The sequence below is a fragment of the Entelurus aequoreus genome, linkage group LG06 (genome assembly GCF_033978785.1).
Source record: "Entelurus aequoreus isolate RoL-2023_Sb linkage group LG06, RoL_Eaeq_v1.1, whole genome shotgun sequence".
Taxonomy (NCBI): domain Eukaryota; kingdom Metazoa; phylum Chordata; class Actinopteri; order Syngnathiformes; family Syngnathidae; genus Entelurus; species Entelurus aequoreus.
The window spans coordinates 67779271-67851359 of NC_084736.1; the positions used below are offsets into that span (position 1 = coordinate 67779271).

General features: G+C 40.3%; 2 protein-coding genes and 1 non-coding gene across 3 annotated transcripts in view; 2 read left to right on the forward strand and 1 right to left on the reverse strand.

Moving 5' to 3' along the window:
- The window catches only part of sart3 (spliceosome associated factor 3, U4/U6 recycling protein), a 45071-nt gene extending 25747 nt beyond the window's left edge, over positions 1–19324 (forward strand). The window contains exons 8-19 of the mRNA XM_062051296.1: positions 1208–1346; positions 1417–1524; positions 1617–1694; positions 1778–1836; positions 3485–3594; positions 3679–3791; positions 3853–3929; positions 4000–4159; positions 11128–11576; positions 11638–11790; positions 13283–13467; positions 18399–19324. Coding sequence (XP_061907280.1) covers positions 1208–1346; positions 1417–1524; positions 1617–1694; positions 1778–1836; positions 3485–3594; positions 3679–3791; positions 3853–3929; positions 4000–4159; positions 11128–11576; positions 11638–11790; positions 13283–13467; positions 18399–18564 — 1797 coding nt within the window. The 3' untranslated portion in view covers positions 18565–19324. The remainder of the gene's footprint in view (positions 1–1207; positions 1347–1416; positions 1525–1616; positions 1695–1777; positions 1837–3484; positions 3595–3678; positions 3792–3852; positions 3930–3999; positions 4160–11127; positions 11577–11637; positions 11791–13282; positions 13468–18398) is intronic.
- Positions 19325–20906: 1582 nt separating this feature from the next.
- Positions 20907–29392, reverse strand: ficd (FIC domain protein adenylyltransferase). The gene is made up of 2 exons (XM_062051298.1): positions 28843–29392; positions 20907–22148 (listed from the first exon to the last, which is right to left on the reverse strand). The coding sequence occupies exons 1-2, from the start codon at positions 29111–29113 to the stop codon at positions 21070–21072; spliced, it is 1350 nt and encodes a 449-aa protein (XP_061907282.1). The 5' UTR covers positions 29114–29392; the 3' UTR covers positions 20907–21069.
- A 495-nt stretch (positions 29393–29887) lies between these two features.
- trnat-ugu (transfer RNA threonine (anticodon UGU)) lies at positions 29888–29960 on the forward strand. Its single transcript has one exon. It is a non-coding gene; the product is annotated as a tRNA-Thr (tRNA).
- Positions 29961–72089: the final 42129 nt, after the last annotated feature.

Here is a 72089-nt window from a genome sequence, read left to right on the forward strand (position 1 = left end):
ACAGCATACGTATTGTGCTGGGAGTGAGTGATAAAGGAGATCCAATCAGATGCTTTAAAAAATATATGTATGTATGTATATATATATATATATATATATATATATATATATATATATATATATATATAACAACTTACACATACTAATGTATGTACAGCTGGGGGCTCGGGACAGACTTCACCTTTAAAGCTAACAGCAGGAGAGAGTCATCACATCTCCACAACTGTAAGTTGGCCAAAGCTAATACTAGCATAATACTTTAATTATTGGTACTCTATGAGCAACAGCTCTGCTTTGCTAAGTTTACACACCTTTACTGTGCTAATCAAGTGATTAGAAATGACACGTTTTACAAATCATAGTTGTTGCTCTGACAAAATATTGACATTACAGTTAGAGAAGGATTTAGGTGACAACAGTGAATCACATGGTGCAAAGAACAGCAAACAATGCCAATTAACTCTTTTCTATGTTTACACTGGACACCAACTATGATTTTTTCGGTCAACTTCTTTTGTTTTTACTTTATCGAACTGCAAATGCAATTGACACATTGGGTCACATTTGATTATACTGGTGTCTGATAGAGATCACATTTTACTTGTAAACTAAACAGTCTGCTGGAAAATTCAGATTTCGAAAAAAATCCGATTTTGTTCACTTTGGCCTGCGGTGTAAACGTAATCTATAAGACTCTACAGCAAACCAAGAGAACACGATAACCTGTTACTAATGTCAAATTGGCCAACTTTATTCAATTGCTAGAAACACTTATAGAAAGCTGACTGTTCCAAAGCAAATGAAAATGCTAAAATCTGATACACAAACTTTATGAAGCTGAAATAGCAAAAAAACAAAAAAATGTCTGAAAGATATTCATTGACATGTGGAGCAAAAAATTAATGACTGCATCATTCTTAAACATAAACTCATTATACGTTGGTGTTAAACAAATACTTTGCAGGTAGCCTAAATAAAGGTACTTTCAACGAAATTTTGAAAATGTCTTCTCTTTTATACTTAATATTTTAATCAACTGCCTATACTGTAATTTTAGCTGACGAAAATGTTGTGAAATTTAGTCGACAAAAACAAAATCAATTTAGATAACTAAAATTAGACTAAAAGTATTTTTTTTTGTTAAAAGACTATGATTAAAACTACTGTTAAAGGTTAACACTTATTATTTTTTCTTTGGCTTCTCCAGGACCGTCAACTGAAAATCAAAGACTTAGTTCTGCCTGCTCATGATCGTGCTGTCAGAAACTGCCCATGGACTATGAGTCTGTGGAAGAGCTACCTGCAAGCTGTAGAAAGGCACGGGGGAAGCCATCAAACTGTCTCAGGTAAACTTTGTGACCAATTGCAGCACTTTTAACATGTCAGTGAAGTTACTGAATGATACCCCGTTTCCAGATGTGTTTGAAAAGGCGCTGAATGCGGGCTTCATTCAAGCTACGGATTATGTGGAGATCTGGCAGGCTTACCTCGACTACCTGAGGAGACGTGTGGATTTCAGCCAAGGTGAGAGCAGCATCAGATGAAGCCATCATTTGTCTTTGTGTTTGGAAAGCGTTTAATTCAGCCATTGTTCCTCCGCTGACGGCTTCTCACAGAGTCGAGTAAAGAGTTGGAGGAGCTACGAGGAGCGTTTACTCGCTGTCTGGACTACATGAAACAAGACGTCGAACAAAGTAGGGGGATTCTCATTCACAATGTTCCGTTGGTTTCATTACAACTCAATTCCAGTCTGATTCATTGTGTCATGACACTGCAGGATTTGGTGAAAGTGGAGACCCTTCCTGTAACATTATGCAGATTTGGGCAAGGATAGAGGTACTATGACACTTACTTTGAAAAGAAGAACCCCTTAAAATTATGCTTTTTCTGTTTGAAGTGTTTGACAAATAAGACCACTGTGTGTTAGTCTGGATTAGGGCTGCACGATTATTTTTACCAGTATTAAAACCATGTTGTGCTAGGTGAAACATAGTGTTTCCCAAGGGTGGGCAGTTGTTAGTGTAATGGGGTTCTGGAGGTGGGAGGGGCATGTAAATGTGACATGAGCATGTAATTTTTTATGAAATAGTCTTAATAAAAGGGCTAAAAGAAAAGTTATTCATAATTTATAATTGTGTTTTTGCCCATAATTAGTGTTAGAATTTCAGCTTTTTTTCATTACATGATGTCTTAAGCTCTATTTATCCATTTTTGACTTTTTTACGGGCCGTTAAACAGCAACGTTCGGCAGGTGACCCGCGCGTCGTCATTTAGACACCTCAGCTTCACCTACCGTAATTTCCGGACTATAAGCCGCACCTGACTATAAGCCGCACCAGCTAAATTTAGGGGAAAATACAGATTGCTCCATATATAAGCCGCACCCGACTATAAGCCGCAGGGTTTTGATGTGTAATTAGCGTAGTATATAGGGGTTCCTGCTACCACGGAGGGGATTGTCGGGACAGAGATGACTGTTTGGGAACGCAAAGCGTCCCATTTATTAACAATAAATCTTTCAATCATTCAATCAAACTTTCACATCTTTGACATGGCGAACAGCATTCGTGCAGAGTACAAATAATACAACGGTGCAAAGTAATACAAAGTGCTCGCCTGTACGTTATCAAAATAACCAGCCTACCGGTATATGAAAAGTCAGTCTTTAATCATTGTGTCATCGTCTTCCTCCTGCGTACTAAAACCACCGAAATCCTCTTCGTCGGTATCGGAGAACAACAGGCCGTAAATAAGCCGCACCCTTGTATAAGCCGCAGGGACCAGAACGAGGGGAAAAAGTAGCGGCTTATAGTCCGGAAATTACGGTAATCATTATTTGTAGTGTGAAACATGTATAAAAAAATGACAAAATACAAAAATATAGCATATTTAGTGTAACAATAGTATTTGTCATTTTATGTGCAATTACATTTCTGCTTTCCCTGATTCATACACATAAGCAGATGCTGGGGGTGCATGAATTCTAATGGGGAGCACGTCTCGCCAGAAAAGTGTCCCCAGGGTCTATTCTGAACGATGGCTAGCTGTTAGTCATGCTAGTGCGACTTCAAGGAGAGAAGCAGAGCAGTGTGTTGTGCAGGCGTCCAGGCCTGTCACCACCTAATAACAGCAGTTCGACCTTTTACGCACGCCGCGTTAGACTCCACGGAAGTGAATCGAGGCGACTCACTGCAGCAGCCTGTGAAAGGTTTGATAATGCCGGCTGGTGAGGTGGTTGGCGTGGTCATGGGGCTCTGTGCGCATACATAATAGCTTCTGGCAGGGCTTCAAGACGTGCCGCTGTTACTTTTCTGTTGCGCGACTAAAAGTGCTTGATTTGATATGCAGTGGAACCTGCTTTTTAAGTGTTAATATCACAGACAATCTCCCTCATTTAATTGTGGCAGTTGTGATCGTGGTTTGAATTTGATTAATTGTGCAGCCCTAGTCTGGATCAGGATTAAAGTCGTCGTTGTCCTCCCAGGCCCTGCATTGTAAGAACATCCAAAAAGCCAGAGAACTGTGGGACAGCATCATGACAAAAGGGAATGCCAAATTTGCCAACATGTGGCTGGAGTATTATAACCTGGAAAGGTCTGTCAGGCATTAAAACTGATTAACTAAACCTCACTTCTTGCTTGCTATGATTGCATCATCCTTTTATTGCTTTCTCTGCAGAGCTTATGGAGATTCTGCCCATTGTCGAAAAGCTCTTCACAGAGCGGTCCAATGTAGCTCAGACTACCCAGAACATGTGTGTGAAGTCCTGCTCACTTTTGAGAGAGTAGAAGGTGAGCTCCCCCACGTGTGTTAACAAGTAAGCACATCTTCACGACTTGTCTGATTACTCAGGTTCTTTGGTTGACTGGGATGTTGCAGTTCAGAAAACCGAGACTCGGCTGAACAGGCTTAATGAGCAACGGGCGAAGGTTTGATGCAAATTATATAAATAGTCTTGTTGCTGCCTTATATCATGACCATCCTCGGGCTGTCTGTTAGGTGGCAGAAAAAGAAGCCATCCATGCTCAACAGGAGGAAGGACGATCTGAGCAGAGGCGGAAGGCCAAGACGGACAAGAAGACTCTGAAGAAAATTCAGAAAGGAGGTCGATTTGGGGAGAAGAGGAAAGCAGATCAGGATGACTGGAATGACCACACAGGTGATTCATATGAGCGTAGTTATCAGGCTTGTGCAAACTTCCAAATTTGGAATTTCAATTGAATTAATTTGAAGAATTTGAATTCAATTGGTTTCACCCCACAGGTTATTGAATTGAAATTACAGAAAGTGGAATTAAATTCATTATAGCCAAATAACAGGAATCATTTGTCATGTTGAATAAAGGTTTTGGCTTAAATACTAACAAATACTATACCAACACTCAAATTTAACACACATGACCTCAATTTTAAATAGTTAAAGTAAAGCATTCTAAGAAATACATAATTTTTTCATTATCTGGAACTAATAATAATGCATCAAATAAATGATCTGTTTAGAAACAATGTTTTTATTTTTCATTTTCCATGAAAAACATTTGCTGTAATTAAAATATAAAGTGTATATGAGGTTTCTACTAATACTATTTCTATAAAATATGTAAAACAGTCACGTATGAAATATTCAATTTAAAGGCCTACTGAAAAGAGATTTTGTTATTTAAACGGGGATAGCAGATCCATTCTATGTGTCATACTTGATCATTTCGCGATATTGCCATATTTTTGTTGAAAGGATTTAGTAGGGAACATCGACGATAAAGTTTGCAACTTTTGGTCGCTGATAAAAAAAAGCCTTGCCTGTACCAGGAGGAAGCGTGACGTCACAGGTTGAAGAGCTCCTCACATCTGCACATTGTTTTCAATCATGGACGCCAGCAGCGTGAGCGATTCGGACCGAGAAAGCGACGATTACCCCATTAATTTGAGCGAGGATGAAAGATTCGTGGATGGTGAAAGTGAAGGATTAGAGGGCAGTGGAAGCGATTCAGATAGGGAAGATGCTGTGAGAGGCGGGTGGGACCTGATATTCAGCTGGGAATGACTAAAACAGTAAATAAACACAAGACATATATATACTCTATTAGCCACAACACAACCAGGCTTATATTTAATATGCCACAAATTAATCGCGCATAACAAACACCTCCCCCCTCCCGTCCATATAACCCGCCAATACAACTCAAAACACCCGCACAACACACTCAATCCCACAGCCCAAAGTACCGTTCACTTCCGCAAAGTTCATACAGCATCATATATTTCCCCAAAGTTACGTACGTGACATGCACATAGCGGCACGCACGGACGGGCAAGCGATCAAATGTTTAGAAGAAAGCTGCGTACTCACGGTAGCGCGTCTGCTATCCAACTCAAAGTCCTCATGGTTGTGTTGCTGTAGCCAGCCGCTAATACACCGACCCCACCTACAACTTTCTTCTTTGCTGTCTTCATTGTCCTTTAAACAAATTGCAAAAGATTCACCAACACAGATGTCCAGAATACTGTGGAATTTTGCGATGAAAACAGAGCTGTTTGTATTGGGACACAATGGTGTCCCAATACTTCCGCTCAATCCGTGACTTCACGCGCAAACGTCATCATACCGAGACGTTTTCAGCCGGATATTTCTCGGGAAATTTAAAATTGCACTTTATAAGTTAACCCGGCCGTATTGGCATGTGTTGCAATGTTAAGATTTCATCATTGATATATAAACTATCAGACTGCGTGGTCGGTAGTAGTGGGTTTCAGTAGGCCTTTAAGGATTCATGGCTTTATTACCATATTAGCAAACATGAGATGGAAATTTAGTACCCAAATTTAGCCCAATGAGTACCACAGGAATGATAGCACAGATAGGTTATTAATAGCATAGGCTAATAGGAATATATTAATAGGAATATATTACCAATAGAATAGGATAAACAGAAAAATTGAATAAGTTGTGATCCTGTAATGCAAATAAAATGTAAAACAATAACAGCAAACCACATTAAAAGCCCAGTACAGCACCGTTGATACATGTGTGAATACCTTTGTTACACATGACATCACGCCCGGTTGCAGACTCATCACGTCCGGTTGCAAACAAACACAGGTTCAAGGAAACAACTTAGAGCAGACTCTGCCAAAACCCCTATAAGTTATGTTGCAATTTTCAACACCAACAAAGCAAGTAAGCTTGGTTAAAAATGCAGGACATAAAGTAAAGCTCCACTCTTCCAAAATGTGCTAGTGTAATGCTAATTTACATTGGATTTGCCATAGACAGGCTACTATTAGCAGTACCGATTTTACATGGCGATTGCAACACCTCCAAATTTGGTAATGAAAACTACAACTAAGATGAATTTTACAAAAAAATACCTGATGTATAATAAGTACAATACTTGAATTATACACAGTTTGTAGGGCGCAACATAACACATTCAACTTCATGGAAAGAGCTACTTCCTCGTTAGACAACATACTATAGATAGCCTATACAGTACTGCCAACTAATGTCTTGGAAGTGCAACTGCATTACAAATGAGACTCAAATCTGATCAGAAAACAATATGTAACAACTACACAGTACAGTTATCATAATCAGCTCATTTTTAAATGTTACATTAAAAAATAAAATTGTATAATCATATAATTAACATTTATTAACACAAAAATACAGAAAATTGGTACCGTTGAGTATCTGAAATACATACAAATTATATATTTTTCAATTCTACTTCCTGTTTGCAATTTCAACTTCAAAGTTCATTTTAATTTAGGAGACATTCTCAATTAAATTTGCAATTTTGCAAAAGCCTGCTCAATATATTTACCGTAAGAGTAGATATAAAAATTAACACAATCTCTGATGATATGATATGTAATAGACAATTTGACATCTTTTTTCCCTCCAAAACATTGTGACCCGTTACTGTTTAATTAAACAAAAAACTAATATGTTAAGCGATCAAATGTAAGTAATAATGTATTCATAAGTTAGCCTAAAACTAATACTTTATTGAAGTTGTGCTTTGATGATGGCATTAAAGGAGAACTTATTTTGGAATTTTGTCTATCGTTCAAAATCATTATAAAAGACATGACAACGGATGTTATTTTTTTTTGCATTCCTAATATTAAATAAATGTGATCAAAAGTTTGCTTACAATGGAGCCTATGGTAGCCGCGCAATTCCGCCAACAAAGCCCTTAAAAAACATCCAAACACCTCCATTGAGGTTTTATATACAGGATGTAAGTATATATGTAACGTAGTAATCGGCACATTTATAATATCATTTAATATTTACGTATTTTAATTATTTTAAGCATAAGCGGCGCATTCATTTAAAAAACGCATCACAACATTTGCTTTTTTTTCTTCATCACTGATTGTTACTCACTGCAGACTTCATGAGAGCCAATGAATATACTGTAATAAAACATCACTTACTGTACAAGGTCTGCTGTCATTAGGATGCTGACTGCTGGGATGTTCATATATTTCCATTTAGGTGACTCATAATGACTCATAATCCTCACAAAGAAAAGGGGTTGGGGGACTAAGCGTCTTTTCGTGTCGTCCTCGCCAGTTTCGGGTCCTAAATGGCTGTTAAAATGTCCCAACTTGTCGGATTATATCCTTAGCCATCGACTTTTCAGGTGAGAGGCGTGATATATGATCTACAATATACTTACAGGAAGTGAGGAAGCAGCTGACCACTCGATGATGTAAACCGGCACACAAGCTTGTGATCATGTCGCTGCTATAAATTGTTCGCTTGCGTTAGCACTTATAATAACAATATCACTAATACTTGGTTAATATTTAAGTCACAAAATGTAAATGAAGTATTGTTAGCGCTTTTTGAATGGTTATTTATTCAATTTTATGGGCGAAATAGTGCAGCTCCCATTGGCTCCGCTGTAAGCAGACTTTTATTTTGGTTTATTAGATATTTAGAATGCATTTTTTAAAAATCCATCCGTCATGTCTTTCATAATGATTGTGAACTTTAGGCAAAATTCCAAAAAAACTGCACTTCCCCTTTAAGTCTTTTTGGATGTAAGTTTATAGACATGACATCACTCTTCTTTGCAAATCTGCCAGATTTGGAGAGCATCTTTTGTGTACAGTCTCTTCAGATTACTACAGTCATCCCTCGTTTATTGTGATACATTTCCGCAAAGTATGATGATTATTAATAAATCAAATATTTTCATGGAGAATACTTTTTTTTGTAAATGAACTTCTAAACATGTTTTTTTTTTTAACATAATCCTCTAAATATGAAATAACACCCAGATAGTCACCTTAATACTCGTTTACACAATATAGTAGCTTTGAGTGTGTTCTACTGTAGATTACAGTACTCATCTGTATCCTGGAGGATCGTCCAAGCATCATTTGTTGTCCTGGGCCACTACAAAATGACCACGGCATTAAAATAATGTCACATCCTGGGTAATTCTTCTTAGTTACAACTGAGCTTCAATGTGTGAAATCACAGGAATGAGGATTTCTGCAAAAAGTTAACCAACTTGACAGTTGCAGCTATGATCATTAGCTTTATTGTTACTTGTTAGCATTGCGTGTCCTATGTTCTCATGGCTCACGCCAAAGCTAAGTTATTGATGTCGAAGATGAACTGATCAAAAGAGTTTGTCTCCACTTTACCAGGACAGCTGCTGGTAGCCTAACGTGCCGCGCCGAATGTCCGATGCTACGTCCCACTGTTGTCTTTTGACATCACTCGCGTCCAGTGATGGGCAAGCTACTTGGAAAATGTAGTAAGCTAAGCTACAAGTTACTCTCGATTAACTAGCTAAGCTACAGGGGAAGCTATCCCCGGGGACGTGTAGCAAGCTACACTACAAGCTAAATAGCAAAAGTAGCTTGCTACACCAAAGCTAAATTTAACAGCATTTATATCTATGGGCTCACATGTATAATATCAATGTTGATATAACCGAGTGTGTACAAATCCATTACTATTAACTATCTGTCATTTAGCTGGGGACACCCTACAACTGCTTCTAAGGGTCCCGCACCCCATTGTATGTATTTATTTAGTTTGTCTTTTCTTTGGCCCACCCCTATATTGTTACTTATTTTCTCTTCCAACAGTAAAAAAATTCTGCATTTATCTATATCTTTACAAAGAAAAAACGATTGTGTGTTGTTTGGGAACATTCGATAATGGTTATGTGCAGTAAAACTTTTCATGAACTCAACTCCCTAAATTTGTCTTCCACGTCTTCGATGAAGAGAGCAGTTATGATTTTGGTTTATAGAGTAAACAACTAAAAACTAAGTCTGTGGCCGTTGTTTTCTCTAAACGCATACATTTGTCTAAATATGGCCAAGGACACACATTATTGTGGGTTTCGTGGACATCGTTTTCATCACTAAAGGGAAATCTAATCTGCGGGATAGAATCCCTCTGCAATTTTCAAGTATGTTCCTTTTTATTTGGGTTGTCATCTTGAAGCGTCCCTCTGTCTCCGACTCCCTCGTCGTCAAGTAACATAAGTACGAGTCTGTTATGATTTTCCTTACTGGTTTGACCCAACTTATCTTGCCTCTGGTTGGCCAGTCCCTAAAGGTTCGCCCTAACCTCAGCCAATTGTGACTCATTATACAAACACCAACCAATCATCATGGACTTTTTCCGTATGTAGGATGCTCTAATTCTTCCAGGTCCTTGTATTTTCTCCATATTTTTGGAGGCCTGGATTTGCAGTTCATTTTCTCTCTTAATAGCTTGTAGCTCTGATGTAAGCTACCTAGTTACATGGGTCTAAAAGTAGCTAAGCTACAGAAAAAGCTACTCGTTAAAAAAGTAGCTAAGCTACTGCCAAGCTACTGGAAAATGTAGTTAAGCTACGTACATGTAGCTTGTTACTGTCCATCACTGCTCGTGTCAAAGTCTTACCAATGTGGAGATGTGTTATCGATGAGGCAGGAGTTCAAGATTAAGTCCATTAAATTTGTTCTGCCAAAAGTTTGTCAACTTGAGCTTGTCGCTGTAAAGATTAGCCATTTATTGTTGTTGTTCACCCTTAACCGAGAAACAAAAGTCTTGCTTGGTGAATATCTTCATCGATCACCACAACATAATATTAATAAAAAATAAGACAAATACTGCACTGTAATACAAATAATACATAAATAATACTTGACTTAACAATTAATTTAGGTCAAAAACATGTAGACTACACTTTAAAATAAAGCTGAAAAAAGTATGCAATTTTGTGAAGCTGTGATATTTGAAGCACATCAAGGAATGTATGTGTCAAGGCGATTGCTAAAAGACTGCAAGGGAAACTCAGCTTTCCCTAAAATGTGGAGAAAAAAAGTGGTGAAATTCTAACTTGTGTTCACATTTCATTCCCTAAATATGCGCTAGAATGCGTTCAACTTTTGTTTATAATCAATTACTTTCGCGACTGCTGACAACTTTCTTCTCATTCATTGTGCACTAAACCGTTCTAATGTTGAGCGTCCATTGACTCAAATGGGGGAGCATGGAGTAGGTTGTTCCACTGCAGCCAAAGTAGACCGTCATTGGATGAATGCTTGGCTCTGTCTCGCCCATCGGACACTCTGTGTAGAAAGGGGGTTTGGTTTGGATGCCGGGCTTTTGCATGATGATTGGATTATCTGTCTCAGGCTGAATTTAATCCCTTTTTGATTGACAGGAAAATGAGCAAATCGGCGCTCTTGAAATATAAACCACGGCTAGAGTATTTTTCAAGTTTCATTCTGTTGTACTAAGTTGATATGGAGAATTTTACAGTCCTCAAAGTGACGTTTTCTTTGCAAAATCTATCATATTTATATATTTTAATAAAGACTGCACTTGTGTCTGGAGAGTAGCTGATAATGAGTTTCCCCTACTTGAAAGATTAGCAGCTGCCACTGCGAGGGTCAACCGACATATACTGTTAAATTTTCCAGAGTTAGTCAGCATCATGAAGTGCTAAATTACGCAAAAAAATTCCAAAAATGCCATTGGCCAATAATTTAAGCGGGTGATGTGTTTTTACTGTATAATGATGTTGCTTTTTTATATTAGAAAAGCTGTTAATTCAAGTTGCCTATTGTAATGTGAAGACATCCATTGTGTCATTGACAGAACACGCTCCGAAGCGACACAGAGGAAAAGGTGAGCAAAGCACAGAAGAGTACATGGAGACGGATGTTGGACACTTTGGGAAGAAGGCTCCTCCTGGCTATAAAGGTTCTGCACCTGCAAACAACAAATCCCAGCAGGCCAGTGCACGGAATCAAAGCAATGACAAGACTGAGCTTCGGAACGATAGCAACAGCGTGTTCGTTAGCAACATGACATACACGCTGGAAGAGCCTGATGCCAAACTTCGTACTCTCTTTGAGACCTGTGGACCAGTTAAACAGATTCGCCTTGTCTCCAGCAACAAAGGGATCTTCAAGGGCTACGGTTATGTGCAGTTTGAAAGTGCTGTGTCTGTTCCTGAAGCCCTCAAACTGGACAGAAGCGAGGTGGAGGGCAGGCCTATGTTTGTGTCTCCGTGTGTGGACAAGACCAAGAACCCAGACTTTAAGGTAAGTAGTAATGAATTATTTAATGGTGTGACTTCTCTTAGCTAACTTAAGCTCTCTGTAGGTGTTCAAGTACAACACGTCTATCGAGAAACACAAAATCTTCATCTCTGGGCTGCCATTTTCCTTCACCAAGGAGCAACTCGAAGAATTATGCAAGCAACACGGCACCATTAAAGAAGTTCGTTTGGTCACATATCGCTCAGGAAAGCCCAAGGTGGGACTTGAAGTGCAAGGTGGTGATTAGGAATGTGCCGATCGGTCGTCTACCGATCAGTATCTGCTGATTTTTGTGAAAATGTACGTGATCGCCATTGTCTAATAATGCCTTTTAATGCTGATCACAAACACCGATCCCCTTTGGCTAATATTGTATTCACTTTTAGTCCTCTGGCTGACAACGTAGCAACTAATTACAGGTAAAACTCAAAACATTAGAATATTGTGCAACTGTGTGTTGACTCCAGCAATTACATTTACAAGATTAAACTAATATATGACATAGGCGCATACCATGCAATTCAAGATATTTCAAGCCTTCTTTTGATATAATTTGGATGATTATGGCTAACAGCTTATGAAAACCTCAAATTTAAAACCTCAGATAATTTGTCATGGTCATCAAAATTCTAACAAATAAAAGCTTGACACAGCTCACGTTGCATGTAATTAGTTTATCTCGCATATTAGTTTCACATTTGAAGTTGAATTGCTAACATGAATGAAGTACTGCACAATATTAAAATCATTTTTAATTCACCTGTATGTATCCAGGGTGAGATAGGCTCCAGCGCCCCCCGCCCCCGAAAGGGACAAGCGGTAGAAAATGGATGGATGGATGGATGGTATCTCCATACAGTATAGAGCCGCTCCCTTAAGCTAATAATAAGCACTTCCGGCAAATAAACTGCATTTCTTAGTATCTTAATTAGTATCTCAATCTTTAACCTTAATCATTATCAACTTCAAGTATTATTATCACTGTTTTACACAGAAAGCAAGCCAGGAGCAGGCTAGCGACTAAGCTAGCCTAAAACAACAGAAGAAACAAGTGCTCAGTATTGTTTAGGAAGTGTAGATGGAACCACATTATAGCAGAAAGAAAGTAGATATTAACAGGAAGTGTAGCAAGTAGATAATAAGAGTCAAGAAAGGATAATATACCAATATATGTTGATGTGTCAGCATTGTCACGGTCAGTACACGACACGTAACAGGAGGGCGGTTCAATGCATACATTGGTTGTGTCGATAACAAGGGTAATATCAGTAAATAATGAAAACTAGAGTGATTAGGTCTATTTTTGTTTTCTCAAAATAATTGTTTAAATTTTTTTCTTGATGTTTACAAATTAAGATAATTCCCTGGACCCAGGAGGACTTTGAGGGCAAACATGATTTCAATGAGTTTTTGATTTTATTTAGTTATTGTGTACAGTTGACCTTGATTTGCGCAAACAATTTTAGGTAATAAAAGAGAAGAGGGAATTTGTCTAAATATTGTGCTTATATTGTTGAACTGTCAACAGCACTCACCATAAATACACAGAAACAGTTACAGTTAATACATGTGATTGGTATTGGAATCAGCTGACCTCAATCATGGATGATTATCGTAATCGGCAGCATAAAACTGATCGAAAAATCCCTTGTAGTGATGTATGGATAATGAGATGGATTAACCTTCTCTCTCACTCCGTGCTTCTGCAGGGTTTGGCATATGCCGAGTTTGCTGATGAACAGCAGGCTACTCAGGCAGTCGTAAAGATGGATGGCATTGAAGTTGAAGGTAACACAATCTCAGTTGCTATTAGCAACCCTCCTCGCAGAAACACCAACAAACCTGGTCCCAGTCAGCCCGCAGCTAACCTGATGCCTCGCCAGGTCCAAGGAGGGTAAGTTCGCTGATTTAGAATTTGCGACTTCCTTTATTTTGTGAGCGTTCCCTACAAACTACAGATTAAACCTTTTGTTTTCTTTTGTGCTGCTCCTAAACTCTGTTTATCTAAATGCCATTTATGTCACTTAGGGTTGTGCGATATAGGCGACATACATTATAAATTGTGTATGCATAAATATGTATGTGTCTACATATATATGTAAATATATTTGTTAGATCAGGAAAAACACAGGCTATTTCATCCCTACATCCCTATAAGCCTGTTTCGTAGGTTTCCCTGCTCTTCAGGGGAATTGTGTGTATATATATATATATATATATATATATATATATATATATATATATATATATATATATATATATATATATATATATATATATATATATATATATACATATATATATATATGTATATATATATATATATATATATATATATATATGTATATATATATACTGTATATATATATATATATATAAGGGTGATGGGTCAAATGCAGAGAATAATTTCGCCACACCTAGTGTGCGTGTGACAATCATTGGCACTTTAACTTAATTTATATATATATATATATATATATATATATATATATATATATATATATATATATATATATATATATATATATATATATATATATATATGTATGTATATATATATATATATATATATATATATATATATATATATATATATATATATATATATATATATATATATATATACAGTCAAGAAAATAAGTATTTGAACACCCTACTATTTTGCAAGTTGTCCCACTTAGAAATCATGAAGGGGTCTGAAATGTTCACGGTACGTGCATGTCCACTGTATGAGAGATAACCTAAAAGAAAAATCCAGAAATCACAATCTATGATTTTTTAACAATTTATTCGTGTGATACAGCTAAAAATAAGTATTTGAACACCTGTCTATCAGCTAGAATTCTGACCCTCAAAGACCTGTTAGTCCGCCTTTAAAAGTCCTCCTCCACTCCACTGTATTATCCTGAATCAGATGCACTTGTGTGAGGTCGTTAGCTGCATAAAGACACTTGTCCAGCCCATACAATCAGTAAGACCCAAACATTCAGCATGGCTAAGAGCAAAGAGCTGTCCAAAGACACCAGAGACAAAATGGTACAACTCCACAAGGATGGAAAGGGCTACGGAGAAATTGCCAAGCAGCTTGGTGAAAAAAGGTCCACTGTTGGAGCAATCATTAGAAAATGGAAGAAGCTAAACATGATGGTCAATCTCAATGGGAGTGGAGCCCCATGCAAGATATCACCTGGTGGGGTCTCAATGATGCTAAAAAAGGTGAGGAATCAGCCCAGAACTACACGGCAGGACTTGGTCAATCACCTGAAAAGAGCTGGGACCACTGTTTCCATGGTCACTGTTGGTAATACACTAAGACGTCATGGTTTGAAATCATGCATGGCACGGAAGGTTCCTCTGCTTCAACCAGCACATGTTAAGGCCCGTCTTAAGTTTGCCAATGACCATTTGGATGATCCTGAGGAGTCATGGGAGAAAGTTTTGTGGACAGATGAGACCAAAATGTACCTTTTTGGTCATAATTCCACAATGCGTGTTTGGAGGAAGAAGAATGATGCGTACCATCCCAAGAACACCATTCCTACTGTGAAGCATGGGGGTGGTAGCATCATGCTTTGGGGGTGATTTTCTGCTCATGGGACAGGACGACTGTACTGTATTAAGGAGAGGATGACTGCAGCCATGTATTGTGACATTTTGGCCAAAAACATCCTTCCCTCAGTCAGATCATTGAAGACGAGTCGTGGCTGGATCTTCCAACATGACAATGACCCAAAGCACACAGCCAGGAAAACCAAGAAGTGGCTTCGTAAGAACCATATCAAGGTTCTGGAGTGGCCTAACCAGTCTCCAGACCTAAATCCAATTGAAAATCTTTGGAGGGAGCTGAAAGTCTGTTACTCAGCGACAGCCTAGAAACCTGACTGATCTAGGGAAGATCTGTGTGGAGGAGTGGGCCAAAATCCCTCCTGCAGTCTGTGCAAACCATGTAAAGAACTACAGGAAACGTTTGACCTCTGTAATTGCAAACAAAGGCTACTCTACCAAATATTAATGTTGGTGTTCAAATATTTATTTTCAGCTGTATCACACAAATAAATTGTTAAAAAATCATAGATTGTTATTTCTGGATTTTTCTTTTTAGTTTATCTCTCATACAGTGGACATGCACCTACCATGAACATTTCAGACCCCTCCATGATTTCTAAGTGGGAGAACTTGCAAAATAGCAGGGTGTTCAAATACTTATTTTCTTGACTGTATATATATATATACATATTTAAATATACATATTTAAATATACATATATGTATGTGTATACAGTATATGCGGTCCTCTCCAAGGTTTCTCATAGTCATTCACCGACGTCCCACTGGGGTGAGTTTTTCCTTGCCCGTACGTGGGCTCTACCGAGGATGTCGTTGTGGCTTGTACAGCCCTTTGAGACACTTGTGATTTAGGGCTATATAAATAAACATTGATTGATTGATTGATATGTAAATATATATATATACATATATATATATATGTTTATATATGTAAATTAGGGCTGTGAATCTTTGGGTGTCCCACGATTCGATTCAATATCGATTCTTGGGGTCACGATTCGATTCAAAGTCTATTTTTTTTTTCAATTCAACACGATTCTCGATTCAAAAACGATTTTTTCCCGATTCAAAAGGGTTCTCTATTCATTCAATACATAAGATTTCAGCAGGATCTACCCCAGTCTGCTGACATGCAAACAGAGTAATAGATTTTTGTAAAAAGCTTTTATAATTGTAAAGGACAATGTTTTATCAACTGATTGCAATAATGTAAATTTGTTTCAACTATTAAATGAACCAAAATAATGACTTATTTTTCTTTGTGAAAATATTAGACACAGTGTGTTGTCAAGCTTATGAGATGCGATGCAAGTGTAAGCCACTGTGACACTATTGTTCTTTTTTTAAATTTATTTTTTAATAAATGTCTAATGATAATGTCAATGAGGGATTTTTAATCACTGCTATGTTGAAATTGGATACTGTTGTTGATAATATTCATTTTTGTTTCACTACTTTTGGTTTGTTCTGTGTCGTGTTTGTGTCTCCTCTCAATTGATCTGTTTATTGCAGTTCTGAGTTGCTGGGTCGGGTTTGGTTTTGGAATTGGATTGCATTGTTATGGTATTGCTGTGTATTGTTTTGTTGGATTGATTAATTTAAAAAAAAAATTAAAAATTAAAAAATAAATAAATAAATTAAAAAATCGATTTTTTAAAAATGAGAATCGATTCTGAATCGCACAACGTGAGAATCATGATTCGAATTCGAATCGATTTTTTCCCACACCCCTAATGTAAATATATATATATGTGTATATATATATATATATATATATATATATATATATATATATATATATATATATATATATATATATATATATATATATATATATATATATATATATATATATATATATGTGTGTATATATGTCTTAATTAGATTATCCAAAAAATAGTGCTCGATACCGTGGTAGAGCGTAATATGTATGTGTGGGAAAAAATCACAAGACTATTTCATCTCTACAGGCCTGTTTCATGAGGGTGTTTCCTCAATCCTCAGGAGAAATCTCCTGAGGATTGAGGAAACACCCTCATGAAACAGGCCTGTAGAGATGAAATAGTCTTGTGATTTTTTTCCCACACATACATATATGTGTGTATATATATATATATATGTGTATATATGTAAATATATATGTAAATATAATACAGAGCTTTTAATACTATTGTTATACCGTGTTAATGCATGTTGATGAAACTTCGAGCTGTATCCTGCAAATTTGACAGCGATGGGGGAACAAATGCATCCTCAATGTATTCTCGAAAAAACAAAATCAGTCTAAGCCTGGGCCCCTGGAGAGGGGGTCCAGACTGAGGCCAAGAAAAAAAACCTCATAGCCATAGCACACATACGCATGTGTGTAAGAGGGAAACATCAAAGAACACAAAGGACATTAAAGACATTAAAAGAGCAGAGCTGATGCAACCAGCCACTTCTACATACAGCTACAAAAGTAAAACAACAACAACAACAATTAAAAACATATACACTTTGGTGGCCTCTGTGGTGTTCCACACCATCGTCTGCTGGGGTGGGGGGGAGCGTGGCCAGAGACAGGAGCAGACCCAACAAAGCAACCAAGAGAGCCGACTCCACCCTCGGCCACCCACTAACTCGGCCAGTGGATGGATGGATTAGCCGCATCTTCCAAGCGTTTTTATCATCTTTAAAATGGTTAAAAAAAAGAAAAGACATGTTCTTGTCTCTCATAATGTTTGTGAACGATAGGCAAAATTCCAGAGAAAGTGCAGTTCCCTTTAAGAGCTCCTTCACAGATGAAATGTGTACATTAAAGTACTACTGTGTACATTTCATGTGCCTCAAACTCCACATTTCCACCTTTTAAACATTAAAAAAACTACACAGATGTCAAACTCTTTTTGAAGAAGGTCTGTAAATATTAGGTTTCCAATCAGAATTAGAAGTGATTAAAGAGGATTATATTAGTTCTACTTGACTGGTCTTTGGTGTTAGGTCGTCTTTCATTTCAACTTTAAAATCAGTTGAAACATGATAATTACATTAAAATGACATTTTGTTCCTTAATGCCACCAACAAAGCTGCTAGGATCAGAAGAATCCTGATATACTTTTGACAACACCAAATGAGGGTTGGATCCAGATCTTATCGGATTTCAGAATCCTTTCTTGCTTTTGAACAACTCATTTACAAGAGTTGATGTCAAATCCAGCCAGATGACCTTTGACAAACCAAGTTGTTTCTTTCCTTTTTTTGCATGGAATTGTTTGCCCAGGAGAGGCCGAGGGCGCACGCAGCTGTCCTTGCTGCCTCGATCCCTGCACCGTCAAAGCGCTCCAGCCGCCGGCACAGTCGAGAACGGGACGTCGTCCGAACGAGGCGCCGGGGACACTCGACCGTTATCGAATTCGGACTTTTCCAGGATGCTTTTGAACAAGTAGGAAGATGTTCCTCACCTTTGACCCCTGTCGTTTTTACCTTACACGGTCTGTTTTATTAAAAACAAAGTCTAATACATGTGTGTAAATATACCCCACAGCCTCTTTGTTATTCCTGTCAAGTGGATCGGATTCAAACGTTAAGTTTTTTGTTTTTTTTTGTAGAATTCTGCTTAACGTGAACATGAAGACGTTAAAATGAGGTGTAACAGTGCGTGTTCAATATAAATGAATCAACATTTCCAATGTCCTGAAGATAGTTTCTTATGGAAGGGAATGTGTCGTATCTAACAAAGTATTAAAAGTACGCAGCGCTCCACACTGCCACTTCCTAAACATCCAACAACTGCTTTGGTCCTTTCTTTGAGAAGGGAATGTGTACGTGTCGTGAATACAATAGTCCAATCTTTAATAATGTTCAGAAAAGTTACTAACTGGTTTAGATGTTTTCCGTGATAATGTTTTCAACTCTCCAGCTGTGCTAAAATGTTTTTTTTTAGACTTCATTGATTTAAAGGAATATATTGCAAGATGTTTCCATGTAGAGTGCATCGAGAAAGTATTCACAGCGCTTCACTTGTTCCACATTTTATGTTACAGCCTTAGTGCCCTTAAAATTCAACACACAATAACCCATAATGACAATGTGAACATGTTCTAATTTATTTTTTGCAAATGTATTAAAATAAAAATCTCAGAAATCGCATGTACATAAGTATTCACAGCCTTTGCTCAATATTTTGTTAATGCACCTCTGGCAGTAATTACAGCCTCAAGTCTTTTTGAATACAATGCCACAAGCTTGGCACACCTATCTTTGGGCAGTTTGGCCCATTCCTCTTTGCAGCACCTCTCAAGCTCCATCAGGTTGGATGACAAGGATGTCTCTGAACATTGCTGCATTCAGCTTTCCCTCTATCCTGACTCATCTCCCAGTTCCTGCCGCTGAAACCATCCCCACAGCACGATGCTACCACCGCCATGCTTCACTGTAGGGATGGTATTGGCCTGGTGATGAGCGGTGCCTGGTTTCCTCAAACATGACGCCTGGTATTCACGCCAAAGAGTTGAATCCTTGTCTCATCAGACCAGAGAATTATGTATCTCGTGGTCTGAGAGTATTTCTGGTGCATTTTGGCAAGATGAAGGCAGCAATGTACAGAGACATCCTGGATAAAAACTAACCCATCCCATCTAATCTGATGGAGCTTGAGAGGTGCTGCAAAGAGGAATGGGCCAAACTGCCCAAAGATAGGTGTGCCAAGTTGTGGCATCATATTCAAAAAGACTTGAAGCTGTAATTGCTGCCAAAGGTGCATCAACAAAGTATTGAGCAACTCCTCTGAATACTTATGTAAATGTGATTTTTGTTTTAGTTTGAATTAGTTTGCAAATTAAAAAAAACAACTTTTGGGGTATTGTGTGTAGAATTTTGAGGAAAAAAAAGATGTATTCTATTTTGGAATATGGGTGTAACAAGTAATTTTCAGATGCACTGTACATTGGAACCTCCATAGTTGAATAAACTTCTAAATTCTCATTTTAAACCATCAATGTACACTATTGCTGCTATAAAAACTTTATTAGCAAACTTTTATATATTTCAACATTCCTGACTGCAGTTTGCAGTAGATGAGGTAGTTGCAGTAGAGTAGTTGGAGTACAACTACTGACAGCACCACTTAGTGGCGTTATATGGCTAGTGCTGGAATGAATGAGTATCATTGCGTGGCTTTAATTAGTTTGCAATTAAGTTCCACTTACGCTTCAGTGGTTGTAATCACACTGGCTTTATTCTATCAAGGCATGTAAGAAAATGTTAGTTCAACTTTGAAGATCACAACTTATTTTGTGTCACATGACACATACTAATAACTTGTGTGCCAAGGATTTGTCTTTATTGAATCTAAATCTGCACTTTTCAAATTAATTGACAGAAAAATAAATGGCTAAAATTTTTATTTCTCTTTACTATAAACTTTTAGTGGAAATTAAGACAATCTATGCATGTCTTTCTATGTTTCATGTTGATCAGTTGTTGATCAACAATTAGATGGTGTTATGTAATGTTACTTATACAACCAGATGGAATATAAGCTATATGAATTACTCTCACCACCGTGGCCTAATTCAAATACAAACTAAGTGTTTCCAGGTGTGCAAACATTACCACTTTAGGTTTGAAGTTCATAAATAATCTAAAAATTACTATTTTATGATTTGTTGTTTCCTTGCAGTTCTATGTTGTGTTGGATGAAAACAAATCTTTGCTTTGATGTTAAAGCTATAAAATGTAATAAAGACGTTTAATTAACCTTTGTGGTAGTCATTATTTGGAGACATACTGAGAGGTAATATAACACTTTTATTAAAATAGAAATAAATAATCACGATGATAGATGGTACGGTCATGTCAAATGATGGCGGCTTAAAGTGAAATTAAAACACCCAGTGTGCAAATGAAATCATGTTCAGCAGGTGGCACATGATGGACACTTCCAGCCTGACTCAGGTGTGAGCCAGGATGGTTTGTTTACAGTCTGGACAAGCGTGTTCCTGCCCCGCCCCCGGCAGACCCACCGCATGCTCGGTGGTGGAGATCAACAACGTGTCCAGTGTGATCTCCGTGCATTTGGCGATGAAGCGAATGAAGGGCCGCACGTCGCCCTCGTTGGCCGTGTCCAAAGCGGCGTAGTATTCGGCCCGTTGTTCTTTGCGGATGGTAATGGGCGGATACCGAGCCTGCATGAGCGCCAAGTTCATCAAGAGCCGCGACGTGCGCCCGTTGCCGTCCACGAAGGGGTGCACGTACACCAGTTTGTAGTGCGCCAGCGCGGCGTACTCCACCGGGTGCAGCTGCAGGGCCTCGTCGGAGTTGAGCCACAGCACCAGCTCCTGCATGTGCCGCTGCAGGTCCTGCGGGTGCGGCGGGATGTGGTGGCCTACGAACACTTGGTTGGTGCGCAGCCGCCCGCCCTCCACGGGGTCCACGTAGCCCAGCACTCGCCTGTGGATCTCCAGGATGTCGGTGACGCTGATGTCTCCCGTTCTGGACAACAGCGTGGTGTTGATGTACTTCATGGCCGCGTCCACGCCGATGGCCTCGTTCTGCTCCTGCAGGCTCCTGCCGGGGACGGCGTAGCGCGTCTCGATGATGTGACGGATCTCGGACAGAGTCAGAGTGCTGCCCTCGATGGCCACCGTGTGGTAGATGTGGTGGTAATACGTCTCCTCCATCACTCGACGTAGCGCAGAGTTGCCTTTGGGTATGGACATGAGTCTGCGCACCTTACTGTCGATGACGCCAAAGTGGCGCCGGTCTAGCTCCTCCACCAAGGGCAGGGTGCGGTCTCGGCTCACCAGCGCCCTCTCGTTGCACGGTGAGATGGCCAAGGCTTTGGTGTACAAGTGGTCCGCCTGCACCACGTCCTTCTCCTCCAATATAGTCCCCAGCTCCGTCAGGGCGTCCACGTAGTCTGGATTGAGACTGAGTGCGTGCACCAGCAGCTTGTGGGCTTTCTCTCTCTTGCCATGTTTCTTCATCTCCTGCGCCTGCTGCAGCGCCGCCCGCGCCTCAAGAACCATCTCTGCATCACAAACACACAAGTTGTCACATTCTTCAGTGTGCCTAATAACCCTTGTGCAACACACACTCTTAAGTGTCAAAAGTCAGCAATAATAAGTTAATTATTTTTATTTTCAACGCTTGAAATCCTTTAACAACTTCATAATATTATGTTAGATCCACTATGGACTGGACTCTCACAATATTATGCTAGATCCACTTGACGTCCATTGCACCGGTCCCCTCCAAGGTTTCTCATTGTCCCATTGGGTTGAGTTTTTCCTTGCCCTGATGTGAGATCTGAGCCGAGGATGTTGTTGTGGCTTGTGCAGCCCTTTGAGACACTCGTGATTTAGGGCTATATAAGTAAACATTGATTGATTGATATCATCTAATGATAGAAAGTGTTATGGCCTTTTTATCAAAATAAAAAAAATACTGAAAAAAGCAAAATATGCAATATTTCTAAAAATAAATTGTAGAGTGGAATATTTGAGGTTGGGCAATCAATAATTCATGATAACAAAAATGTTTATACAGTAGACAAGTAAACCAAAAATAATATTTTTACAGCGAGAAAAAGCAGGCAGGACTTGGTTAAGTTTATTAAATAATGCAAGTCGTTTTTCTGCCATGTTGAATATAACTAACTGCCCAAGATGATCTTCATTGCATTTCAGCGGTTTAATTGCAATTTAACTCATCTACGCTCGTCAAAGCTCTTAGAATTTTGCATCGTGGTTTTCTGGCACAATCTGGGAGGGGCTAAAATACACCAAAACGATATTTTCTTCTTTTTCATTGGGCAAGAATGAGATTTGACGGGTTTTAAAAAGTCTCTTAAAAAATAGTGGTTATAATGGGAATAACGGGTCGAGAAAGGGTGTAGACTTTGTTTGTATCCTATTCTGACAGCGTTACAATCTACAACATATTGCAATTCTATAAAAAAAAACAATGGCAAAATTTCATGCCACTAACTGTCAAACTGTTCAATCATATCCCCCAAGAAGCACATGTAATGTTAACAGTTAGAAAAAAAACCTCAATTGACAAATCAGATTAATTTAGTGCAAGGAAACGTACTATTTACACAGCAACATGTAGAGTTGTAGTTTCCATGCTCCTCTATCTTTACCACAACTCGGCCACTCGGGGGAGATTGTGCTTGTTTCACTTCTTTAGCTTAGTGGGAATGTAAATACAGTAGAAGAAGAGACTGTCAACCTCCAGATCTAACCAACCACTATAACTTTCCACTATTTGGTGTTATTGGTAATGTTTAAATGTGTTGAAATGACACATGTGGTGATTATGATCCACAAAGACATGAAAAATATTATTTTAGTCAGCTTTGACCCTTTACTGTTATTTCTAACAAGGAAGTGAATTACCTTTAATTGCTGATCCAGGGTGTACCCCGCCTTCCGCCCGATTGTAGCTCAGATAGGCTCGAGCGCCCCCCGTGACCCCGAAAGGAAAAAGCGGTAGAATGGATGGATGGATGCTGGTTTATAAATGTTAATATGTTATGTTTAGGCCTCTTGTCCACATGCAAACACATACTTTCCTCAAAAACAGACTTCTGCAAACACTGGCTAAAGTGTAGAGTTCCAAAACGGTCCACTCAGCGTATGCGTGTACGCGCCGTGATGACGTCACGGTTGTGCGCTGTCATTTCCACAGCTCAGCAACAAGCCTCGCTGCCTCAAACACACTAGAAGAAGACTTACTGTATGTTTGAAAGTAAACATGCTGCTATTTTCACTACATTGACAAAAAAACTGTTTTGGATACAAATGCTGTCGGACCGCCAGCTGATGGGACAACTTTGACAAGCAAGACTTTTTGCTCTGTGTCACAAGAAAAGTGCAACTTTATCTCATGTTTTTAATCCTTATTAACGACAGATTATGACGTTAACTAACGTGTGTTGCTTCCATTTGTGTGGATGGAGCCTGAGCGACTAAAACAAACATGATGGAGCTTCCTTCTTGTTAGTGTGTACTGATGTTAAAGGGAAATTGCATTTTTTTTTTGGAATTTTGCCTATCCTTCAATTAAGAAAGACATGACGGATGGATTAAAAAAAAAAGCATTCTAAATATCAAATAAACGTAAATAAAAGTCTGCTTACATAGGAGCCAATGGGAGCTCCTCTTTTCTGCCCATAAAATCTGATAACCATTCAAAAAGCACCAACAATACTCTATTTACATTTCGTGACTTGAATATTAAGTAACTAAAACAAACAGTGATATTGTTATTATAAGCGCTAACACAGACGACCTATTTTAGCGGCGCCTTGATCACTTCCTGTGTGCCGATGTTTACATCATCAACTGATCAACTTCTTCCTCCCTTCCTTGCTCCCTGCAAGTTTATTGTAGATCATAAATCATGCATCTCACCTGAAAAGTAGATGGCTGAAGATATAATCCGACAAGTTGGGACACTTTGACAGCCATTTAGGATCTGGAACTAGCGAGAACGACATAAAAAGCACTTTCCCCCCCCCGTGTCTTCGCGAGGATTATGAGACATTTTTCATCTCCATGGGAATATATGAACATCCCAGCAGTGGCATCCTAATGACACCAGACATTGCACAGTAAGTGATGATTATTATTATGTTTGTTGGCTCTCATGAAGACTGCGGTGAAGACTGCAGTGATGAAGAAAAAAGCACACGTGATGCGTTTTTTAATTAATGTGCCGTGTATGTTTAAAATGATCAAAATACGTAAATATTAAATATTATAAACGTGCTCGTTACTACATTACATATATATTACATCATGTATATACAACTCAAATGGAGGTGTTGGGTTGTTTCTTGAGGGGCTCTATAGGCAGAATTGAACGGCTCCCATAGGCTCCATTGTAAGCGGACTTTTTAGAATGCATAAAAAAAAAATTCATCCGTCATTATGTCTTCCATAATTATTGTAAATGATAGGCAAAATTCCAAAAAAGTGATGTTCCCCTTTAAAGACAATGTACACATAATTGCACATGTATCACGGTATTGATGACGAAACGCATTATAATTCCACGACCGTTTTGGGCACTTAGCTATTCAAGAGGTTCTCTTGGCTCCTTGTTAGTGTGCACTGATTTTAGAAAAATAATGTACACTTCACTGCACATGTAATGTTGCTGATCTAACATGCTATAATGTGTTGGGTTGTAGCAACACATGCACAAATAAACCCTTTTAAAATGAATATTCATATGTTCTCAGGGCTCTGTGTAAGTGCAGACTGGTTTTCAAGATAATGTCATGTACATGTCATGTAATGCTACCAAGTCAGCTTGTGCTGCTTTTCCAGGCTTCTGATTGGACCAAATGTACAGCTGCCTACATGTTCAATATTGAAGTGCAATTTTGTTTGTCAATACTTTATTTATCTATCTTATTTTATTCATTGTTTTGGTGGTGTATATTTTGAGTGTCCCCCACCCCCTCCTTAACATATTTTGTTGCTTTCGGTTGTGAACAGTGAAGGACGGAGAACTAGGGCCTTGTCCATAGGTGATTGTAAAACGTAGAACAATATTAGGTCATATGGTCACCTCTGTAAGAGGAACGCAATCCTGGAATAAGTTGCCCACACACATTAGAGACTGTGATAACTATCCACTTTTCCAAAACAAATTTGAACACTGGCTAAAACTAAATCAGACATGCACCCATTAAACACTGTTTCCAGACTCCAGCCTGTTCCAGTGGGCTTCTGGCCAGCGTATTTGAAGCTGTGAGTGAATTGTCTGTCCTGGTCTCTTGTCTTGTAACGGTGTATTGCAACCGCTTGTCTTGTCGGTTTTATCATGTCTTATTTATTTGGTTCTTATTTCTGTCATCATGGTTTTAAAGTCTTATGTGTCTCACTGTGTTATTTTAGAAACCTGCCTCGGGACTACAGCTGAAAATGAGCATTTATGCTAAGGCATTTACACTGTTTATTCAAGTGTTAATTAATGTGCACTGTCCCAATTAAAAAAATGGAAAATAAAAAATAAAAATAAAACATTTAGCTAATAGACAAGGTATATTTTACTGTTATTTATTTTATTTAACTTGTAGATTTAAAAGTTTACATTCCAGTCAAAATGTTAAAATATGTATGAAATACAAGTTTATTGCATTTGAAAGGATACACATGCATAATTAGAATGAACTATCATTACATCAGTAATTAATTTATTGTAAAAATAAATAAATAATAGCAATAATATCGTCTGTTGGTAATATTTTGTACGGTTAATATATCGTCGAGTAAAATGTGTTATCGGCCGAGAAGTTGTAACGCGGTTTATTTATACCGTTTATCGCGACATCCCTCATTGTACGTAACAAGTATGTGTTCAAGTATAGTACAATTGGCAAACAACGTTGTTATTTTAGAAACCTGCCTTGGGACTACGGCTGAAAATGAGCATTTATGCTAAGTCTGGCGCATTTACACTGTTTATCCAAGTGTTGATTAATCTGCACTGTCCAATTAAATAAATGGAAAATAAAAAATAAAAATACAACATTTAGCTAATAGACAAAGTATATTTTACTGTTATTTGTTTTATTTAACTTGTAGATTTAAAAGTTTACATTCCAATCACAATGTTAAAATGTATACGAAATACAAGTGTATTGCATTTGAAAGGATACACATGCATTATTAGCATGAACTATCATTACATCAGTAATTATTTTATTGGGAAAAATAAAAAATAGTAATCTGTACGGTTAATATATCGTCAAGTACAATGTGTTATCGGCCAAGAAGTTGTACCGCGTTTTATACCGTTTGTCGCGATAAACGGTATAAACCGCGGTACAACTTCTCGGCATCACTCGTTGTACGTAACTAGGGATGTCCGATAATGGCTTTTTGCCGATATCCGATATTGTCCAACTCTTTAATTACCGATATCAACCGATACCGATATATACAGTCGTGGAGCATCTGCCTCACAATACGAAGGTCCTGAGTAGTCCTGAGTTCAATCCCAGGCTCTGTATGTTTCTGTATGGAGTTTGCATGTTCTCCCCGTGACTGCGTGGGTTCCCTCCGGGTACTCCGGCTTCCTCCCACCTCCAAAGACATACACCTGTGGATAGGTTGATTGGCAACACTAAATTGGCCCTAGTGTGTGAATGTGAGTGTGAATGTTGTCTGTCTATCTGTGTTGGCCCTGTGATGAGGTGGCGACTTGTCCAGAGTGTACTCCGCCTTCCGCCCAATTGTGAGATAGGCTCCAGCGACCCCCCGCGACCCCAAAAGGGACAAACTGTAAAAAATGGATGGATGGATGCCTAATTTGGACAACCAGGTATGGTGAAGATAAGGTCCTTTTTTAAAAAATTAATAAAATAAAATAAGATAAATAAATTAAAAAAAAATTCTTGACTAAAAAAGAAAGTACAACAATATAAAAACAAGTTAGAACTAGTAATTAATGAAAATGAGTAAAATTAACTGTCAAAGGTTAGTACTATTAGTGGACCAGCAGCACGCACAATCATGTGTGCTTACGGACTGTATCCCTTGCAGACTGTATTGATATGTATTGATATATAATGTAGGAACCAGAATATTAATAACAGAAAGAAACAACCCTTTTGTGCAAATGAGTGTAAATGGGGGAGGGAGGTTTTTTGGGTTGGTGCACTAATTATAAGTGTATCTTGTGTTTTTTATGTTGATTTAATTAAAAAAAAAAAAACGATACCGATCATTTCCGATATTACATTTTTTAAAGCATTTATCGGCCGATAATATCAGCAGGCCGATATTATCGGACATCTCTCTCTCTCTATTTATCATACTTGCCAACCCTCCCGTTTTTAGCGGGAGAATCCCGGTATTCAGCGCCTCTCTCGACAACCTCCCTTCTCCCGACAAACTCCCGGTATTCAGCCGGAGCTAGAGGCCACGCCCCCTCCAGCTCAATGCGGACCTGAGTGGGGACAGCCGTTCTCACGTCCGCTTTCCCAGCAGCTTGCCTGCCCAATGACGTCATAACATCTACGGCTTTTAGAGAGTAGAGTGCACAACAAGCAGAGAGAGTTATTGGTTTCTTATGTGGGTTTATTGTTAGGCAGTTTCATTAACGTCCTCCCAGCGCGGTAACACACAACAACAGCAGTCACGTTTAGTCTACTGTAAAGCAGTTCGTCTGCCATAAACAGCAATGTTGTGACACTCTTAAACAGGACAATACTGCCACCTACCGGATAGCCTGCAGAATACTGAAATTCAAGTATGTCTTTTATTTATATGTATAATAAAATTAAAATAAAATATATATATAGCTAGAATTCACTGAAAGTCAAGTATTTCATACATATATATATATGTATATATATTATATATATATATGTGAAATACTTGCTTTGGCAAATTCTAGCTGTAAATATACTCTCCTCTTAACCACGCCCTTGGCCACGCCCCCCACCCCAAACACGCCCCCCCCCACCCCACCACCTCCCGATATTGGAGGTCTCAAGGTTGGCAAGTATGCTATATATATAAGAAATACTTGAATTTCAGTGAATGCTAGCTATAAATATACTCCTCCCCCCTTAACCCCGCCCCCCAATCTCCCGAATTTGGAGGTGTCAAGGTTGGCAAGTATGTACGTAACAAGTATGTGTTTGAAACAAGCCTCTTATGACAAATAAAACATTATTATTACTAGGAAAGAGCCAGTACCTTGGCTGGGCTTAGACCTGAGCGGCAGCAAGCCGAGTTCCGAGAAGGGGACAGCGAGGCTGGTGGTCTGCGCATGCGGGGGCTGATGAGCGCTCCCCCACAGCTGGCAGCGGAGCTGGGCGATGGCGCTCAAAGACCCGCGGCAATGCTCCTCCACCCCGACCATTGGCGTCAGCAGGGCCACCAGGGACCCCAGGAGGACACACAGAAGAGGGCCCCATCCTCCGAGGAGACGACCGCTAGTGTATTGCCACACCGTCACACCCGCCATGACCCTTCCGGGTTGAATCCTCCATTCTTTATGTCCGCGACACCTTGGCCACGCACTCCAGGGGAGAGGAGAACACCATCAACACGTCGACTCCTAGTCTCAAGTAATTACACTATTTAGTAGCTTTTTAGCGCATTGGCCAACGATAAGAAGACAAAAAAGACGACTTTAACTTGTGGAAAACAACTGTTGTTCAACACAACAGAGAGCTTCAAGTCATACACATCATCGGCTTTCTCCACCCGGACATGTGAACATGACGCACAGCCATTGGTCAGTCCCAAATAGAAGGACGACGGTGATTGGTTTAAAATGCATCAATACAGAGGACGTTCGTAAACGTCTTTGATTGGATGATGAAATATGACGTAATGTCTCTGTCCTGTTTTTTTTTTTGCTCAAAAACACGTCCAATTTAAAATGCAAACCGGTTTTCGTAAAACAACAGACCCATACCTATTATCCCTTAAATTAAATTTTATTAAATATTACAATACATATATTTTGTTAGATGTTCGAATTTATTTTAACCTTCTTACTCTAGGACTGCAACCTTACTAATTACCACAAGAGGGCAGCAGCGTCTCGTTTTTTAAACTAACTTGCTTTTGTCACGAATTACACTAGATTTGTGTGATAAAAACATCAAAAATACCATCAAAAATCTATAGTTTCGTCACCCAGCTGTTAAACGACATTGTACACAGAAATGTGCCAATGCAATGAATTGACCAACTGTGACTGTTTTTGTTTTTGTCAAGATGTAGGTTGCAAGGCCTCATAGCTCAGTGGTTAGAGCACTGGTCTTGTAAACCAGGGGTCGTGAGTTCAATTCTCACTGTGGCCTCTATCTTTACCATGAACTGATTTTACGACTCAGGGGTGTCCAAAGTGTGGCCTGGGGCCATTTGCAGCCCGCAGCTAATTGTTTACCACATTCTGGAAATACTATTGTAAAAATAAAAAAAGTGGAATGAGGTGAAATCTAATGAGAAAAAGTTGCAATGTTGACACAAACACTGCCATGCAGGCTGTTATTTTTTCTTTTGTCTTTCTTTATTTTTCTTTTTTTGCCATTGCTCAAAAAAAAAAAAAAGAGAAAAAATCCATGTTATAATGAATTATTTTCAGGGCTCCAATTACTTCAAATATTTCACTTTAAAATGTTTTATGTGGTAAATATTGCATATATTGTGTAGTTGCCATACAAAAACATCAAAGTTTTCTTTGACAAAAGCGCATAAAACAAACAAAATAATAGTTCCAGCATATAATCGACAGATATATCTGAAGTTGATCTCGTAACTTAAGTGTTGAAAGTAAAAGAAAAAACTAATAAAAATATATCACTTTATGAGTGGGGCATCTTTTGGATCCCAAATATATTGAGTGGTATTTTATTTATCTTTTCACTGTGATTACTCAAAAATATTAAATAATTTAAATCAATGGTGTCCTGCATTATTGATCTTTTAGGGCTCTAATTACTAAATACTGCATATTTCAGTTTTACTATAAAAACAACAAAGTTGTTTTTGGCAGAAAAGCCATAAAACATTTTTATTTTATTTTGTATTACTTCATATCAACTTGAAGTTGATATAGAGATTTACTGTAAGCGTTCAATAATACAATAAAATTATAATCTGACTTATTTTTAACATTTTAATGACTCAGACCCTTTATGGTTCCCGGGACCCCTAAAGGTAAAATAAATAAAAAATCCATATATTTTGTTATGGTTTGAAAATGAAAAAAAAAAAAAAGGCCCCCACATGCTTTAATTTTACTGTGTGCGGCCCTCAGTGGAAAAAGTTTGGACACCCCTGATTTATGTGGACCCCGACTTAAACAAAATGAAAAACTTTTTCGGGTGTTACCATTTAGTGGTCAATTGTACAGAATATGTACTGAATTGTGCAATCTACTAGTAAAAATTTCAATCAATCAATGCAAACAAAGTTTTGCAAACAACCATAAAGTCTGAACAACTTTTAATCTTGGCTGTGTTATTAATAGCATCCCAAAAAAAGATATGTAGATATGAGATTGGGGAGGCTATACAGCAGAGCACTTAATGGGATAATGATCAAGTCCTCAGGTCATAATGTAATAATGACTCTGAGTCCCCACACATTAATATAGTAATTACTCCGGGCTCCTCATGTAATTATGTTGTAATAAATAGAGAGTGCTCCCACAATAATACAATAATGTGCTTATCTACTGTCAGATAATGTTAACCTAAAAAGGTAGAACTATATTGATCCAAAACATGCTCATTAGAAATTATAGTTTTTTATTAAATTGTGCAGGGGTACCCTGTATTATGTTGGTGAATGATGTAATCCAGTGTTACACGCTCCTGTAATATTCTGTGTATGGAGAGCCGAATGTAACAATTACACCACACTTTTCTGGCTGATATATTCGGAATATTGAGTTAACTTTTCTTACATTTATATGACTTTTTTCACATTTAGCTCACTTTTCTCACATTAAGCTCAATCATAAATGGTGAATATAAATGTTAAATCTAAAGGTTAAAATCCAAATGCTAAATCCAAATGTAAAGCTAAATATTTAGAAAAAATGCAAATATCCCACTGTTTTCAGACCTATAAGGGCACACGGACACATGCACATCTCTGACAGCCCGTGCTGTGAATGCAATGTGCAGTGTCACTGAGAAGAGAAATTGACTAATTTACATTTATATTTACATTTCACATTTAACATCATATTTAGATTTAACATTTATATCTAACATTAGGCTTTAGATTCAACATTTATATTTAACATTTGTATTTCGATTTAACATTTAGATTCAGATGTAACATTTAAATTTAGGTCTAACATTGATACTTAACATTTAGATTTAACAATAATATTTAACATTTGACTTTTAAATTTAACATTTACATTTAAATTAAACATTTTAATTGTGAATTTAATATTTACATTTAACATTAAGATTTATATTTACATTTAGATTGAACATTAAAATGTTCATTTAACATTTTGATTTAGCATTTAAATTTAACATTTAGATTTTCATTTAACATTTAGATTTAGATGTAATGTTTAGATACATCTAAATCTAAATGTTTTAAGTATTCAAAAAAGTAGATATACCTTTTTATTTAACACTCTTATTTAAATTTAACATTTATATTTAACATAAGTATTTACCATTTAGACTCAGAGTGAGCATTTAACATTTACATTCAGATTCAACATTTAGATGTATCATTCATATTTCGATTTAACATTTCGATTTTGATGTAATGTTTAGATTTAAATTTAACATGTATATTTAACATATATATTTAACATTTAAAATTGGGTTGAACATTTAACATTTAGATTTAACATTTGGATTAAGATTTAACATTTAGATGTAACATTCATTTTGAGGTTTAACATTTAGATTTAGATGCAACATTTAGATTTTACATTTAACATATATATTTACACATTTAGATTCAGATTGAACATTTAACATGTAGATGTTTATATTTAACACTCATATTTATATTTAACATTTAATATTAGTTGTAACATTTAGATTTAGACAACACTTACATTTAGCATTTATATTCAGATTGAACATATAACACTTAGATTCAAACTGTAGATGTAACATTTAACATTTATATTTTGCTTTAACGTTTGGATTCAGACTTAACATTTTCATTTGACATTTAGATTTACCATTGAATTTATACCTCAAATGTGAAGAACATTATCTAAAAGTGAGAAAAGTGATTTAAAAATTCCTAATACTGTGTATCAGCTAGAAAAGTGTGGTAGCATTTTTATATTTACATATGTGTGACTAGTCAGTATTCATTAATGGATTATTACCTAAGGAATACTGCCTAAATCCTCACAGTAACCCAGTGTAGTGAAAATCATATTAAGACAAAAGTACTTATTGCTTGTTAATATAATATTGTCCCGGCTAGTGAGAGGATATGGCGCTGGTGTGATCCAATTTCAAGATGGTCTCTTGCTAATTCTATTTCCAGCAATCCCTCATATCCTCTGCACTCAGTTTTATGAGATTTTATGACATTTATTAAGGGATTTGATACTTTAATATGTGATGTCTAAATAAAGATAAATAGCGGTACGTGCAATGGCCAGCAGCTGTAAAGCGCCTGTGGTAATGTAGTGTAGATTGATTCCTGGCTCAATGCCAGCTTTGACATATCTTCAGCAGATGGCCATCGCCAGTTATCAGCTCTAAATAGCTGATACTATCACACACACAGCTTGACACTCTGCAGGAGCAAACTGTGGCCCCCAAAGTGCAGGAAACATATGAATGTTGATGAATGTTGTCTGTCTCTCAAACCTGCAAGTCCCGCTGCGCCGTCACTGAGATTTCCCCCCAGGAGAATAACCTGTTGTGTGAGTGTGTTTGCTCGGTATTACTTCATATATTAATGTGCGTTCACACAGACTGCGGTATTTTGTTACTATTTTTATGACAACTTTTATTTTCCTTCAGAAAATGTATCAACACATCTTGCATTGATTAGCAGCGATGAAGAGGTTTATTTGTTGCATACAGGCCCCAGTGTTTATTGTTTTGTTTTTACATATTCAAGCTTGTTAAATGGCAGTAGGAAAATTGACTTTTTAATTGGTTGTATACACATATTTAGGTCTCTGGAGTGCCTGCCCAAGCATCAAATGAGAAATTACACAACCAAGTATTTTGTTTGTGAGCTGCCTATGTCAGGAAATGTGTCTTGAAGCAAACCGTTCAGACGCTGGCCTCTAATTCAATTTAACTAAATTATTTGGGAGCTACCTGGACGAAGATAACCAGAAAAATCTGGCAGGCAAACTCTTCAGGCCAAGACTCAGGTGTCTACTTGCACCTCAATGAGATATAGCACTCTTTCAAGGATAAAATGAATATATTTTGGACAGAGAAGATAGGGGAGTGAGAGAGGACATTTCCAGTGCATCCCGAAAGTATCCACAGTGCTTCACTTTTTCCACATTTTGTCATGTTGGGACGGCGTGGCGAAGTTGGGAGAGTGGCCGTGCCAGCAATCTGAGGGTTACTGGTTCAATCCCCACCTTCTACCATCCTAGTCACGTCCGTTGTGTCCTTGAGCAAGACACTTCACCCTTGCTCCTGATGGGCCTGGTTAGCGCCGTGCATGGCAACTCCCGCCATCAGTGTGTGAATGTGGAAATAGTGTCAAAGCGTTTGAGTTCCTTAAAAAAAGTAGAAAAGCGCTATACAAGTACAACCCATTTACCATGTTACAGCCTTATTGGAATAAATTCATTGTTGTCCTCAAAATTCTACACAAAATACCCTATGACAATGTATTTTTAACTTTTGCAAAATCATGCTGTGGGGATGTTTTATGTGAACTGGGAGACTGTTGGGATATAATTAAGATAATGAAGGATGAAGTGATTAAGAAATGTTTAATACAGATATGCTTAGAATAGGCTGTGCAACTAATCATATGCTCTAATTTTCAGTTGAAACTGGATGAAAGTTCATGCCTACACACACACACACACACACAGACTGTTATCTCCCACATTCTTGCCACTGCTGACATGGCTACTAGGGACAGACAGCGCTCAGACAAATTGTATTAGAATTGTATCCAATAGGGAATAAATACCTCTGGTTTTAAGTTTACGCATCGTGTCCTCTTTAAACATCTTCTAGCTCCAGATTAACCAAATACGTCGACCAAGACTCATCGGGATAGAGGGAACGATGAATGTAGCAATGTACAGAGACATCCTGGATGTAAACCAACACTTCCCATTCAATCTGATTGAGGTGTTACAAAGAGGAATAGGCAAAGAGGAATGGGCGGAACTGGCCAAATATAGGTGTGCCTAGCTTGTAGCCATCGTATTCAAAAATACTTGAGGCTGTAATTGCCACCAAAGGTGCATCAACAAAGTATTGAGCAAAGGCTGTGAATACTTACGCACATGTGACTTTTAAAAAAGTATTTTTCAATTACATTTGCAAAATTTTTGTAAAAAAAAATTCACATTGTCATTATAAGGTAGTGGACGATGTTCCGTACCTCTATAGTCGGGGCGGCCGATTGCAGCTGTGGCTGCAAGGTGGTTGGTGCCTGTCGTGGCGGTAATCCTAGAACCCGCTGGTGTCCACCAGCGGTGAGGGATGCCGTCAAGCTGAAGAAAGAGTCCTATCGGGCTCTTTTGGCTCATAGGACTCCTGAGGCAGCAGACAGGTACCGACAGGCCAAGCGGCGTGCAGCTTCAGCGGTCGCGGAGGCAAAAACTCGGACATTGGAGGAGTTCGGGGAAGCCATGGAAAACGACTTCCGGACGGCTTCGAAGTGATTCTGGACCACCATCCGCCGCCTCAGGAAGGGGAAGCAGTGCATTGTCAACACCGTGTATGGTGAGGATGGTGTTCTGCTGACCTCGACTGCGGATATTGTGGATCGGTGGAGGGAATCCTTCGAAGACGTCCTCAATCCTACCAGCACGTCTTCCTATGAGGAAGCAGTGCCTGGGGAATCTGTGGTGGGCTCTCCTATTTTTGGGGCTGAGGTTGCCGAGGTAGTTAAAAGCTCCTCGGTGGCAAGGCCCCGGGGGTGGATGAGATCCGCCCGGAGTTCCTTAAGGCTCTGGATGCTGTGGGGCTGTCTTGGTTGACAAGACTCTGCAACATCGCGTGGACATCGGGGGCGGTACCTCTGGATTGGCAGACCGGGGTGGTGGTTCCTCTCTTTAAGAAGGGGAACCGGAGGGTGTGTTCCAACTATTGTGGGATCACACTCCTCAGCCTTCCCAGTAAGGTCTATTCAGGTGTACTGAAGAGGAGGCTAAGCCGGATAGTCAAACTTCGGATTCAGGAGGAACAGTGTGGTTTTCGTCCTGGTCGTGGAACTGTGGACCAGCTCTATACTCTCGGCAGGGTCCTTGAGGGTGCATGGGAGTTTGCCCAACCAGTCTACATGTGCTTTGTGGACTTGGAGAAGGCATTCAACATGGTCCTGGAAGTCCTGTGGGGAGTGCTCAGAGAGTATGGGGTAACGGACTGTCTTATTGTGGCGGTCCGCTCCCTGTATGATCAGTGTCAGAGCTTGGTCCGCATTGCCGGCAGTAAGTCGGACACGTTTCCAGTGAGGGTTGGACTCCGCCAAGGCTGCCCTTTGTCACCGATTCTGTCCATAACTTTTATGGACAGAATTTCTAGGCGCTGGGGTGTTGTCACACCTGGGTGAAGTCTTGTCTGGGTTTCGTCTGGTTTCATGTTGTCTTGTCATTTCCTGTTTTATTTTGAAAGGTTAACTCTCCCTCTCGTTTCAGATCACTTGCCCTTCCTCCTGTTTCACTGGTCTGATGTCTCTCCTGATTGCCTGATTGTGCCCACCTGTGTCACCCTCCCTCATGTGTATAAATGTCTCGTCCTCCTCTTGTCCTGTGCCAGAGTATATCGTCTCGTCATGTACCGCCAGCCGTCTTCCACAGTCTTAAGTATTGCCTCGCCTTATTGTCTTTCAACTGTGGTTGTTTTTAAAGGGCTTTATAAATAAAGTTGGTATGGTATGGTATGGTATTCCTTGATTTCTTTGTACCCTCTGTGAAAGAGTGATTTTGTTTTGCTAAAGTTTTTTGGTCAGTTTTTTTGTGCTAATTTCATAGTGCTTTGCCTTCCTTTTTTCCTCCTCTTGGAGCGCTTTAGTTTGTAGTTCTCTTAGCTTTTTATAGCGTACTTTCTGTTTATAGCTTCTTGCCTCCTCCTCTGCATGAGCGATTTTCCTTTTGTGTAGTTTATCATAGATTGTTTTTTCATTATTAGATTAGTTTAGAAGTTTGCTATTGCCTTTTTCCTCCCTATGGAGTAATTTTCCGTTTATTGTTTCATGCCCTATGCCAGGGGTCGGCAACCCAAAATGTTGAAAGAGCCATATTGGACCACAAATACAAAAACAAATCTGTCTGGAGCCGCAAAAAATTAAAAGCCATTCTATATACAGATAGTGTATGATGAGATATAAATTGAATTAAGAGGACTTAAAGGAAACTAAATGAGCTCAAATATACCTACAAATGAGGCATAATGATGCAATATGTACATATAGCTAGCCTAAATAGCATGTTAGCATCGCTTAGCTTGCAGTCATGCAGTGACCAAATATGTCTGATTAGCACTCCACACAAGTCAATAACATCAACAAAACTCACCTTTGTGCATTCATGCACAATGTTAAAAGTTTGGTGGACAAAATGAGACAGAAAAAGAAGTGGCATAAAACACGTCCTAGAAAGTCGGAGAAAGTTGTACATGTAAACAAACTACGGTGAGTTCAAGGACCGCCAAAATTAGTAGGACAAAACGGCGCTCGCCAAATACCGGTACTCGAATCAGTGAAGCATGTTTAATATAAACAGTGTGCTTTATAACAATTAGGGAGGTTTGTGTCATGTTTGTTCTCCTACAGAAACCATATTAACACAAAAAATATATTTTTTCCCACTCATCTTTTTCCATTTTTCATACATTTTTGAAAAAGCTCCAGAGAGCCACTAGGGCGGCGCTAATGAGCGACCCCCGCCCTATGCTATGTATCTTTTGTTCCTCGAGTGTGTCATGTATAGAGTTTGTAACCATTTTGTTTGAATCACTCTATCTAAAGAGAGTTATAAGAAAACTGCTGAAATAAAGCTGGTGTCAATCGTCCCCCTTCTGCACCTTAGTCCTCTTTTCTGCAAAGGCCTAACAGGTGTAGAATAGAATAGACTACATTGCTTTTTATTGTCACTATACTGAAGCATGCACAATGAGATTAAAAGCAGCTCCTTGTCTGGTACAGCAATTAAAAATAAAAGACAGAATCATATAAAATAAAAGACAGAATCATAGAAAATAAATAAATAGGGCAATTAGACAACAAAAAAGCATCATAAAAAGCATGTGCATTGTTCTGATTTTCTACATGTATAATGTGTGTGTGTATATATATATATTATATATATTAGGGGAATGGGGAAAAAATCTATTTGAATTCGAATAGCGATTCTCGTTGTGCGATTCAGAATCGATTCTCATTTTTAAAAAATCGATTTTTATTTATTTTTTTGTAATTTATTTTTAATTTTTTAATTATTTTTATTTTTATTAATCAATCCAACAAAACAATACACAGCAATACCATAACAATGCAATTTAATTATTCCAAAACCAAACCTGACCCAGCAACACTCAGAACTGCATTAAACAGAGCAATTGAGAGGAGACACAAACACGACACAGAACAAACCAAAAGTAGTGAAACAAAAATGAATATTATCAATAACAGTATCAATATTAGTTACAATTTCAACATAGCAGTGATTAAAAGTCCCTCATTGACATTATCATTAGACATTTATAAAAAAAAAAAAAAAAAAAGAACAATAGTGTCACAGTGGCTTACACTTGCACACATTGTGTCCAATATTTTCACAAAGATAAAATAAGTCATATTTTTGGTTCATTTAATAGTTAAAACAAATTTACATTATTGCAATCAGTTGATAAAACATTGTCCTTTACAATTATAAAAGCTTTTTACAAAAATCTACTACTCTGTGTCATGTCTGTGTTGATCTTGTTTTTGTTTTGCTTGGTTTTTGGACACTTCCTTAGTTCCTTGTTTCACTTCCTGGTTTTGTTTGTCACCATAGCAACCATTAGTTTCACCTGTTCCACGTTTGGACTCACACACACCTGTCTCACGTTTTCACAGTCATGTCACGCACCTGTTCACAGTTAGTCACGCACCTGTTTTCACTTATCATGTCACTATATAGGCTTTTCTGTTTCTGTTGTTCGTCCTGGCGACATCACACATTCATGCCATGTCCACAGTTCCTTGTCACGTTAGTTCTTGTTTCATCTCATGCCAAGTACGTTTTGTTTATTGTTCATAGTTTTGTGCCCACGTGCATGTCTTTTGTTTCATAGTCTAGTTTTCTACTTCCGCCTTTGTGCGCGCTTTTTGTTTTGTCATAGCCAAGTTTGTTACCTCCTCTGTGAGCGTCTTTTGTTTGTACCTTTTATTTGAGTTAAAAGATTAAACATGTCCTCACCTTCACGCCACGTCCGTTCCAATTATTTTGCACCACGGGAGAGAAAACCACGCCAAAGACCAAGTCTTGACAGAAAAAGCTATCCCGCAAACAACTGGCAATCGATGGAGGAAGGAAAGTGGGAGGCACTAGGAGCCATGGCGGATCAAGACCTCATGTGGGGTCCAAGCGGAAAACTTATTCCGATAAGCTCCGTGTGGCCCGACGACATTGGCGCGTCGCTCCATTCCCGGAAGCGCCGGCAAAAGCGGAAGCCATCAGGAAGAGCTTCTCCGAGCCGGCAGGACGCGTCACTCCCGCAAGCTCCTCCCACTCCGGGCGGAAGCAGGCTGCTGCCAGCCCCGCTGCTCCAGGATGACGTCACGCCATCACCAGAGGATGACATCACAGCTAAAGATTTTTTTTCTTTGAACTCTTTTACTTTCGATCACCTGCCCTCAACAAAGGACTCTGTTTCTATGATCAAACCTTATCAGAACATGATTTTGGACATTAGAGCAAGTCCCTCACAGTCACCCAAATTCCATGCCCCGCCCCCCAGGACTCATGCCACGCCCAAGTCACAAATTTTTTTTTCACCCACAAAAGCCCAGGTGGGGGGGAAAGAAAGACTTTTTGGACAGTTTGGAGGGGAGGATTCTGCCCCCCTCCTGACCACCCTCCACCCACCCAAAGAACCGATTCCAGACTGCAGGGCGCGCGTCTGGTATCCGCTCCTTGAGGGGGGGGCTAGGGCTGGGAATTGTTCAGGTGGGGTGGCTCAGCATCGTCACGCCAAGCCACAGCCTCCAGCACGACCACCACCACCTGTCTTTCGACCTGCCAAGCCACAGCCACCAGCACGACCCCCACCACCAGTCTTTCGTCACGCCAAGCCACAGCCTCCAGCACGACCCCCACCACCTGTCTTTCGACCTGCCAAGCCACAGCCACCAGCACGGCCGCCACCACCAGTTTTTCGACCATGCCAAGATCCACCTGCTCCACGGCCTGCTCCACACCAAGCGCCGCCAGTACCTGCTCCACGCCAAGCGCCACCAGTACCTGCTCCACGCCAAGCGCCGCCAGTACCTACTCCACGCCAAGCGCCACCAGTACCTGCTCCACGCCAAGCGCCGCCAGTACCTGCTCCACGCCAAGCGCCGCCAGTACCTGCTCCACGCCAAGCGCCGCCAGTCGCAGCTTCACGACGCCAAGTGCCGCCAGTCGCAGCTTCACGACGCCAAGTGCCGCCAGTCGCAGCTTCACGATGCCAAGTGCCGCCAGTCGCAGCTTCACGACGCCAAGTGCCGCCAGTCGCAGCTTCACGACGCCAAGTGCCGCCAGTCGCAGCTTCACGACGCCAAGTGCCGCCAGTCGCAGCTTCACGACGCCAAGTGCCGCCAGTCGCAGCTTCACGACGCCAAGTGCCGCCAGTCGCAGCTTCACGACGCCAAGTGCCGCCAGTCGCAGCTTCACGACGCCAAGTGCCGCCAGTCGCAGCTTCACGACGCCAAGTGCCGCCAGTCGCAGCTTCACGACGCCCAGTGCCGCCAGTCGCAGCTTCACGACGCCCAGTGCCGCCAGTCGCAGCTTCACGACGCCCAGTGCCGCCAGTCGCAGCTTCACGACGCCAAGTGCCGCCAGTCGCAGCTCCACGCCAAAACCAAGCACCCCCAAACCAAGACCAAGTCCAAGCACCGCCACACCAAGACCAAGTCCAAGACCAACTACGCCAAGACCAAGACCAACTACGCCAAGACCAAGACCAACCACGCCAAGTCCAAGACCAAGACCAACCACGCCAAGTCCAAGACCAAGACCAACCACGCCAAGTCCAAGACCAAGTCCAAGACCAAGACCCAGACCCTCGCCAAGTCCAAGACCAAGACCAACCACGCCAAGTCCAAGTCCAAGACCAACCACGCCAAGTCCAAGTCCAAGACCAACCACGCCAAGTCCAAGACCATGACCCACGCTGCCAAGACCATGACCCACGCTGCCAAGACCAAGACCAACCATGCCAAGACCAAGACCATGACCCACGCTGCCAAGACCAAGACCGCCAAGGCCAAGACCACCCATGCCAAGACAAAGACGCGCCACGCCAAGCTTCGCCGCCTGCCATGATGACGACACGCCTGCCTCCTCGTCTGCCACGAAGGTGGCCACTGCCTGGTCGTCCGCCACGCCAAGTGCGCCCACCTCCTCATCGGCCATGGTTATGGCCATTCCCGGGTCGCCCACCTCGTCAGGTACAGCGGCGGTCTACGCGTCGCCGCCACGTGATCCTGCCTCGGTGGATTCGGGGCCACTTGGCCTGGCGACCCACCGCCATGTCCCCCTCCCGCCCTCCCATGACTCTTGATCCTGTTTTGTGTTGTGTTTTTTGGACATCTGGGATCTGTCCGTAAGGGGGGGGCTCTGTCATGTCTGTGTTGATCTTGTTTTTGTTTTGCTTGGTTTTTGGACACTTCCTTAGTTCCTTGTTTCACTTCCTGGTTTTGTTTGTCACCATAGCAACCATTAGTTTCACCTGTTCCACGTTTGGACTCACACACACCTGTCTCACGTTTTCACAGTCATGTCACGCACCTGTTTTCACTTATCATGTCACTATATAGGCTTTTCTGTTTCTGTTGTTCGTCCTGGCGACATCACACATTCATGCCATGTCCACAGTTCCTTGTCACGTTAGTTCTTGTTTCATCTCATGCCAAGTAAGTTTTGTTTATTGTTCATAGTTTTGTGCCCACGTGCATGTCTTTTGTTTCATAGTCTAGTTTTCTACTTCCGCCTTTGTGCGCGCTTTTTGTTTTGTCATAGCCAAGTTTGTTACCTCCTCTGTGAGCGTCTTTTGTTTGTACCTTTTATTTGAGTTAAAAGATTAAACATGTCCTCACCTTCACGCCACGTCCGTTCCAATTATTTTGCACCACGGGAGAGCAAACCACGCCAAAGACCAAGTCTTGACACTCTGCTTGCATGCCAGCAGACTGGGGTAGATCCTGCTGAAATCCTATGTATTGAATGAATAGAGAATCACTTAGAATCGGGGAAAAATCGTTTTTGAATCGAGAATCGTGTTGAATTAAAAAAAAATCGATTTTGAATCGAATCGTGACCCCAAGAATCGATATTGAATCGAATCGTGGGACACCCAAAGATTCACAGCCCTAATATATATATATATATATATATATATATATATATATATATATATATATATATATATATATATATATATATATATATATATGTATATGTATATGTATATGTATATGTGTGTGTGTGTATATATATATATGTGTGTATATATATATATATATATGAGCGATAAGGTAGTATGTGTGGGTTATTGCACATTCAGTAATAAATTTAATATTGCACAGCTTGAATAGTTTCACACTAATGACGAGTGGATATTGGACAGTGGGAGTTACGATACACGGCACTTTATTGCAGATATCGTGTCTCCTCTTGCTCTACTGTAGCTCCGACTTCAGTTCAAACATTTAAAGCTGTACTGCTGACTTTTTCCAGCAGACATCTTTCTCCCAGGAATCATCGAGGCTAAAATGCACGTTGTGACAAATAAACGCCTCATGCCATGTGATCTTGAAGGGGTCATATGACACAAAACCCCATTTTCCTGCCTGTCAGCACCTGTTTTTGTGTATTTGGATTCCTCACAATTTAAACTATGGAGGCATTTTGGAGATATCTATAAAACAATATTATCAGTTAATATCTCCATAACTGGTAATGTTTTCCTAGTTATTTTGTATGAGTCCACTAAGGTTGTACTGTATACCGGTATTAGTATAGTACCGCGGTACTAATGAATCATCGATACTATACCGCCTCTGAAAAGTACTGGTCCCCCACCCCCTCGTCGTCGTTACGTTGTGTCATTGCTGGTTTTACGAGCAGACGAGCATGTTCAGTAGCGCACAATCACTGAGTACTTACAAGCAGACACAGTGTGTAGACAGAAAAGAGAGAACGGACGCATTTTGGCTTAAAAACTAACGATAAAGGTGAAGTTATAACACTGAAACGCCCTCAGGAAGAGGTGCTTTAAGACATGATTAGCTAGCTAGCAGCTAACGTCCATCCGCCGTCGGAAGTGTTTTAGCTACTTCTAAATCACTAATCCTCGCCTCCATGGCGACAAATAAAGTATGTGTCTTACAAGTATCATCCCTGCAGGACGAGGAATAGCTAAACATGCTTCACTACACACCGTAGCTCACCGGCGTCAAAATGTAAACAAAACGCCATTTGTGGATCTACACCTGACATCCACTGTAATGACACCAAGTACAAGAGCGTATCTAGTCGTTACTATGATTACGTCAATATTTTTTGGCATCACAACATCTTCTTTCGTTTTTTTTGTATATTATGTTTATAAACTCAGGAAATATGTCACTGGACACATGAAGACTTTGAATATGACCAATGTATGATCCTGTAACTACTTGGTATCGGATTGATACCCAAATTTGTGGTATTGTCATGATCTGTGGTCTGGATTATGTTCTTGTTATTTTTTGGTTATTTTTTCCCTTGTTTGTTTAGTCACCATGGCGACTCATTAGTTTAACCTGCCTCATATGTGCGGGACACGCACTTGTTCTAATCATCCATCCATCCATCCATTTTTTTACCGCTTATTCCCTTCGGGGTCGCGGGGGGCACTGGAGCCTATCTCAGCTACAAATGGGCGGAAGGCGGGGTACACCCTGGACAAGTCGCCACCTCATCGCAGGGCCAACACAAATAGACAGACAACATTCACACTCACATTCACACACTAGGGCAAATTTAGTGTTGCCAATCAACCTATCCCCAGGTGCATGTCTTTGGAGGTGGGAGGAAGCCGGAGTACCCGGAGGGAACCCACGCAGTCACAGGGAGGACATGCAAACTCCACACAGAAAGATCCCGAGCCCGGGATTGAACTCACGACTACTCAGGACCTTCGTATTGTGAGGCAGACGCACTAACCCCTCTGCCACCGTGCTGCCCTGTTCTAATCAGGAGACTACTATTTAAGCCTGTCGTTGCCAGTTAGTCGGTCTGGCGACATTGCTCTTTTCATGCTTGTGTCATGCGATTACTTAGTTCATGCCGCTCGTTCCATGTCTTTTTCCATAGTTCATGCTATTTGTTTCAAGCCACAGTTTAGTGAGGTTTTCATGTCTTTAGTTTCATGTTTCATGTCCTAAGTTTTTTGCCCTAGCTTTCGCGTGCGTTAGGCACGCTCGCCTTCGGGTTGTTTTCTGTTTTTTTTGTACCCTTTTGAGTTTTGGGAATTAAATATGTTCCTACCTGCTACCCTGGTCCGGAAAAGTCCGTTTTCATCCCGGGAGAACAATCCTCGCAGTATCAATCAATCAATCAATCAATGTTTATTTATATAGCCCTAAATCACAAGTGTCTCAAAGGGCTGTACAAGCCACAACGACATCCTCGGTACAGAGCCCACATACGGGCAAGGAAAAACTCACCCCAGTGGGACGTCGGTGAATGACTATGAGAAACCTTGGAGAGGACCGCATATGTGGGTAACCCCCCCCCTCTAGGGGAGACCGAAAGCAATGGATGTCGAGTGGGTCTGACATAACATTGTGAAAGTCCAGTCCACAGTGGATCCAACACATCAGCGGGAGTCCAGTCCACAGCGGGGCCAACAGGAAACCATCCCGAGCGGAGACGGGTCAGCAGCGCAGAGATGTCCCCAACCGATGCACAGGCTAGTGGTCCACCCGGGGTCCCGACTCTGGACAGCCAGCACTTCATCCATGGCCACCGGACCTATGCAACTCCCCCTCGCAAAGGACAGGGGAGAAGAGGAGAGAAGAAAAGAAACGGCAGATCAACTGGTCTAAAAAAAGGGGGGTCTATTTAAAGGCTAGATTATACAAATGAGTTTTAAGATGGGACTTAAATGCTTCTACTGAGGTAGCATCTCTAACTGTTACCGGGAGGGCATTCCAGAGTACTGGAGCCCGAATAGAAAACGCTCTATAGCCCGCAGACTTTTTTTTGGCTCTGGGAATCACTAATAAGCCGGAGTTCTTTGAACGCAGATTTCTTGTCGGGACATATGGTACAATACAATCGGCGAGATAGGCTGGAGCTAAACCGAGTAGTATTTTATACGTAAGTAGTAAAACCTTAAAGTCGCATCTTAAGTGCACAGGAAGCCAGTGCAGGTGAGCCAGTATAGGCGTAATATGATCAAACTTTCTTGTTTTTGTCAAAAGCCTTGCAGCCGCATTTTGTACCATCTGTAATCTTTTAATGCTGGACATAGGGAGACCCGAAAATAATACGTTACAGTAATCGAGACGAGACGTAACGAACGCATGAATAATGATCTCAGCGTCGCTAGTGGACAAGATGGAACGAATTTTAGCGATATTACGGAGATGAAAGAAGGCCGTTTTAGTAACACTCTTAATGTGTGACTCAAACGAGAGAGTTGGGTCGAAGATAATACCCAGATTCTTTACCGAGTCGCCTTGTGTAATTGTTTGGTTGTCAAATGTTAAGGTGGTATTATTAAATAGATGTTGGTGTCTAGCAGGACCGATAATCAGCATTTCCGTTTTCTTAGCGTTGAGTTGCAAAAAGTTAGCGGACATCCATTGTTTAATTTCATTAAGACACGCCTCCAGCTGACTACAATCCGGCGTGTTGGTCAGCTTTAGGGGCATGTAGAGTTGAGTGTCATCAGCATAACAGTGAAAGCTAACACCGTACTTGCGTATGATGTCACCCAGCGGCAGCATGTAAATACTAAAGAGTGCAGGGCCAAGAACCGAACCCTGGGGAACTCCGCACGTTACCTTGACATAGTCCGAGGTCACATTGTTATGGGAGACGCACTGCATCCTGTCAGTAAGATAAGAGTTAAACCAAGACAAGGCTAAGTCTGACATACCAATACGTGTTTTGATACGCTCTAATAAAATATTATGATCGACGGTATCGAAAGCGGCGCTAAGATCAAGAAGCAGCAACATAGATGACGCATCAGAATCCATCGTTAGCAATAGATCATTAGTCATTTTTGCTAGGGCTGTCTCCGTAGAGTGATTTGCCCTGAAACCGGATTGAAAAGGTTCACAGAGATTGTTAGTCACTAAGTGTTCATTTAGCTGCTGTGCAACAATTTTTTCGAGAATTTTGGAAATAAACGGAAGGTGGGAGACCGGTCGGTAGTTTACCATGAGGTCAGGATCGAGGTTAGGTCTTTTGATCAGAGGATGAATAACCGCTTTTTTGAATGCTAGGGGAACAGTGCCGGAGGAAAGTGATAAGTTTATAATATTTAACACTGATGGACCTAATAATACAAACAGTTCCTTGATAAGTTTCCCAGGAAGTGGGTCAAGTAAACATGTTGTTTGTTTTATCCCACTTACACGCTGTAATAATTCCTCTAATGTTATTTCATCAAAAATAGAGAGACTATTTTGGAGGGCAGTGTCCGTCGTATATACAGTCGTATTTGTGTTAATAGAACCCAGTTGTAGCTGGGATGCGTTGTCTTTAATCTCCTTTCTAATGAGTTCAATTTTCTTATTAAAGAAATTCATAAAATCATCTGCCGAGTGGGTGGAGCTACTGGGAGGAGTCCCTTGTTGGGTTAGCGATGCTACTGTACTAAACAAAAATTTAGGATCGTTTTTGTTGAGGCGAATGAGATTTGAGTAGTATTTAGCTTTAGCTAAGGTAAGCATGCGTTTATAAGTTATTAAACTATCACTCCATGCTTGATGGAAAACCTCAAGTTTAGTCACGCGCCATTTGCGTTCCAGTTTTCTACATGATAATTTATGAGCTCTAATTTCTTCTGTAAACCATGGGGTGCGCCTTTTAGGGGCCCTTTTTTGCTTTAGCGGTGCTATACTATCAATAATTTCGCGCAAGGCATCGTCAAAGTTGTTAGTGAGGTTATCAATAGAGCCGACATAATTTGGGAATGGTGCCATTACCGAAGGCAGTAGGTCAGCAAGAGTCATCGTTGTGGCAGCATTAATGTTGCGGCCGCTATAGCAGTTATTATTATTATTAGCTTGTTGACAATGAGTCAAAACTTCAAATTTTATAAGGTAATGATCGGACATTACTTTAGTATATGGAAGTATCATAACTTTGGAGGTGGTGACACCCCTGACAAGCACTAGATCTATTGTATTACCGTTGCGATGCGTGGGTTCATGTATTATTTGTGTAAGACCACAGCTATCAATTATGGTTTGGAGCGCCACGCACTGAGGGTCCGATGGGGTATTCATATGGATATTAAAGTCCCCCATTATGATTATATTGTCGGCGTGCGTCACTAGATCAGCAACGAACTCTGAGAATTCACTGATAAAGTCCGAATAGGGCCCAGGGGGGCGGTAGATAACAGCCAGGTCGAGAGGTAGCGGTGTGACAGACCTCATAGTAAGCACCTCAAACGATTTATATTTATTATTTAGGTTAGGGGTAAGGTTGAAATTTTCATTGTATATTAGTGCGACACCCCCTCCCCTTTTAAGAGGACGGGCAACATGCGCATTCGTATAGTTAGGAGGAGATGCCTCATTGAGCGCAAAAAATTTGTCTGGTTTGAGCCAGGTTTCGCTAAGACCAATGACGTTAAGATTGTTTTCTCTAATGACCTCATTAACTAATAACGCCTTGGGAGACAATGATCTTATGTTTAAAAAGCCCATATTATAGTTATTGGGCTGTTTTGACGAGTTTTTGTTAAGATTATCCGTAGTGGCAATATTAACAATGTTGCGTTTATTATGCGTAGTGCACTTTAAATAGTTTCGACCATATCTAGGAATTGATATGACGGGAATTTTCCGATTGTTTGCTTGGTGCTGCAATAGACTGGACATATCATAATTTGCCACCTCAGTAGAATGCATGTCCACCTCTGACACAGACACAACAGAAAAAACATTATGTGAATTGTGTATTATTCTAAGAGAATTGCTATGCGTACATGGATTATCCAGCCTGGCGCTGGCTAGTTCTAGCTTAACTGACTCCTCACCCGGACTAACAGACATTGTAATTGCCTGTGACCGGGCTTGCTCTAGTGTAGTCAGTCAAGTGAGACTTAAATAGTAGTCTATGTTTCTAGACAGGATGATGGCGCCTTCCTGGTTAGGGTGAAGGCCGTCTCTCATCAGCAAGCCTGGTTTGCCCCAGAAAGAGGGCCAGTTATCAATAAACGTTAGTCCCTGTTGCCTACAGTAGATAGCCAGCCACTTGTTAAGCGAGACTAATCTGCTATATCTCTCATCATTGCCTCTCGCAGGCAGAGGGCCAGAGACAATTACTCGATGCCTGGACATCTTTCTGGCGAGATCACAAGTCCTGGCTATGTTTCTCTTTGTAATCTCTGACTGTCTCATTCTAGTGTCATTGGAGCCAACGTGTACAACTATATTCGCATAATTAGTGGTGCGATTAGCCTGTCGTACGTGTTTACTAGGCCTGTTGCGAGTTAGCTCCCTAAGATTCAATGTCAGGTGCTCTGGCCCCGGGGATACACTTTACTGTGGCTGGTTTGCTAAGCTTTATATAGGGCGGTATAGCTCGGTTGGTAGAGCGGCCGTGCCAGCAACCTGAGGGTTGCAGGTTCGATCCCCGCTTCCGCCATCCTAGTCACTGCCGTTGTGTCCTTGGGCAAGACACTTTACCCACCTGCTCCCAGTGCCACCCACACTGGTTTGAATGTAACTTAGATATTGGGTTTCACTATGTAAAGCGCTTTGAGTCACTTGAGAAAAAGCGCTATATAAATGTAATTCACTTCACTTCACTTTATGTTTCGGGTGATGGAGTCCCCTATGACTAAGGTGTGGTGCCCGGTAGACTGGGGTGTAGGACTAGCTAAAGAGCTAAATCTATTATGCGTCTCAACCGGTACACCGTAGCTTGTAGGCCGCTTAGGACTGCTACAAGCTGGGCTAGTTAGCTCGCTACAGCTAACGCTAGCAGATGTGTCCGCAACATCTAAAGTTACGACATTACTCTGCTCTAACTGGCGGACACGGCCCTCTAGCAGAGCCAACCTCTCCGTGAGTATGGTGCAAGACGCGCAGGAAGCCATTACTCACAGTGTTTTCTGTCACCGAGTGAAGTTCCTGCTGTCCTCAGGGAAGTGGTCGCGGTCTGCGGGAGTAGCTTCCTACTTACCTTCTGACCGGCGCTGCCTTTCTCCGCGCTAGCTTAGCAGCTAGCTAGCTGAGGAAAGGGTGGTGGGACAGAGATCGGGTGATTTGCATGTTAAATAGTACCACTAAATATGTTTGAGAAGTGATAAAGAAAGCTGTAGAACAATTAAAAGCACACAGATAGAGCGATACTTAGCCTTTTTCGCAACAGCGAACAGACGGCGAGCAGTCACGCACGGTGAACCGGAACCGGCAGTAAGCTGCGTAAACCTCCTCGTCGTGACAGGTATCATCCAAAACTAATGTAAAGTATCAAACAACAGAAGAATAAGTAATTATTAAATTTTAACAGAAGTGTAGATAGAACATGTTAAAAAAGAAAGTAAGTAGATATTAACAGTAAATGAACAAGTAGATTAATAATTCATTTTCTACCACTTGTCCTTAATAATGTTGACAAAATAATAGAATGGAAAATGACACAATATGTTACTGCATATGTCAGCAGACTAATTAGGAGCCTTTGTTTGCTTACTTGTTGTTGTTGGGGACAAGTGTTGTAAATTAGCTTTGCCTACAAACACTATGATGCATACATTGGATAACTGTTTCAGATATCTATGTTTCTGTATCTGTCCCTATTTCAAATAAACCTTTATATATACTTACTACTAAAAGACAAGTTGTCTTGTATGTTCACTATTTTATTTAAGGACAAACTTGCAATAAGAAACATATGTTTAATGTACCCTAAGATTTTTTTGTTAAAATAAAGCCAATAATGCAATTTTTTTGTGGTGCCCTTTATTTAGAAAAGTATCGAAAAGTACCAAAAAGTATAAAACTAATTTTAGTACCGGTACCAAAATATTGGTATCGGGACAAAAACTAGAGTCCACCATGTTTATTTCTGTTGTAGTTCCAGCTAAAATGCAACTCCATAAGCTAAAATGCTTTGTTATTATTATTATTTGTGACAATGTAATTACTGGGACGCAGGGCCCAGCAGGACACGCAGCAGAACATAAAGCACGGAGCTAATGTGCATGGTCCAATGTGAAAAATACGGGAGGATTTACCCAAAACTACAATTGACAATTCTTACAATTTATAGAAAAGTGGATACAATAAAGCGGTAAGTCCAGTAATGGTAGAATTTGTAACAATAGGCAAGCATGTAGCATCTTCCTGATCGTTGATATTAGCAAGTAGCACATATGACACATGTAGTTACAGAGTTAGGGTTTAGCATACATTGTTTGTTAGGGTTTAGTAGTGATACGTGACCATGTAGCACCATCCTGACCATTGATATTAGCAGGTAGCAAGAAGGACAATAGTACATGGAGTTACAGAGTTAATGTTTGTTAGCGTTTTGTATTACATTGAAACTTTTTTTCTGTACTGCGCTCTATACCGTAAATTCCGGACTATAAGCCTCTCCTTTTCCCTATGCTTTGAACTCTGCAGCTCATAAAACAGTGCGGCTAATTTATGGATTTTTATTCGCTTATGGCCGTAATGCAAATAGTTTTCCAAAAACACAAGCAGATACATTGAACTAGCGTGTTAGTGTTTGTGCTGTGGCGCCATCTTTTGGACGAGTTCGTTTACTGCAGCTGCTGCGCGGTTAACGTCTGAAGTATTTCCTTCTGTTTAGTGCTTTCGACCGGAAGTACAAGTGCTGTTCCGTCTCCTAGTCATCCATAGCGTTTGGGGGACGGTGGGTAGAGCGACCATGCCAGCAACTTCAGGGTTCCAGGTTTGATCCCCGGGTCTGCCATCCAAGTCACTTCACCCTTGCTCCCAGTGTCGCTCATAGTGGTGTATGAATGTGTACAAATGTTTGGTGGTGGTGGTAGGGGCCGTAGGCACAAATTGGCAGCCACGCTTCCGTCAGTCTAACCCAGGGTAGCTGTGGCTACAAATGTAGCTTACCACCACCAAGTGTGAATGTGGAGTGAGTGAATGATGGGTTCTCACTTCTCTGTGAGCGCTTTGATTGTCTAGTGTCTAGAAAAGCGCTATATAACTCTAATCCATTATTATTATTATCATTACTCGTATGGATTCCTCGCTCAGCAACATTTGTAAGTTTTACACTTTAAATAAAGCCATTCATACTAAACCGTCCCATGTGTGGTAACTGTAGAAGTGTTTAATGCATATTTGTACGTGCTATCGTAATGTAATAAAGCTAGCGTCGTTAGCATTTGTTAATACACTAACACGTTTACAAGTGTCTGGGTTAGTATTATTAACTTACAATGGCATTATTTTGGTATTGTTTCAGTTTCACAAATTCCTCAGTAAATTCACCAAAACGTCACCGTGGAGTTATTGAGTCTGTTTAGCTAATTGGAGAGCTGCCTTCCACAGATAATGGGTCCATGAAGGTGACTTCTATTTTGTTTGATCAGCCATTTTACTGCCCTGTTACAGACACCGTTTGAAAGGTAGGTAAATAAACATTTACAAAATATTTCTGTGTAAATACACACTACTATGTTAGATCCACTATGGACTAGACTCTCACACTATTATGCTAGATCCACTCGACGTCCATTGCAATGGTCGCCCGGGGGTGGGTGGGGGGTATGGTTTCTCATTGTCATCTCATTGGGTTGAGTTTTTTTTGCCCTGATGTGGGATCTGAGCCGAGGATGTTGTGGCTTGTGCAGCCCTTTGAGACACTCGTGATTTAGGGCTATATAAGTAAACTTTGATTGACTGATTGATAAATAACTAATTTCGCAACATTTATATATGTGGCTAATATATGGAAGAAAAAAAAAGTTTATTTAGTGGGTGCGGTTTATATGCCGGTGCGCTCTATAGTCCGGTAATTTGGGTAACTCTTACTAGATAACTCGGTGTCCGGCTGGACACAGTTCCATTCCCAACTTAAACTACAAACATGGCTGCCGGGGTTGAGAAACAGTTTCACTCAGGAGGGATCTAAAAAGACCACCTCCTAAAACGGATCGTCAGGAAGTGGCTTGAAGAATTTATGCGACATTTTAACTGATGCACCACTATCACATGTTATGTCGACCACACGACAGTGTTTTGGATTAAAAATTGTAATATGACCCACATAAAGCTTTGAAAACGAAAATACCTACACTAAACAATTAACACTTCTAATATCCAGGTCAGATGCTGCTAGTTTCCTAAAGAGGAAAAAAGAATAACATTCAGAAAAGTACTGAAAAAGAAACATTCTCCCTTCAACACAATAAGCAGCCATTGCTGAGGTATGAAGTCATCAGCCACATCAAACTCACAGAAAGGGATCTAGGTCTGGTATCCAGGGAATCTATGTAGGCATCTTGCTCCATTTTGATGAAGTGTTGCTCTTTCAGATCACACTCAGATTATGCAGAGGATGTGTTAACAAGATACATACTGGCCAAAAATATCTGCTAACTCCAACCATTTTTGCCTCGCTAACTCAATTTTAAAAGTTGGCTGCAGACAAAAAGGGTGCAAGTTTACTCCCACTAAAATAGAACCTCTCTGATTTAGCGGTGTGCGATATAGACAATATATGGTTATGGTGTTAGTTCATTTTGAGCGTGCATACAATTACAATATGATACATCAAATACTTCCAGTTTCACATTACAGCTTTCCTGAAAAGGAATAGGAAGAAGCAGAGCTTATTTATTCCTATACCCCTTTTTGTTTCATAGCAATTTCTAACTCATTTGTTAGTACTCAATATGTAACAAAACAGTGAACAAATAAATACATTAGTAAGTAAATAAATAAATAGACAATGAGTAAGTAAAGACATCTCATATATAAATATATATATATATATATATATATATATATATATATATATATATATTTATATATATATATATATATATATATATATATATATATATATACATATATATATATATATATATATATATATATACATACACATATATACATATATATACATATATACATACACACACACACACACATATATATATATATATATATATATATATATATATATATATATATATATATATATATATATATATATATATATATATATATATATATATATATATATATATATATATATATATACACACACACACACAGTATATATATATATATACACACTAAATTGCCAAAAGTATTTGACCACCCATCCAAATGATGAGAATCAGGTGTCCTAATCACTTGGCCCGGCCACAGGTGTATAAAATCAAGCACTTAGGCATGAAGGCTGTTTCTACAAACATTTATGAAAGAATGGGCCGCTCTCAGGAGCTCAGTGATTTCCATAGTGGAACTGTCATAGGATGCCACCTGTGCAACAAATCCAGTTGTGAAATTTCCTCGCTCCTAAATATTCCAAAGTCAACTGTTCGCTTTATTATAAGAAAATGGAAGAGTTTGGGAACAACAGCAACTCAGCCACGAAGTGGTAGTCCACGTAAACTGACAGAGGAGTCAGCGGATGCTAAAGCGCATAGTGCAGAAAGTCGGCGACCTCTTTGCACTGTCAGTTACTACAGAGCTCCAAACTTCATGTGACCTTCCAATTAGCCCACGTACAGTACGCAGAGAGCTTCATGGAATGGGTTTCCATGGCCGAGCAGCTGTATCTAAGCCATACATTACCAAGTCCAATGCAAAGCATCGGATACAGTGGTGTAGACTCTAGAGCAGTGGAGACGCCTTCACTGGAGTGATGAATCACACTTTTCCATCTGGCAATCTGATGGACGAGTCTGGGTTTGGAGGTTGACAGGAGAACGCTACATTTCGGACTGCATTGTGCCGAGTGTGAAATTTGGTGGAGGAGGAATTATGGTGTGGGGTTGTTTTTCAGGAGTTTGGCTTTGCCCCTTAGTTCCAGTGAAAGGAACTTTGAATGCTCCAGGATACTAAAACATTTCGGACAATTCAATGCTCCCAACCTTGTGGGAACAGTTTGGAGCGAGGCCTTTCCTTTTCCAACATGACTGTGCACCAGTGCACAAAGCAAGGTCCATAAAGACATGGATGACAGAGTCTGGTGTGGATGAACTTGACTGGCCTGCACAGAGTCCTGACCTGAACCCGATAGAACACCTTTTGGGATGAATTAGAACGGAGACTGAGAGCCAGGCCTTCTCGACCAACATCAGTGTGTGACTTCACTAATGCGCTTTTAGAAGAATGGTTGAAAATTCCTGTAAACACACTCCGCAACCTTGTGGACAGCCTTCCCAGAAGAGTTGAAGCTATAATAGCTGCAAAAGGTGGACCGACATCATATTGGACCCTATGGGTTAGGAATGGGATGGCACTATACTACTTTTGGCAATATAGTGTATATATATATTTAGGGTTTCCACTAGACTGCCAAGATATCTGTGGCCGTGGGGGCGTGGTCAGAGCTTCAGGCACACCTGTGAAGTGAAAACCATTTCAGGTGACTACCTCTTGAAGCTCATCAAGAGTGTGCAAAGCAGTAATCAGAGCAAAGGGTGGCTATTTTGAAGAAATGAGAATACAAAACATGTTTTCAGTTATTTCACCTTTGCTTGTTTAAGTACATAACTCCACATGTGTTCATTCATGGTTTTGATGCCTTCAGTGACAATCTACAATGTAAATAGTCATGAAAATAAAGAAAACACATTTAATGAGAATGTGTGTCCAAACTTTTGGCCTGTACTAGATCCACTTGACGTCCATTGCACCGGTCGGCCAAGGTTTCTCATTGTTATCCCATTGGGTTGAGTTTTTTCTTGCCCTGATGTGGGATCTGAGCCGAGGATGTCGTTGTGGCTTGTGCAGCCCTTAGAGACACTTGTGATTTAGGGCTATATAAGTAAACATTGATTGATTGATTGATACTGCATATGCTAAATTAGGAGGCTTTGTAGCCCATTTTGAAATGGTTCTATTACCATTTACATAGCAAATGATATGTACGTATTTGTCTTTGTAAAGCTCGTCGCAGCTGCAGGTTTGACGTTTTGGCTGCGTTCTGCATGAACGCCAAATCTGCGGCGGCTCGCACGCTAAAAAATGTTGGGTTAAAAAATAACCCAATTTTAACCCAACTGCTGGTTCAGAAAAGGACGAACCCCTATTTCAGTTATTTTAACTCTAAATTTGGGGTTAATTTTTTTCAACCCAACTTTTGCGTTGAATTATTTAACCAAAAAGTTGAGTTATGATAACTTAATGTTGGGCTATTCCCAACCAAACTATTGGGTTGAATTATTTAACCCAAAAGCTGAGTTATGCTAACTCAATGTTGGGTGATTGTGTAGTGGATTGTCCGAAGCTTAAGCAAGCAACAAAAGTAGTTTAGTACAACAAATTTATTTACCCATTATCAGAAGTGCAGGTTGAATTAAGTTGTCCGTGCAAGCAGACACAATGTACTCCAGAGCACACAAGACACACACCAGCCAAAATCACCCCTGAGTTCCGGTCTTCTGCCATTCATTTATATGTCTGTTGTGCGTCATCGTTCCTTATCAAATGCGTCAATGTCTTGTTTTGCTTTTCCTATCTGTTCCATAACAACTCGAATTCTGTAGACAGGTTGGCACGACTCAATATTCACTTTTGTCCCACAACTGGTCCATTCAATGGCACAAAATACAAGAGTATTGAAAATGAGCGGACATTCTTAAAAGACAAGAAATATAGGTCAAAAGGTCAGAAATTCTACTACATACCCTCCTTCCAGGGTCTTAAGACCCTGGACCAAAACAATTTCTGATATAGACCACTAACTTAAATCTCTACCGCAGATAGAGGCAAAAACCTCAATGTTTTTATACGAGGCAAAAATTCCGTCCATGACCCTCCTTCAGAGCGATCGCTGTTACCAGCCTGCAGTAAAACCATCTCACAGAACACAATTAGTGGCCTACCCTTTGAGTTAGTAACGTAATACCAAAATACTTTGATCATGAACATAATTAGATGAATATATATATGCTTATTCAAGATGTATTTTCACATTAATAATGAATCAAACAAGATCTGGTTTAGAATTAATATAGACTTATGACTGTAAGCTGTTGCATTATTATTTTTTCCCGGCATTTGCAATGAATGTAGTTACCAATTGATTTTGTACACACAACTGAATTTCGTATGAGTCCATGTTCGATTAGTGCTCGTATGGATGGCTCGGTGGTGCCTCAGGCTGATGGCCTGCCGACACCTCGTTGGGCTTTTGGCTGCCTTGGTGAAGAAAGAGATCCACTCAAACAGTCTGTCTCTGTCTGTTCTTGGGGTGTGGTTCAGTCCATTGGGCAGACTGTTTAATGGCATGTCCGTGCTGGCCGAAATTGGGGAAAAGTATGGGGCTTTGGGGAAGGCGGGGCAAAGTATGGGGCGTTGGGGCTTTGGTCCAGGCCCTCGGCTTGCTTCAACGCCTCCTCGCTGCTTCGGCACTCCCGACACTTCTTTCCACAGCTGCTGGAGTCCCGGTGGACCCATTGGCTGGCAACGTTAGTTGTTCTCGTCATCGCTGGCAAGGTGTTGTCTCTCCTCTCGGTTCCTTCCAGTCAGGTATCGGGTGTTGGTCCTGGATCGGCTTTGACCGTGCCCCTCTTAGCGAGTGCAAGGGAATCTGGAGTGGCTGCTTTCATCCTCAAATCTGCACAGAGGAACTGGCACACAAATTCTACATTTTGCAAACTTACCATTTTGGTCTCATGGTCTTTCCACCTTCCTAGGAAGCTGCTCGTCCTGAGAAGTGCTGATCTTGTGACTGAAGATGATAACCTGTTTTCTTAAAATAGGTGCCGTTGTTTGACCTAATCTTTTTGGGGAAACCATGTCGGGATATTAGATCATTCACAAAACATTTAATTACTGAATTGGCATAATGTGTTAAATGTTCAGATAATTTAATTTTAAAACAATGGCAATTATGTTTCCAAGTAAAGAACAGCCTTCCAGTTTGTATTCTTAGCTTGTTTACATTATGAGGAGAAAACTATCATTTATGGGGGATATTGATTTTTGAAATAGGTCAAGTAAAATAAAATAAAAACACAAATGTATTTCAGTTTTAGGAGTTAAATGATGTACCATCCTCAGTGATGAGCTGAACACATGTAATTTTTTGTTATGGTTTAAGAGACCCTTGAAAAGTAAAGTTTTTTTAACATTATGCAATATAGTAACAATTACTTTCATCTTTTAACGTTGATGTTCCAGGTAATTTAATGTTCAGTAATTGTATATCATAGGCCAATATAAGCTTTGGCTTCCGCCTATTCTTTTTTTTTTTCGGTCATTCTTTTTTCTTTTCTTTTCTGTGTGTAAATGTGTATGATTGTTAATATGTCTAATTTACTGTTAAACTGCTCACACAAATTGGTTGATGGTTGATTCCTCGACCAAAATAAACTTATTTCATCTATTCATTCATTATCTATCGCACTCATAGTTTTATTCCATTTTGCATGTAATTATTCCTATTGATTTCTTCCCCTTTCACTCAAATAACTAAACAAACAAATAAACAAACTTGCAGCTAACCACAATCAACAGCATACTATTTACGAATCCAAAATAATCAGTCTTATAAAATAATTTTAGCTTTAGATATGATTTAGGGCAGTGGTTTTCAACCTTTTTTTTCCAGTAAATTAAAGAAATAAAATACAGCATAATGTCATTATTTTCTGATTTATTAAATTATATAACAGTGCACCATATTGCTCATTTGTTGTGGTCTTACTTGACTTATTTGGACAAACAAAAAAATAAGAATAACTAAAACGTTTTAAAAATTAAATAGTGATTAAATTATAATAAAGATTTCTATACATATAATCAATCATCAACCTTCTTTGGATATTGCAATAGAGATCCATCTGGGCTCGTGAACTTAATTCTAAATATTTGTTTTGTTGAAGAATTATTCTTCTATAATTATATTTATAAAGGATTTTGAATTGTCGCTATTTTAAAATATTTAAAATCTCAGGTACCCCTTGGCATACCTTCAAGTACCTCCCTTTTTTGTCCGAGCGGAAACACCATACCCTCCTTTGAGAACTACTGGTTTAGCCTATAAAAAATCCTTTGTCTCATACATCATTACACTGTACAATTCCTCTTTGGGGGGCTAGGATGACAGGGAATGCAAAACAATAACAGTGCAATACTTTTTTATATCATGGTCGTTAATGCCTAGTTTCTCTTTTAATATAATCTATTTTGTTTCCATTTATACCCTTATTAGTTACTGTTTACTTTTTAGTTCTTCTTCCAAAGGGAACTCTCCTGAAGGAATCAATAACGTTTTATCTGTCTATCTATCTATCTATTACTAACCCGAGCACAATTCATGACGTCATGCTCATCTTGCAGACAGTTATTTCCATTTAGTTTTATTCTCTATTTGTAATTCTACATGCACCAATGTCACATAAAAATTTGCTTTCTTTGTTATTTATTTACATTATTATTTCTGGTTTACTTGCTGTCTGTTTACTTAAGTTCTCATATTTTGGTCGGTCTTCCTTCTGATTAGAATTTGTTTAACGCTTCTCTACGTTTTGTTTTGACAATGGCGCTGAGTGGCTCTTATCTGTACTTCTTCAGACTCTATGTTTCACAGATGCCCTTAGATGTATTAGAATATACATTTAACTTTTATTTTATTGTGTGTTTATTCCTAAAAAAAATTAAAATGTCAATGTATAATCAATTTATCTTTCTCAAATTTAAATTCAATATTATTAATTTATTTGTTGTATAACTATTAATTCAAAGTTACAATGTGTCCTAATCTATGATGTTTGTGCGTGTGTGTTTGTCTCAACTTCCACACAGAAACTGGATGGATCAGATAAGCAACAAGGCTGTACCAAAAAAAAGTATACTAGACATATAAATGAATGATGAATTAAACAATGTTTCAATGTCCCACAATCCGTATTTATTGATTGATATTTAAACGTGTAATTTTCCATATATCTATTATTTTACTGGACTTAGCAAGCACCTACTACTAGCACACTCTACAGACCGAGAATAACTGTTCAACCACACTTAGTAATGCCAAGCTAGATGCTAACTTAGCCTTACTATGCCTCAGTAAGCAAACTTTTGCTAACACAATGCTAACCTAGCTCAATGCTATCCTAGCTCAATGCTAACCTAGCTCAATGCTATGCTAACACAATGCTAACCTAGCTCAATGCTATCAGTGTCACTCCTCTTCGAACCAATGCCAGCTGTCACTCACACAGCCTCGTCACACGCACACACTCTTATCTCAAAATGTCTCCCAGCTTTTTTTTATTTTTTATTTTTTTTTATTTTTTATATGCGTCACACAGTCACTCACACACAGAGAATTTACCAGCACAGTTAAAAGTAAATGCAATAGACAACTATTTTTCTCATCCAGAAGCACAGCTGTATCATATCAGAACCTTAATAATAAGAACAACATTTATCATTCACTCTTAGATGGACAAATAGTCAAGTTTAAGGAGGGTATTCTGGACTTCCCTGCTTAGGCTGCTGCCCCCGCGATCCAACCTCCGAGAGCGGAATAAGATAATTAAATGGATAAATCATTCACTCATATGTTTTCTGTACATAAACTTTGTCTACTTTCTCACACGCACACACATTTTAGACAATTTCCAGACTTTTACAGATAGCGGGGCTGTGAAAAAAGCGTGAGGGGAGGTTGCGAGGGGGGGGAAGGAAGGGGGGGGATTAAACCAGACAAGAAACCAGGTGCTACACAAAAGTTATTAAAATACGCAGATATATATATATATAAATTCAGGGGCGGATTAAGAAATTTTGGCCCCCTGGGCCTGACATGGTCTTGGCCCCTCAACCCCCCGCGCGTGTGGGCGCACACACACGCACGCACTATGCAAGAAATACTGTATACTGTGAACAGACATGCACACTGTACTGTACAGAAGAGTGCACATACTGCACACACACTATTAGGTATACCACACAGACACTGACAAGCACAGGTTTCACACAGACACAGGGGGAGGGGATAAATGGCCTAAAAATAAACATTTTGGAAAATGATTACGCCCACTTCAGTGATGGTGCATTGGGTCATTTGAGAGATATTATGTATTGGAAGTTGGTAGCTATCATGAAATAAACCCCCCACCCCACCCAAAAAACTAAATCGGACATGATTTTTGCCCCCTTTTCCTCCCTTCTATCATTAAAAATAAAATAATATCTTAGGAAAACACTTTGGCATAACGGCAGCTGTGCAGCAAATTGAGGCTCAAAGTCTGTATCTATTTGTGGTTAAGCTTGAGGAGAAGGAGAAAGGTAAAATGATAACATGCATCGGAGAGCACCACAAAGAAAGGTGTAGGCCAGTTCATGGTACAAGGGCTGCATGCAGGTCAAGATAGCCCATTTCCAAGAATGCTATAGTGGCTGGACAGGCACTGGACATGTCCTGAACTCAGTGTCAGACGTGGCTGCCGAATACTTGGATGAAGTGAAGCAGCTGACAGATCTCATGCTGCCCCATCTGAAGACTGTCCTGGCCAGGCAGAGGATGGATGAGGAGACCTTCCCAATGGACCCTGTCAGTGAACAGGCTAGTAACATTGATGGCACCCCTGTGCACAACATTGGGATGGAGAGACAATGTGGCAAGGTGGACTACAAACTGAAGAAGTTGGGCACACTGAACGCAGTCAATAGGTCAATAATTTTACAGAAGAGCCAGGAGCTTCAGAGGTTTCAAGGCAGCAGCACAAGCAAAAAGGGAGGTTGAACTCAACTGGAGTAAATTCATGAAGGCAAAATTCGAGAGTAGGGCAGATGAGAAACAAGAGATGGCTCAAAGAAAGGAGACTAGACATGCTGGACACACTGAAATCTTTTGATGGCCCCTTCACGATAGTGGGGAAGTTGAAAAGTTCCTTGTGGATGAAAGTCTGCACAAGAATGCAAAGCTGCAGAGAATGAAGCTTGAGGTTCAGTTTGCCAGAGAAAGCACCAAGCTTCTGCCTAAAGTCAATCCTATCTTCACAATCCAGGTGACACTTCCCAGAAATGGCAAAAGTGCAATTCTCCAAGTCATAATGGATACTTAGAATTTTATGGTGGTGGTAAGTATTCATGAAAACAGGTAGCCTAACATTAGTGAATGGGTGAATTCTGGAAATAACCTAAAAATCTTACACAGTGCACCTTTAAGCAAGGGGTTTCTTTCGTGCTTTCAATTTTGCAAAATCATCCACCACATCATTGAAGTCCAACTCTCTTGTCAGCTCACTCTCAATTGCCATTAGAGATAACGCATTTAATCTTTTCTGAGTCATTCTTGTGCGCAGCTCATTTTTTACTCTTGACAAAAGAGAGAATGAGCGTTCTCCCTCACAGTTACTGACCGGTAGAGTGAGAAAAATCTGTAGCGCAATGTATGTATTAGGAAACGTAGGCTGTAGTCCAAAATGTATTATTGTTTTGAGCAGTCCTGAAGGGGTCCTCTCCTCATCAGTGTTGTTGAGCTGTATAAAAGATTTGAACTGTATAAGCTCCTGTCCAAGACTTTCATTGAGGTCAGATGGGTATGATTCAGTGAGAATCTTGGCCTTGTGAAGGACTGAAGCATTGGACTCTGTATCCAAAGAGAAAAGGACACTGAACAAATTGTTCAGATGTTTGTAGGCCTCCAGACGGTGATTAAGGCTTGAACTCAGTTGATCAATAGAGGCAATAAATGTCTCTATTTGAAACAGTTGCCTTCCCTCAAGCACAACATCTGGGGATGCTGATTCATCAGCAACCTTTTTACGTTTCCTCGTCCGTTCAGCCCTGTAAGATGGGGTGCCACCCAACATGTTTAAGGCTTTCTGCTCAAAATGATCAAATAGATCTCTTTGGGAGAGAACAAAGGTGCGCAGAGATTCCAGCAATCTAACTGCTGTACCAAGGTCCATGTCTGCTTTTTGAAGTTGCAGACTTGTGGCCTGAAATCTGGACAGAACAGTGTCCCAAAAGCCTGCCATGAAGGCCATCTCAAGTGAATCCAGCTTCCGCACTAGACTGTCAGCTTCAGTTCGTGTGTCTCGTTTCTCTGTGTCATCAGTGGAAATAACCTGTAGTGCTGCTTTTATTTTACTGTAGTTCTGCCACAGTGCTTTGGTAGATTCTGCACGGCAACTCCAACGCGTGTTGGATAAAGCTTTAAGTGTGAGATCTATGTTGGAATTGCCAAATACCCTGTCCCATCGGTGTGTGGATGCAGTTGTGAAGTTGTAAATAGACTGAATCAAGTCAAAATACTTAGAGACTTCATTTCCACATCTGTCAATGCTGTTGACTCCCACCAAATTCAAAGAGTGAGCTGCACATGGAATATAGTGTATTAATGGGTTGCTTTTCTTTAAGTGAGCCTGCAACCCATTATACCTCCCTGACATGTTGCTGGCATTATCATAAGCCTGCCCCCTGCAATTTGACAGCTCTAACCCTAGATTTTCCAACACAGACATGACACAGTTAGCCAAACTTTCACCTGTATGGCTAGTAATGGGCTCAAAACCCACAAAGCGTTCAACAACACTGCCCTCTTTGCTAACAAAACGGAATATGAATGTCAATTGGTCCACATGAGATAAATCTGGGGTTGAATCCACAATGATAGAGTAGTATTTGCTTGCTTGCAGTTCATCTGCTATAGCCTGTTTGGTTTTTGCACCCATCAATTCAATGAATTCCTCACAAATGGTGGAGGACAGATATGAGGTATTACCTCGACCCATCTGCCCAAACTTTCTGATGTGATCCTTTAGAAAGGGATCAAATTCAGCCAGGACCTCCAGAATACCAAGGTAGTTCCCATTGAGAGGAGACCCTAACGATTCATTTTTACCCCTAAATGCAAGGCCCCTTTCTGCAAGGAATTTAATGACTGCAACAACTCTTTGTAACACCTGCCTCCAATAGCTGCTCTCTGCCTGAAACTGTTTGAACAGGTCTGCATCAACTGTGGCACCTTTGGCGCGGTTCAAGACTGCTTGCATGCAGGTTATGTGCTCAGCACTTCGATCATGTTCACCAAATCTTTCTGAGTGTTTCCAATCACAATAGCCTGTCACAAAAGAATGCGTTTTTGGGGAAAACAGTTTGCATGCAAAGCAGTAAACATTACCAGTAGAGGGAGAGTACATCAGCCACTCTCTTTGTACTCGTTGTCCATTGGGCAAGTGTGAAGTAAAATGTTCATTGTTTAGGCATCGGGTTTTGCCTCCTAGCCCACTGTTCCTCACAGAAGCTGGATAATGGCTGTGACGGTTGTGAAATGATTTTGCACCTCTTTGAATAAGAACTTCCTTCATTGACTCAGTGAGGGTCTCAGCCCATTTAGCGGGATCACTAGGTAGAGTTGTCACTGTAGATGGTGTTGAAGAAAGATTCAGCTCATTTTCTATGCTGTCCAGAGGTGCAGTGACCTCACATTCATCCGAGCAACTGGCTACTGCTGAATTGGTTGAATCATAAGCATCAGAAGCATTTGGTTCAGTGTCTACACTTGTAGTGGTCTCAGGATCTTGGGAGCTACATGCTAGCTCAGGTGCATTGCTAACCTTAGCTGAATTTGCAGTAGCATTTATAGAATTGCTTTCAGCAGATGTCTTTGTACTGAAGAAGCTGGAGATATTTGGAACACTCTCAAGTAAAACTGATTCCTTTTTTTTCTTTTCTTGCTGAATTTTTTTTCTAGCTCCTCCACTTAAACGTTTATGATCCATATTTCCCTTCTTTCTTTGCACATTGGCTCTTTGCCTATCACAACAGATAAACCAACTATGTGTGTGTGTGTGTGTGTGTGTGTGTGTGTGAGTTTGTTTGTGTGTTTATGATCGGTGCTGCTTCCTTCAAGTGTGTGAGGTGATTTAGAAAACTAGCAACCCAGCATCAACACTCCAAAGCAGAGAATAACAGCTTACTAGCATAGACAATTGAGAGCAGAGAATCAACTGATTCGTCTGATAGACAGCAGGAGAGCAGAGTGGTCAGTGATGATCGAATCAAGAAAATGTCTAAATGGCAAGGGAACAGACTGATTTGTACTGAGGAGAAAGAGAGAGAGAGCCAATTACAGTGAAATATATTCCAAAAGAGCCAAGTGACTAGCTGAAGGCAGGGACAAATGCCTTGGAGTGACCAACAAGAGTGCAAAGTACCAAATGGCAAAATGTGGAAAGACCAACAGGCAGATCTGCTTTTACCTCTTATCTTCACAACCAAAAAGTTGCTAAATGATGTTTTCAGTCGCTAGCCAGGTATGGCCAAAAGACGCGAAATCTAGCGGCAAAGTCGGTCAATCACACTGACAGTGAAACAAATATTTTGAAAAGATAATAATTGTACACCTTTGTGCACTTTAGTCTTCTATCTAAATATTTTCACAAAGGACACCAAGGCAGCTTGCTAGCTATGATGGGAGCAACAATGTCTGATAGACAACAGGAGAGCAGAGTGGTCAGTGATGATCCAATCAAGAAAATGTCTAAATGGCAAGGGAACAGACTGATTTGTACTGAGGAGAAAGAGAGAGCCAAGTACAGTTAAATATATTCCAGAGCCAAGTGACTAACTGAAGGCAAAGACAACAGCCAGATACCTTAGCAGAGACCAACAAGAATTCAAAGTACCTAATAGCAAGATGGCGAGACCAACACAATAAATTGTATTAGGATTTAATTTATTAACGTTAATCTTAACAGCCAAAAAGTTGCTGAATAATGTTTGTAGTCGCTAGCCAGGTATGCCCAAAACAAGAGTCGCTAAACCTAGCAGCAAAGTTGCTTAATTGCAACACACTCTAGGATTCAGGGGAATTAAGGATAATAAAGATATTAATTGTACAACTTTTTGTACTTTTTTTCTAGTTTTTTGAGTCGCCAGCCATGTATGGCCAAAAGTCGCTAATTGAATGCCAACGTTGCTTAATCGCCAACACACTGGGACTCACTGAAGGACTGACTGAATAAAAAAGATAATTAAGATAATTGTGTACTTTTCTCTTCTGATATTTTCTCTAAGGACCCCAAGCTATCTGCAAGCAGCAATAATGTCTGACAGACAGGAGAGCAGAGTGGTCAGTGATGAATGGCAAGGGAACAGGCTGATTTGTACTGAGGAGAAAGAGAGAGAGAGAGCCAATTACAGTGAAATATATTCCAAAAGAGCCAAGTGACTAGCTGAAGGCAGGGACAAATGCCTTGGAGTGACCAAGAAGAGTGCAAAGTACCAAATGGCAAAATGTGGGAAGACCAACAGGAAGATCTGCTTTTACCACTTATCTTCACAACCAAAAAGTCGCTAAATGATGTTTTTAGTCGCTAGCCAGGTATGGCCAAAAGACGCGAAATCTAGCGGCAAAGTCGGTCAATCACACAGTGAAACAAATAATTTTAAAAAGATAGTAATCGTACAATGTCTTGTACTTTTGTCTTCTTTCTTAATATTTCTCAAAGGACACCAAAATGTCGCTATCTGCAGGCAGCTTGCTAGCTATGATGGCAGCAACAATGTACCTTAGAGTGACTGACCAACAAGAGCTCAAAGTACCTAATGGCAAAATGTGGAGAGACAGACACAATAAATTGCATTAAGATGAAGAGAACTGTTGCTATTATTAATCTTAACATCAACCAGAAAGTCGCTAAATGTCACCAGCCAGGTATGGCCAAAAGTCGCTTAATTGGCCACACACAGTAACAGAGAAACTAACAAAAAAAAGATCATAAAGATAATAGTTGTACAACTGTGTGTACTTTTGTCTTCTTTCTAAATATTTTCCCAAAGGACACCAAAATGTTGCTATCTGCAGGCGGGAGCGTGCCTATGTTCCCCGGGTCCTATGTTCCCCGGGTCCTATGTTCCCCGGTTGTTCCTGGGTCTTTGTATGCGACCGGGGAACTTAGGACCCTTTTTCTAAAAAAGGGTCCTATGTTCCCTGCATTGTATCTGGCGAAATTGCGAAATTGTGCCCTGACCAAAACCATCCCTAAACCTAACCTGTCACAGGGCGTTGTGGAGCACTTTTTTTTGGCGAAATTGTGCCCTGACCAAAACTATCCCTAAACCTAACCTGTCACAGGGCGTTGTGGAGCACTTTTTTGGCGAAATTGTGCCCTGACCAAAACCATCCCTAAACCTAACCTGTCACAGGGCGTGCGGCAGCAGATAGAGCAACTCAAACGCGAACTTCCTTCCTTCGACAACTTAAACGCGTCTCTGTCATGCGTGTCTGCGTGCGTCTTACTTAGTCGCGCATTGGAAGCAGCGGGGAACATAGAACCCTTTTCTGGAAAAAGTGTTGTACGTTCCCCGCAGCGGGGAACATAGAACCCTTTTTTTTAAAAAGGGTCCTTAGTTCCCCGGTAGAGGGGAACATAGGACCCGGGTAACATAGGGACGGGGAACATAGGGATGACCCGCTGCAGGCAGCTTGCTAGCTATGATGGCAGCAACGATGTCTGCCAGACAGGAGAGAGTGGTCAGTGACGATCGAATCGAGAAAATGACAAAATGGGTCAAAGACCAAAAAGTTATTAACTGACAGCAGTGACAAATGTCAGACTGTAAACTTTCTCGAAAGAAAAGGACAAAATGGGAAGATGCTGATAATAACAGCAAAATGGAAAATATAAGAATTTCCAAGTAATGCTCAACTCAAGTGTGTGTGTGTGTGTGTGTGCGCGCGTTAAACTTCTTGTTGAATGATTTCAAATTATCTCTGAGTCTGAACTGAGGGAAAGGAAACCAAATTTTGAGCAGTCTCTCACGAGTTCAAAATACCAAATGAGGAGATTCTAAAAGAACAGACCGGTTTATGAAAGACTTGATGGGGGAGGGGCACAGCTAAGAATACTTGAGTGAGATTCTGTGATCCAAATTCGAGATAGAGCTTTTTGATAATGATAATTTGTCAGAGTAAGGTTGTGTAATCAAAATTTGAGAATGAGCTTTGTCAATCAATCAAGAATATTTGCATTAAGTTCTGTGATCAAAATTCAGAAACAACCTTTAATAATTGATAAAGAATATGTGAGTGAGGTTGTGTGATCCATCCAATTTGAGAATTAGCTTTGATAATAATGATTGAGAGCCTCTGGCCCTCTGTGGATCATGGCCGCGGGGCCAATTTTGCCTGGCCCCTTGGGGCCTCTGTGGGTCGTGGCCGCGGGGCCAAGTTGGCCTGGCCCCTTGGGGCCTCTGACCCTCTATGGATCGGGGCCAAGTTGGCCTGACCCCTCGGGGCCTCTGGCCCTCTATGGATCATGGCCGCGGGGCCAAGTTGGCCTGACCCCTTAGGACCTCAGGCCCTCTGTGGGTCGCGGCCGCGGGGCCAAGTTGACCTGGCCCCTTGGGGCCTCTTACCCTCTATGGATCGTGGCCGCGGGGCCAAGTTGACCTGGCCCCTTGGGGCCTCTGGCCTTCTGTGGCTCGCGGCCGCGGGGCCAAGTTGGCCTGGCCCTTTGGGGCCTCTGGCCTTCTGTGGGTCGTGGCCGCGGGGCCAAGTTGGCCTGGCCCCTTGGGGCCTCTGACCGTCTATGGATCGTGGCCGCGGGGCCAAGTTGACCTGGCCCCCTGGGGCCTCTGACCCTCTATGGATCGTGGCCGCGGGGCCAAGTTGGCCTGGCCCCTTGGGGCCTCTGACCGTCTATGGATCATGGCCGCGGGGCCATGTTGGCCTGGCCCCTTGGGGCCTCTGGCCCTCTGTGGGTCGCGGCCGCGGGGCCAAGTTGACCTGGCCCCTTGGGGCCTCTTACCCTCTATGGATCATGGCCGCGGGGCCAAGTTGGCCTGGCCCCTTGGGGCTTAAGATGATTATTTTTGCAAAAGTAGTTTTGCTTGGGTCGCGGCCGCGGGGCCAAGTTGGCCTGGCCCCTTGGGGCCTCTGGCCCCCTGGGCCTGGGCCCGGTAGGCCCGGTCATTAATCCACCTATGTATAAATTTAAAAAACACACACATTTTTATCCCACAAACCACTCCCCCCTGGTCCGGACCAATATAAACAACTAATGCACGCATGCTTTTGTGGAATCGGCCGTCTCATATCACAAAAACCAGGTTCCATCATTGCTCATAAAACGGCGATTAACCCGTTTCATTGGAGCAGCACCTGCGTTATCAAACTGACCAACACGGATCACTGGCCTCTAAGGCGCCATAGGACCACCAGGAATCACCCAGCATCCTACAGACATCGTGTCTGGTCAGTCCCATACAGTTTCACCAAGTTTCACCAAAGCTCTACCATATGGAGCCCGAGACGCCACCTGTCTATTCTGCAGCCATTAAACAGATTCGTGACAACTTGGCTCAGTTGATCTCCTTTACCGGAGTCACTGAATGGTCACCTAATATGAGGCTTTTTTACACGCTGAGTCACAAGGACTAGGGACCGCTGCAGTTTCCACATAGACAGGTGTCTCGCACTTTCACAGACGTATCAATTTTATATGGGCCAAATGTGCCACCAGTTAGCAACCCTTGCCTTAAATTTATCTTTGTCCAACTCTGGCTAATTCTGATGCACTTGCAGAAAGAAGCATCCTCTGCCAGCAACGACAGAGGATGAAGAGGTTAAAAGAAAATTTTCGTCTCACATCGTCTGTGCTTCTACACTCCAAACCACCAAAATTCTATCAACAATCCCCTAATGTTAAAACCAAGAAATCACAAATATTCAACAAACACACAGACAAATGATCACATATAAAACAACTCAATCCAACCATAATTTACCCCAGTCCAGGTTGTTTTTGGAGAACCTGACTAAACCTATCTTTTATGAAAAAAAATTTCAGTTTTCATCTTACCGATCCCGTTTCTCTTCAGACAGACAACTTTTACACAATAAGCAAAATAGCTTACCTTTTATTAGATGCGCGCGTGCAAGCGTTGTCTGCCTGAGAGAGAAGCCGGGAGCGGATGTTGACTTGCAGAGTTCTGGACCATCCTAGTTCGTGACGCCAATTTGTGTAGTGGATTGTCCGAAGCTTAAGCAAGCAACAAAAGTAGTTTAGTACAACACATTTATTTACCCATTATCAGAAGTGCAGGTTGAATTAAGTTGTCCGTGCAAGCAGACACAATGTACTCCAGAGCACACAAGACACACACCAGCCAAAATCACCCCTGAGTTCCGGTCTTCTGCCATTCATTTATATGTCTGTTGTGCGTCATCGTTCCTTATCAAATGCGTCAATGTCTTGTTTTGCTTTTCCTATCTGTTCCATAACAACTCGAATTCTGTAGACAGGTTGGCACGACTCAATATTCACTTTTGTCCCACAACTGGTCCATTCAATGGCACAAAATACAAGAGTATTGAAAATGAGCGGACATTCTTAAAAGACAAGAAATATAGGTCAAAAGGTCAGAAATTCTACTACAATTGAAAATAATTGTAATGAGATTAATCCATAATAAAATTCCCTTCAAGAGAAAAGTTACTTTTTAATAAAAAAAAAAAGGCTTTTACCCAAAAATGGTTCATAATTTTGAAAACCCAGAAATTGAGTTAAAATAATACCCTTATAACTAGAGATGTCCGATTATGGCTTTTTTGCAGATATCAGATATTCCGATATTGTCCAACTCTTAATTACCGATACCGATATATACAGTCGTGGAATTAACACATTATTATGCATAATTTTGTTGTGATGCCTTGCTGGATGCATTAAACAATGTAACAAAGTTTTCCAAAATAAATCAACTCAAGTTATGGAAAAAAATGCCAACATGGCACTGCCATATTTATTATTGAAGTCATAAAGTGCATTATTTTTTTTAACATGCCTCAAAACAGCAGCTTGGAATTTGTGACATGCTCTCCCTGAGAGAGCATGAGGAGGTTGAGGTGGGCGGGGTGGGGTTGAGTTGGGGGGTGGGGTGGGGGGGGGGGGTAGGGTGTAGCGGGGGTGTATATTGTAGCGTCCCGGAAGAGTTAGTGCTGCAAGGGGTTCTGGGTATTTTTTCTGTTGTGTTTATGTTGTGTTACGGTGCGGATGTTCTACTGAAATGTGTTTGTCATTCTTGTTTGGTGTGGGTTCACAGTGTGGCGCATATATGTAACAATGTTAAAGTTGTTTATACGGCCACTCTCAGTGTGACCTGTATGGCTGTTGACCAAGTATGTAGTGCATTCACTTGTGTGTGTGAAAATCTGTAGATATTATGTGACTGGGCCGGCACTCAAAGGCAGTGCCTTTAAGGTTTAATGGCGCTCTGTACTTCTCCCTACGTCCGTGTACACAGCGGCATTTTAAAAAGTCATACATTTTACTTTTTGAAACTGATACCGATAACTTGGAAATCGATACCGATAATTTCTGATATTACATTTTAAAGCATTTATCGGCCGATAATATCGGTAGCCCCTTATTATCGGACATCTCTACTTATAACCCAAAAAATGGATTGCTCTTCATAAAAATAACTCCACAATTTAACCCAACGCTCGCAACTCATAAATTGGGTTAGCAAAATAACCCAGCATTTTTTAGTGTGCAGGAAAGTGTCAATTTTGTTAAGTTGCTTCTCCCCTCCAAAGACAGTTTTGTCATTTTACAAACATTTGCTTAAAAGCTGGCATCCGATGGCCAGCTCTTACTTGGAAGAGTTAACTGGCTGACGAACCCCCTCAAGGTTTTGTAAGACGTCATCTCTACGATGGTGGCTTCTTCTTTACTTCAAAGTAAGCCTTTTTTGTGATCTTTCCTGCTGCTTCGCCTTTCTCCCTCTGCCATAACAGCAGCGTGGAGGAAATTAATGAGATAATGTTCCCTTAAATTGATGTTTAATATATTAAGTGGGGGGCTAAAGATAGGAAATGTGCTCAGCGGCGACTTCTTGGAGGTCTTCATAGGAGGCTGCACACTCCCTCACGTTTAGTCAAGCACGGACAAATGGAGAAGAAAGGAGGATGGCGTAAAATGAACAACTCTCCCCCGGGGAGAGTTGTTGACTTGTTCTCTGCCCAGCTAGCATGTGTTGTCACAAGCCTGCATTTGAAATCATTGATGAGCGCCAACGTCGTTGATACAATTAAACGCCTCATGTCAGTTAGGGATTATTATTAATGCTCCAAAGCTTTCACACATATGCTTTTCTACACCAAGATTCATTTACCGTATTTTTCGGATTATAAATCGCTCCGGAGTATAAATCGCACCAGCCGAAAATGCATAATAAAGAAGGAAAAAAACATATATAAGTCGCACTGGAGTATAAGTCGCATTTTTTGGGGAAATGTATTTGATAAAACCCAACACCAAGAATAGACATTTGAAAGGCAATTTAAAGTAATTGATTGAAAGTAAATAAAGATTAGTGAACAACAGGCTGAATAAGTGTACGTTATATGACGCATAAAGAACCAACTGAGAGCGTGCCTGGTATGTTAACGTAACATATTATGGTAAGAGTCATTCAAATAACTATAACATATAGAACATGCTATACGTTTACCAAACAATCTGTCACTCCTAATCGCTAAATCCCATGAAATCTTATACGTCTAGTCTCTTACGTGAATGAGCTAAATAATATGATTTGATATTTTACGGTAACGTGTTAATAATTTCACACATAAGTCGCTCCTGAGTATAAGTCGCACCCCCGGCCAAACTATGAAAGAAACTGCGATTTATAGTCAGAAAAAT

Coding starts and splice junctions, on each gene's coding strand:
- ficd (XM_062051298.1), bottom strand. CDS start 29,113: ATGGCGGGTGTGACGGTGTGGCAATACACTAGCGGTCGTCTCCTCGGA. Junction 22,149..28,842: donor CAGGTCTAAGCCCAGCCAAG/GTACTGGCTCTT, acceptor TTTGTGATGCAG/AGATGGTTCTTGAGGCGCGG.